Source organism: Hemitrygon akajei, unplaced genomic scaffold (genome assembly GCF_048418815.1).
Source record: "Hemitrygon akajei unplaced genomic scaffold, sHemAka1.3 Scf000052, whole genome shotgun sequence".
In the NCBI taxonomy this organism is placed as follows: domain Eukaryota; kingdom Metazoa; phylum Chordata; class Chondrichthyes; order Myliobatiformes; family Dasyatidae; genus Hemitrygon; species Hemitrygon akajei.
The window spans coordinates 5989549-6061637 of record NW_027331938.1 but is presented as its reverse complement, the minus strand read 5'-3'; the positions used below and the strand labels follow the sequence as shown (position 1 = coordinate 6061637).

At 46.4% G+C, this 72089-nt stretch overlaps 1 protein-coding gene across 1 annotated transcript; it reads right to left on the bottom strand.

Moving 5' to 3' along the window:
* Nucleotides 1-38743: 38743 nt before the first annotated feature.
* On the bottom strand, nt 38744-51698 carry LOC140721184 (NACHT, LRR and PYD domains-containing protein 3-like). The gene is made up of 4 exons (XM_073036045.1): nt 49927-51698; nt 39975-40061; nt 39652-39819; nt 38744-39488 (listed from the first exon to the last, which is right to left on the bottom strand). The coding sequence occupies exons 1-4, from the start codon at nt 51684-51686 to the stop codon at nt 39401-39403; spliced, it is 2103 nt and encodes a 700-aa protein (XP_072892146.1). The 5' UTR covers nt 51687-51698; the 3' UTR covers nt 38744-39400.
* Between the last annotated feature and the right edge of the window lie 20391 nt (nt 51699-72089).

The window sequence follows — 72089 nt, the reverse complement described above, 5'->3', positions numbered from 1 at the left end:
GAAGACCGGAGGGGTTGGGTTGAAGCTGAGAGCCGGAAAGGTGATTGGCAAAAGGGATACAGAGCCGGAGAAGGGAAAGGATCATGGGACGGGAGGCCTCGGGAGAAAGAAAGAGGGAGTGGAGCACCAGAGGGAGATGGAGAACAGGCAGACTGATGGGCAGAGAGAGAGAGAGAGAGAAGGGAGGAGGTCCGAAGAAAACTGAATATATCAGGATGGGGTATGGACGGGAGGAGGGGCATTAACGAAAGGTAGAGATTTCAATGTTCACGCCATCAGATTGGAGCATGAAATCGATTACGTTTCCACTGCTGATCCAACATTAAGGACTGGTTCTCTGTGTCCATCTAAATTACTACACCCCTCACTGTCTCTGTAACCTTCTCCGGCCCCTATCGCCTTCCACATCCCTGAAAACGCATGCACACTCATTGAAACATGTAACATCCCCGGGAGATATGACTCTGCAAATGTGGAGATTACATTTTCACTCGTCGCAAGTATTTGTTGATGGAGCAAATTGCAAGTTTGAACCCGGTGTGGATGAAGCCTTTTGTGAGACGGTCCAGAGTAGCGGAATTCTGGGCGCGGGATAGACCATAAGACGTAGGAGCAGAATTAGGTCATCTGGCCCATCGAATCAGCTCCGCCATTCAATCATGGCTGATCCTTTAATTTTCTTCTCCTCAACCGCAGTTCCCGGCCTTCCACACTGTTATGCTTATTCAGAAAGTCAGAAGGCATGGGATCCGGGTAGGTTTGGCCAGGTGGATTCAGAATTGGCTTGCCTGCAGAAGGCAGAGAGTTGTGGTGGAGGGGGTACATTCAGATTGGAGGGTTGTGACTAGTGGTGTCCCACAAATATCTGTTCTGGGACCTCTACTTTTTGTGATTTTTATTAACGACCTGGATGTGGAGGTGGAAGAGTGGGTTGGCAAGTTTGCAGACGACACAAAGGTTGGTGGTGTTGTAGATAGTGTATAGAATTGTCGAAGATTGCAGAGAGACTTTGATAGGATGCAGAAGTGGGCTGAGAAGTGACAGATGGAGTTCAACCCGGAGAAGTGTGAGGTGGTACATTTTGGAAGGGCAAACTCCAAGACAGAGTACAAAGTAAATGGCATGATACATGGCATTGTGGAGGAGCACTGCGATCTGGGGGTACATGTCCACAGATCCCTGAAAGTTGCCTCACAGGTAGATAGGGTAGTTAAGAAAGCTTATGGTGTGTTAGCTTTTATAAGTCGAGGGATAGAGCCGAAGAGACGCGATGTAATGATGCAGCTCTATAAAACTCTAGTTAAGCCCCACCTGGAGTACTGTGTACAGTTCTGGCTGCCTCAGTATAGGAAGGACGTGGAAGCATTGGAAAGGGTACAGAGGAGATTTACCAGGATGCTGCCTGGTTTCGCGAGTATGGATTATGATTAGCGATTCAGGGACTTAGGGCTTTACTCTTTGGAGAGAAGGAGGATGAGAGGAGACATGATAGAGGTGTACAAGATATTAAGAGGAATAGACAGAGTGGACAGCCAGCGCCTCTTTCCCAGGGCACCACAGCTCAGTACAAGAAGACATTGGTTTAAGGTAAGGGGAGGGAAGTTCAAGGGGGATATTTGAGGAAGGTTTTTCACTCAGAGAGTGGTTGGTGCGTGGAATGCACTGCCTGTGTCAGTGGTGGAGGCAGATACACTAGTGAAGTTCAAGAGACTGGTATATGGAGGAATTTAAGGTGGGGGGTTATATGGGAGGCAGGGTTTGTGGGTCCGCACATCATTGTGGGCCGAAAAGCCCAATATGTTCTATTTTCTATATTCTGCCCATAACCTTTGATGTCGTGTCCAATCAAAAAACTATCAATTTCTGCCTTCAATAATCCCAACGACTTGGTCTCCATAGCTGCCCGTGGCAACAAATTCCACAAATTCACCATCTTCTGGTTAAAGAAGATTCACCGCATCTCTCTTTTGAAAGGGCGCCCATCTATCCTGAAGCTGTACCCCCCTGTCCTGGACTCTCGCTTTCCACTTCTACTCCGTCTGGGCCTTTAAACAGTCGAAAGGTTTCAATGACGTCACCGCTCATCCTTCTGAATTCCCGCGAGTAAAGGCAGAGAGTCATCAAACATTTTTCGTATGATAACCCTTTCGTTCCTCGAATCATCCTGGCTAACCTCCTCTGGACCCTCTCCAATTCCAGCACATCTATTCCAAGATATGGAGCCCAAACATGAAGAAGCGAAGGTAGAGGGCAGATTACTGGGAGAAGAACAAATCTGGGAGATGAATGATGGTCATAAGAGTTGAGCTGGCAAGGGGTCGAGGATGATGGGGAACTGGGAGTGAAGTGTTTTGACAGATTCTACTGAATGGTTGGGCATGGTAGAGGACCGCAGAATTTCCTTGTGTTGCTGTTACCCTGTGCCCATCCGACAATAGACGCTGCGGAGCGTATAAGGGTGGAAAAAGGAATTAGACAGGATCTCTGATCGGACAACAGAGGATTAAGGTTGTCAAAGTCTGAGGCTGTACCCTCAATGCCAGCACATCTTTTCCAAGATAAGGAGCCCAAACATGAGGAGGCGCAGGTGGAGGGCAGATTACTGGGAGGTAATTAAAGTCTGGGAGATGAATGGTCGGGGTGGTTGAGTTGGCAGGGGGTCGAGCGTGATGGGGAACTGGGAGTGAAGTGTTTTGGAGAGATTTTACTGAATGGTTGGGCATGTTGGAGTATCAGAGAATTTCGATCTGTTGTTGTTACCCTGTGCTCACCTGACAACAGATGCTGCGGACGGTATCAGGATAAAACAAGGTTTTAGACAGGATCTCTGATCTGACAACACAGGCCGAAGCTCGTCAAAGGCTGACGTTCATGAGATGTTTTTTTCACTTGTTTTTCTTAGAACTGAGCACGGGAAGTTTTTGTTACACCATACCAGAGTGCTCGAAACAACGTTGTTTACAACAACGGAAGCAGCCGATTGCAACCTGCAGAAACCAGATCCACAGAAACGTAACTCTTTGTAAACATCAAGAGAGAGATAGAGAGGGTGGGGAGTGTGACTGACCATGGGTCACCGCGGCTGCGGCACAACAGAACACATCCATCCCTGATCCTCTGTCACAGCTTTGTTTCCTAGTGTCATTTTCTTCTTAAAAGTACGTCCCTTAATCCTGAAGCTGTGCCGTATGAGATTGTCCCAACATGGCATACACCCTCTCCACATCCACTCTATCGGTGCCCTCTGGTCCTAGACTCCCTCACCACAGGAAACATCCTCTCCACTTCCACCATCTCTGTGTCCTCTGGTCCTAGACTCCCCAACTAAAGGAAACATCCTCTCCACATCCACTCTATCTGTGTCCTCTGGTCCTAGACTCCCCCACTATAGGAAACATCCTCTCCACATCCACTCTATCTGTGTCCTCTGGTCCTAGACTCCCCCATTATAGGAAACATCCTCTCCACATCCACTCTATCTGTGTCCTCTGGTCCTAGACTCCCCCACTATAGGAAACATCCTCTCCACATCCACTCTATCTGTGTCCCCTGGTCCGACACTCCCCCACTGTAGGAAACATCCTCTCCACATCCAATCTATCTCTGTCCTCTGGTCCTAGACTACCCCACAATAGGAAACATCGTCTCCTCATCCACTCTATCTGTGTCCTCTGGTCCTAGACTACCCACTGCAGGAAACGTTCTCTCCATATCCAAGCTATCAATCCCTTTCACGGTTCGAAAGGTTTCACTGACACCAACCCTGATCTTTCTGAATTCTCTGAATACAGACCCAGAGCCATTGAAAGCTCTTCGTAGGACAAGCCTTTCCATCCTGGAATATCTGACATAAAGCTTCTTTGTCACCTTCATCAGTGTCAGCACATCGTTTGTCAGACGGTGGCTCAAGCCTGCTTACTGTGCTGCAAGTGAGCAGTCAACAGTTCATTATAAAGTTTCAATATTAACATGTTTTATGTTCGAGTCTTCTTGAAATGAAGGCTAACACTACATTTCCCTTGCTCATCACAGACTGATCCGGCAAGGTAACCTTCAGCGAATCCTGCACAGGGAATCCCATGTCCCTTTCTACCCCAGTTTTTCTTTTGTATTTTATTTTCATTTAGAAACGAGTCAGCCTTCTATTTCACACCCCCCCCCCCCCAATGTGCATGCTCAAACAACCCCGGAAGTACATTCTATCTGCCTTCTTTGCCCATTCTCCAAATCTGTCTAAGTCCTTCTTTAGCCTCTCTGCTTCATGTCCCGTCATCTACCTTCAAATGGTCTGCAAATCTTACAACAAAGACACAATGCCACCGTCCCAATCATTGACATCTGACGTAAAGGATCCGTTCCCAACACAGACTCCCGTGAAACACCACTCGTCACCGTTGTCCACTCAGAAAAGGCTTCCTGTATTCCCACTCTTTGCCTCCTTCCCGGGATATGTGTTAATCATAAACTAGTGATTTAGATGCATATCATATTATTACTGAGTTAAGTATTGTATTGTATGTAATGAGTTTTTGCTACAACAAGTGTACGGGACATTGGAAAAAAATGCTGAATTTCCCCATGGGGATGAATAAAGTATCTATCTATCTATCTATCTATCTATCTATCTATACAATGAGATCCACCTCACTGGATGTACAGGTGGACTTGATTCATAATAGACTAAAATTCAAGTGTTCATAAGACTGATGGCATCCGGAAAGAAACTGATCTTGTACCTATTTGTCCCGGCATAAATATTTAGAAAGATAGAAAATAGGTGCAGGAGTAGGCCATTCGGCCCTTCGAGCCTGCACCGCCATTCAGTATGATGATGGCTGATCATCCAACTCAGAACCCTGTACCTGCTTTCTCTCCATACCCCCTGATCCCTTTAACCGCAAGGGCCATATCTAACTTCCTCATAAATATAGCCAATTAACCGGCCTCAACTGTTTCCTGTGGCAGAGGATTCCACAGATTCACCACTCTCTGTGTGAAGAAGTTTTTCCTCATCTCGGTCCTAAAGGGCTTCCCCTTTATCCTTAAACTGTGACCACTCTTTCTGGACTTTCTGGACTTCCCTAACATCGGAAACAATCTTCCTGCATCTGGCCTGTCCAATCCGTTTAGAATTTTATACGTTTCAATAAGATCCCCCCTCAGTCTTGTAGAACTGCAGTAGAACCTCCCTGCTCCCGTACTCAAATCCTTTTGCTGTGAATGTCAACATACAGTGATCTAAAGCGCCTACTAGAAGGACGGAGTTGGAACAGGTGATGCCCAGAGTGTGATGGGTCTACAATAATGCTGCTTGCTCGCTTCCTGACTCTAGATGCATATAAGTCCTGAATCGGGTGCAGCTTCACACCAATAATCCTTCCCGCAGTCCTGACGGTTCTTTGGAGTCTATTCTTGTCTTCTTTGGTAGCTGATCCAAAACAGACAGTGATGGACGAACAGAGAACAGACTGGATTATTCCTGAATAGAATTGAATCAGCAGCTCCTGAGGCAGGTTGCACTTCGTGAGTTGACGTAGGGAATGCAACCTCTGCTGAGCCTTTCTGATAAGAGTGTCCGCGTTGGGTGTCCACTTCAGGTCCTGGGAGATTGTGACACCCAGAAATCTGAAGGTCTCCACAGCAGACACAATACTGTTTAGTATAGTGAGTGGGGGGAGTATTGGGGGGCTCCTCCTGCAGTCCGCTGTCATCTCCACAGTCTTGAGCGTACTTAGCTCCAGATTGTTCTGACCACACCAGAGGGCCAGCCGCTCCACCTCCCGTCTGTATGCAGACTCATCACCGTCTCGGATAAGGCCAATGACAGTTGTGTCGGCTGCAAAATTCAGGAGTTTAACAGATGGATCCTGTGACGTGCAGTCATCAGTGTAAAGGGAGAAGAGCAGTGGGGAGAGCACACGGTGCCCTGGGGGGGGGGGGGGCACCGGTACTGATTGTCCGGTTGCAAGAGATGATGCTCCCCAGCCTCTCTTGCTGCACCCTGTCAGTCATGAAGGTTGTGATCCACTGACAGATGGCGGGGGAGACATTAAGCTGGGTGAGTTTGGAGTTGAGGATTTCTGGAACGATGGTGTTAAACGCCGAGCTGAAGTCAACAAACAGGACCCTTACAGAAGTTCCTGTGTTCCTGGATTATATTCAGTAGAGAGCAGCATGGCGAGTGGCTGAATTCCAACAGGGAGAAAAGACAATATTGTCATTTTGAATACTGTGGGTTATTGGCTACAGGAGCCCACACTGATATAAGTTGATACATGTTATCCAAATGAAAGAAAAGAAAATAAGGAAAGCACAAATTAGGGGGCGGGGTGGAGGGGAATGCGATAGGAATTAGTGACCAGATGAGAGAAGGAAAAGTGAAGTCCAGATTTGCATTACATGTTTTAAATACCAAGAGTGGTCGGTGCCTTGAACGCACTGTCAGTGAAAGCAGTGACTGGCAGCTTAAGTGTCATCTGGGCATTTACGCGGAGAACGGAGGGGTGCTGATCTCATATCGGCAGTTATATTGTTCCCTTATCACATAACGCTTTTTTTTCCCAGACACGTTCTGCTGTGCGGACCAAAGAGCAAAGAAAGAGGAAGATTGAAGCCAAAATACGCAACAAAAAAATCATGAAACTGCGGTAGAGTGAAACACAGACACAAGGGAACGAGGGAGGCTGATGGAAGATCCACGTGAAGTGAACGGGTTATGGGATCAATCAACACTCTGCAAATAAGAAGCGACGACATATTTTCGGCGTACAGGTAAATTGGAAAAAGGGTCTGGATCAGTGTCTCGGATGGATAAACATTCACTGAGCAAATTCACGCAGCAAATCAGGAGTCAACTCAGGGTTTCAGCACCGTTTTCTCTTTTATTCCATTTATTATTCAGCCATAAAGCGCGGAGTAGCCGTTCAGCGACCGACGACAAACCCGATCAACAGAGGAGGTTTACAAGGACGTTGCCTGGGTGGGAGAGCATGCCCCATGAAAATAGGTTGAGTGACCTCGGCCTTTTCTCCCTCGAGTGACGGAGGATGAGAGGTGACCTGACAGAGGTGTATAAGATGATGAGTGGTATTGATGGGTTGGATACCCAGAAGCCTTTTCCTAGTGCTGAAATGGCCAACACGGGATAGTGTAGATTTATGGGTCTCGGACGTAGGTCAAGGGGAGAGTCAGAGGTAGGTTCTTCACACAGAGAGTGATGGGTGAGTGACATGCACTGCCAGAGATGGTGGTAGAGGCGGATACAATGTGGTCTTTTAAGAGCCATTTGTATAGATACATGGAGCTTCGAAACATAGAAGGCTGTGCGGTAAGGGAAAAATCTCGGCAGTTTCTGGAGCAAGTTATATGGTCGGCACAACGATGTAGGCCGAAGATCCTGTAATGTGCTGTAGAGTTTCTGTGTGCCATGTTCTATGTTCCAACGCTGACCCAATCACAGGGCAACTTGCAATGACCAATTAACCTTCCTGGACTTTGGATGGTGAGATGAATCCGAACGCCGCTATGCTAACCACGCCTGAGTTGAATAGGCTTAAAATAATTTTGCCATTTAAATCATACATTACAGCACATAATCAGCTGCTCAGGTAGCATGAATAGAGTACGAAGTAGACAGAGATTCGACCAGGGGTCATTTTATCAAAATCCCCATGACAGGTCAATAGACCAGTCTCTTACAACGCATTCGGATAACAGCGGGAGCACACGAGTAACACCTGAAATACGTGACCATGGTATTAATGGTCTATTCCCGGCCCTGGTCTCGGACAGAATCTGATGTTTCTCTGTATTGCTCACCATAATTCTTTATCTTCCTGTTCAAGGCTCCTTGATTGATGCTTAAGAGCACAGAGACTATGTCATTTCCTGTCTGTTTATCAGAGGCTAAAGCTCATTAGGTGTTTCCTAATCCCTGGAAAGGCACTTCCGCCGTCCATGCTCGTATCCCGCCCACTCTGTCCAAATGGGTTTGGGCCTCTGAGACACTAATGGAAGGTGAATGCGAGGAAAGTGACGAATACGGATCCCCTGCTCACAGCGAGCTCTGTGACGCTGAGGGTGAAATTAATGGAATTAAAAAAACTTGGCCGTTTGTACCGCGGCACCGGCCTCACGCCAAGTGAATAACGAAGCTAAGCTGTGGGTTGAGCGTGAAGCGCTCCGATATTTCATGTTTTTGAGCGTCACAAGTAGTCAGAAACCTACCGGCACATGATGTGGGACAAGACGGTGTAGAGGTTAGATCACACAGCAAAGTTGAGTGGGAAAATGTCGGCGGCAGTGTGAAGGTGTCAATTATGGGACATAGGAGTCTGGGCTGAGGTGAGGGAACTAAGCTGCTGTGATACAAACGAGTCAAAACCTTCAGTGATGACTTCGGCGTGAGGATGTGAAACACAGAAAAGATCTAACGGAGACATGGAGAACAATTATAAAGAAACATTGAAGGACATTCTGAACGATTGCGTTTCCCTCGATGGTTGTCCTTCCTCTGTGTCAAATCACGTGCCAACCATCCACTTCTCTTCTAGAGTGACGTCATCTGCGGAAACAATTCACACGTCAGCAATCGGAAAGTGCGGCTGCTGGTGAGGACAAACACGAGATGATGATTTTTGAATCTGTGCCAAACATCGTGACAATGGAGCATTGCATAGAACTAGTATATTTCATATCGCCACGGGCCCAGCAAATTTGTTACTTTCAATATCAATATATCGCTGTACGATGCCGCCCAACTCCAGTCTTATACCGTGTCTCGAAACTGCTAACGACAGGGTAATATATACACGGCACAACCATGGCCCTGCACGGCTCACAGAACTGAAACTAGTGCATGCGTTTCCTTTACAGGTGACACTATGTATCGGCAGCCCAATATCCCGTTCACTTACCTCTTCAGATCACTGTAAACAGATCGGTCCTCCAGGACAAGTCCCTGTAAGTGTGAGGAAATCAGCATGATTAGCAGACTTTTTTTTAAAATCAAAAGCATTTCTTGTCTGAAGAAAACTGCAAGAATATTAAGGAGTACCTGCGCTCATTTAATAAATTATGTCTGAAATTAACACGGAGCAGTCGGACCGAGATGAACAGAGGATCCGAGACAGACAGTCATGGTCCCCAAGCGAAAGGGCACGTAATACCTTGGCCTTTGCTTCCCTTCCGTCAAGAAGTTCAGAGTGATATTTGCAACTTTCTAGTCCTCAAAAACAATTCCATGGTAATCTGCAGCTTGGCATACCAGTTCAATTCCCTCCACTACCTCTTCAGCGGCCCGTTTCAGAATGCTGGGGAGCAGTTAATCCCGGTGATTTCTCCACCTTCAGCCCTTCCAGCTTGTCTTGCATCTTCTCCTTATTATAGTGACTGCAACCACTCCGGTGCCCTGACACTGTCATACTGATTGTCTGCTCCGCAGTAAAGTCTGTCACATATTACAATATAACATGAGTTCATCCGGCATTTCTGTGTCCCCTACAGTTGCCTCTTCGACGTCATTCTCACTATCGAATGTCTCACTTCGGGATTTGTTTCTTTCTGTGTGAAATGGAACAATTACTATAAAAAGTGATTGACGCAAATATAGCCCTTACCATATAAGTAGAGCTTCCATCTTCTGTCTTGTTCCTTGCGCCCTGAAAAGAGAAATTGAAAATTTCTATTGAGAGGTTTAACCAAGTGCTCAACATTTGTATTCTGTCTCTCAACATATAAACACCACGAGTATCAATTTTCACATTCTTCCCTGCTTGGAGCAATATTGCACCATTCGCCATTCTACACGCTGCGTGCTTCAGATTCAGTGTGAGAGCAATATATATTTTCTTTGACATAGGAACACTGCCGAACGATATTAAATCATTCGTAATCACTCAGCAATAAGGGTAGCATGATGCATGTTACTTGACGAGGAACTCGTCTTCAAAACCATTCATCTTGGGAGATAAGTCTGGATCAGAATGGGCCCGTGACAGATTGGGGATACGGACTTGTGGCCTCAGGACGCTGACCGTATTTGCTCTTTCTCGTAAACGCTCACAGAGATCACTGTTGATCACAATGGGCCTGTGCAGACCTGACCATGCTTTCCCTCTGTGACTTACCCGCGTAGACCGGACATTTACAAACTCATTCATGAAATATGTTCCAGTCAGAGTAAGATATGTCTTTGCAGAGAACAAGAATTATGGATTCTGCGCACACCGCAGTTGTCTCCAGTGACGTCTTTCTGCAGATGCAGAGCAACACCTACAAAATGGCGGAGGAACTCAGCCTTTCAGGTCGCATCAATGGAAATTAATAAACAGTCGCCGATTTGGGCCGAGACCCTTCTACTGAACTGGAAAGTAAGCGGAAAAGCGGGAGCAGTAGTGGATAGGACGGTTTTCCAGCTGGAAGGTGAAAGGTGGGCCTGGACAGTGTGGAAAGCTAAAGGGCTGAAGAGGAGACTGGACCATGGCAGAAGGAAGAGGGTCACCAGGGGAAGTTGCTGGCAGGTGGGGGAGAAGATATTTGAGTCCAGATTGGAGAATACGTGGGAAATGAACAAAATGTCGACGTTCATGCCATCAAGTTTGGTTTCCGTTATGAAGCGTTGTTCCCAGGTAAATGGAAATGGAAACCGGGATAGATCATCCATGATCTTAATAAATGACCAATCAGAGCAGAAGGGGCCGATGGTCGCCACCCGTCAGATTACTTATGTTCTTGTCAATAGACAGTAGACAATTGGTGCAGGCGTAGCTCATCAGGCCCTTCGACAGAGCATCGCCATTAAATGTGATCATGGCTGATCATCCACAATCAGTATCCTTTGCAAAACGATGACTGAGTACTAGAGCTTTTAAAGAATATAAAAGTGGATAAATCTCCGGATCCTGACAGGATTTTCCTTCGGACCTTGAGGAAGGTCAGTATAGAAATAGCAGGGGCTCTGTCAGAGATATTTCAAATGTCATTAGAAACGGGGATGGTGCCGGAGGATTGGCGTATTGCTCATGTGGTTGAATTGTTCAAAAAGGTTTCTAAGAGTAAACCTAGCAATTATAGACCTGTCAGTTTGACGTCAGTGGTGGGTAAATGAATGGAAAGTATTCTCAGAGATGGTATATATATTTATTTGGATAGATAGGGTCTGATGAAGAGCAGTCAACATGGATTTGTGCGTGGAAGGCCATGTTTGACAAATATTATTGAATTTTTGAAGAGGTTGCTGGGAAAGGTGACGAGGGTAAAGCAGTGGATGTTGTCTATATGGACTTCAGTAAGACCTTTGACAAGGTTCCACACGGAAGGTTATTTAGAAAGATTCAATTGTTAGGTATGAATATTGATGTAGTAAAATGGATTCAACAGTGGCTCAGTGGGAGATGTCAGAGAGTAGTGGTGGATAACTGTTTGTCAGATGGAGGCCGGTGACAAGTAGTGTGCCTCAGGAATCTGTACTGTCTCCAATGCTGTTTGTGATGTACATTAATGATTGGATGATGGGGTTGTCAATTGGATTAGTACATATGCAGATCATACTAAGATAGTTGGCGTTGTGGATAATGAAGTAGGTTTTCAAACTTGCAGAGAGATTTAGGCCAGTTAGAAGAGTGGGCTGAAAGATGGCAGATGGTGTTTAATGCTGATAAGTGTGAGGTGCTACAATTTGGTAGGAATAATCAAAATAGGACATACATGGTAAATGGTAGGGCATTGAGGAATGCAGTAGAATAGAGTGATCTAGAAATGATGGTGCATAGTTCCCTGAAAGTAGAATCTCATGTGGATTGGGTGGTGAAGAAAGCTTTTGGTATGCTGGCCCTCATATATCCGAGCATTGAGTATAGGTTTTGGGATGTAATGTTAAAATTGTACAAGACTTTGGTAAGGCCGAATTTGGAGTATTGTGTACAATTCTCGTCACCGAATTATAGGAAAGATGTCAACAAATTACAGAAAGAGCAGAGGAGATTTACTAGAATGTTACCTAGGTTTCAGCACATAGGTTACAGGGAAAGGTTGAACAAGTTAGGTCTTTATTTCTTGGAGCGTAGAAGGTAGAGGGCAGACTTGATAGAGGTATTTAAAATTATGAGGGGGACAGATAGAGTTGACGTGGATAGGCTTTTTCCATTGAGGGTAGGGGATATTCCAACAAGAAGAGATGATTTGAGAGTTAAGTGGCAAAGGTTTAGGGGTAACACGAGGGGGAACTTCTTTACTCAGAGAGTGGTAGCTGTGTGGAACGAGCATCCAGTAGAAGTGGTAGAGGCAGGTTCGATTTTGTCATTTAAAACAAAATGGATAGGTATATGGACAGGAAAGGAATGGGGGGTTATGGGCTGAGTGCAGGTAGGTGGGACCAGGTGAGAATAAGGGTTCGGCATGGACTAGAAGGGCCGAGATGGCCTGTTTCCGTGATGTAATTGTTATATGGTTATATTTTATATCATGAACATAATACAAAGATCCAACCTGTTCAATCCTTAAGAGATTTTCATAGTTTCCCGATGCGTTCACGGTGTTTGTATCCAAGGTGCCTGCGGGAACAATACAGATACGTCACAGCGGTGAAGAGCATCATGGGCCGTTGTTAATACAGCGGATGTCAATCCGGCCACAAAACAAAATGCCAGCGACAGCACGAACTACATTCCCACAAACGCCAGAAACCGGTAATCCCCTGTATAGATGACCAACAATTTAGGTCAGATACAGAAAGGTAAATATCATACCGTCCCTCCAATTATATTGTAATCTTGATTGGAAATTTTTCACTTATTTAACTGGACTCCCCAACAACCCAAGCAGCATTATTCGTGACCATTCGCTCGGATGAAAACCTCCAGCTTCTGTGCACTAGGAACTCCCATATTTAAATGAAATGTTAAGATATCCGTGGGTTCAGTAGTAGAACAGTTGAAATGCAGTTCACTCACCCTTCCTTCCGGAATTAACGCTCGTGACGTATTGGGATTGTGGGGGATCATTGATCCTGAATAAACAGAAACAAATGTCAAAACATGAATCCGGAAGGAAGTGACTTTCTTGCACTGATACTCCGGATGATATAATTCCTATAAGTCCATTCAATACTTCCTAGTTATTCCTGGAAACTGTTCAGGTTATCAGATGCCCGATTCCAGTCCTACTCAATATCAACAATAATGGCCATAATAGGTTACTCAGAGATAACGGTTTGTCCTTTCGGATCTCAGTTTTCCAGGAGAAAGTGGCTCGTGCGACTGAATGGAAGCCTCTTACAGAAAAAAAAAATCATATTTGAGGAAAACAACGTCCACGTGATAGCTTAATGCTGATTCTGTCCACGGACTGTCCCTGATCTGTGGATTGATTCCAGAATTGCTAATCAATTTTATCAGCTTTTGAGAAATAAGTTGTAAAGATACAAACAGGTGGAGCCCAAGCTGTCCCTGTTTTTAATAAAATCACCAGAAGCGAGGCAATGTTTTACCAACTGCTCCATTATACCTAAATTGATTGTTGTCGACAGGGTTGTCGATTGTTGTATCCAGTCACAAATGGCAAAGTTATTTCCCCTGATAGGGGATTATAGGACTAGAAGGCACGACTTCGGAATTGAAGGGCGTCAGAACAGAGATGCGGAGAAATTACCTTAGACAGACTCTGGTAAATCTGTGGAATTTGTTGCCACGAGAGGCTGCGGAGGCCTAGTCATTGGATGTATTTAAAGCACAGATAGATAGTTTCTTGATTATACAGGGCATCAAGGGGTCTGGGGAGAAGGCAGGTCAGTGGAGATGACTGGAAGAGTTGGGTCAACCTATGAGTGAATGGCAGAGCAGACTCGGTGGACTAAATGGCCTACTTCTGCTGCTATATATTATGGCCTTATGGTCTGATATGCGATACCGCTCACCGAAAGGACATCAGTGCCTGGTGGACATCTCCACCCATGCACCGTTCGTTTTCCATTCCTGAGCATTTCACATGTCCCGTCACCAGATATTTATCTGTTTCCCTCTCCAGCTCTTGTAATTTGCTTCAATCACCTGTCGCATCACAAATTTGTGTTAAAGCTTCCAATATCCCACTTCTGCAAAAAAAAAAATCTACCGCACCAATTAAAGGTAGAGGCGATATTCGGAGAAAACAAGCATTTACCCGCCAGTTTTCCTCGCGATCAGCCATCCACTGACTCCGCCGATCAGGCCCATGCCAAGTAAACCAAGTAGAATGCCCACGATGGCGCCAGAGCCGAGGGTACGATTGCCATCTGTTTTTGCTGATAACACACATGGGGAAAATATACATATATCTTACATTCTGAGAATAGGTCTTTATCAGTGGCAAATTCATTTTCACAGCAATCTGACTGGGTCAGTTTTGAGTTGTATATTGTGTCACAAGGATTATTCCCGGAATAAAAGGGTTAACATACGAGGAACGTTTAATTGGTCTGGGTGTGTACTCGTTTGAATTTAGAAGGATGCATGAGGCTGGGGGTTGGTATCCCATTGAAACTTTCCGAATGTTGAAATGTCTAGACAGAGTAGATGTGGAAAGTCTGTATCATACAGTGGGGGAGTCTAGAATGTGGAGGCACAACTTCAGGATAGAGGGGCGCCAATTTACAATAGAGATGCGCAGAAATTTTGCCAGGCAGAAGTTGGTGAATTTGTGAAATTAGTCACTACAGGAAGCTGTGGAGGCCAGCTCGTCGGGTGTATTTAAGACAGTGTTTGACAGGTTCTTGAATGAACACGGCAACAGAGGCTATGGGGAGAAGGCCATGAAGTGGGTTTGAAGAGCGTGGAAAAGGATCAGCCATGATGGAATGGCGAAGCAGACTCGATGGGCGGAATGGCCGAACTCCCACTCCTAGGACGTATGTTCTGATTGTCTGGAATAGATGTCATCTATTACCACGGGTTTCCTCTGTCACAACTCAATTCTGAATCTACGTAGCCACGTTTCTGTCCAATCCTCGACTCCTGCCTTTCCGCATGATCGCATCGCGGGGAACCTTGCCAAACACCTCACTGAAATCCAGATACACCACTGGTCGTCCTTTATTGATGAGTCTTACTACCTCTGATATTGTCCTGTCACAAACACTTTTCTCCAAACAGGAATAAACCTTTCCCGTTCCGGACGGAAATGGTGAATATAAAATAGTTGATCGCTTGTGATTGGGGAGGTTATTTTAGATTCTCTAGTCAGCATTCAACGCTCCTGGCATCGTTAAAGAAACTGTATAATAGTGATAATGCTTTTATTCTGAGCAGCAATTTATAAACAGGAGTGAAGGTACGGCGTGAGGAGTGAGGAGTTTGGGAAAGGGATATGTTTGGCTCTTTGTCCACCATGTTTTTGTATACACTAGTGAGAGACAATTTCACTCACTTTCTGCGGTGACATGGACAGTAAGATTAAAGCTCCTCTTGGCTACGCCACTGGAAAACCTGACGCTTATAATAACCAACGTTAACCGAGCTCACTGACACAAGGGTGAGTTCCTGCCCTGTCTGCCGGAGATTGCTCCCGTTGTATCATGCATATATACCCCAGGGGACTGACAGAGCAAGGATAGGCAGGAGCACAAGCGGTTCGGCGATGCTGTGTTGGTAATAAAATGAAGTTAAATTATTAGAAAGAGGTGAAAGTGGGTGGGAATGTATTAAACCGATGTGCAGAGAGCTGTGGAACAGCGAGGGTAAAAAGTCCCTGATGGGAATTGCACAGAGACCGCCAAACAGAATAATGATGCGGCCTAAAACTACAACGTGTGATAGAAAATGCATGTCAAGTGTGCAATGTTACAATAAGTGATGGGGGATTTCAATAGGAAAATAGATTGGGAAAATCAGTTGGGTGCTGGATTCCAGCAGGCGGAATTGGTAGAGTCCCTGCGAGCTGGTGTTTCAGGGCAGCTCGGGATTGAGCCCAGTAGAGGATCATTTATTCTGGCTTTGGCGTTGAGCAATGATCCAGAATTGAGCAGAGACCTTAAGGGAAAAGAAAAGAAACAACTTCTGGGATCATATTTATAATATGATCGAATTCAGCCTGAAATTTGTGAAGGAGAAGCTGAAGTCAGATGTATCAACATTACAATGGGGTAAATTGACTTACAAACCCACGACCTCCCACGCTCCGAGAATCTGGTCTCAGACTAACCAGCCTCCTAACTCCGAAAGTCCTCCAAACCGGCTGCGTGTTTGTAAATCTTTCCTGCACCTTTTTCCAGCTTCATGCAGTTCCTCTCATTCCTGGTTGAAGATGAGGATACAATGGCTGCGCCGTGTGCGTCAGATCGCCTCAGCGAGGATCTCCTTAGATGAAGCTCGCAAGTGTTGTAACTGACCCCTATCGTTCGTCTTTGGATTTTATGCAGAAACCGTAGCAACTATCACCAAACCTGCCTGTGCACTCAAAGTACCTGCACTCAATGTGCAGAAACTCATACCCCAACCTTCTCATTTGAACTTGCCCCTCTGGCCCAGATGTCTAAGGTGAGACATTTTGACCTGGGAAGAAAGTTACTGGCAGTCCACTCCGTCTATGACTGTCAGTATTATATTGCCTTTGCTCTCTCATTCAGGCAGCGTCCTTGTCAGCCTCTTCTGCGCCGTCTCTGATGTCTCCACTACCTTCTTAAACAACGAAACACCCCGTTTTAAAATATTGAAATATTATCCAGTCACCAGCCCTCCTGGACCTCACCTTTGTCGAGAGGGGACAGGAAGATATCTGCCATAGGTTCCCCGACTCTCTGAATAATCGTGTGTATGCCCCTTTGGATCGTGCTGGATGTATCCTCTTTATTGTTCTTCAGCAGAGTCAATACCTCCACTCCTAATTCCATTTTTCAGTTCTCTCCCAGTTGTGCTTGTTAACTAATCAAGGGCCACGTTTGATTTTAACTTCCTCAACCCAGTATATGCAACATTTTATCTTTTTGGTTAACTGATTGCCGTCTCGTCATCTGAAGAGCTCTGACGTTAGAAATGTATCTCCTTCTTTCAGTCTGGTGAAGAACATAAGGTTCACAGAAGCTCAGGGCCACGTGTGATATAAGCTTGATCACTGAGAGATGCAAGACATGAGACTGAATGGCACTTGGAGAATTCTCTTTCCTCTTCCTTTAGCTCCGTTCTGAAAGGATGTCCCTCGATTTTCAAGCTGTGTCATCTTGTCTGACTCTCCCACCACATGAATTGTCCTCTCCACATCCATTCTCACTGCGCACGCGGGTCCTAGACCACCCACCATAGGAAACATCCCCTCCACATCCACTCTATCGGTGTCCTCTGGATCTAGACTCCCCCACTATAGGAAACATCCCCTCCACATCCACTCTATCTGTGTCCTCTGGTCCTAGTCGACCCCAGTATAGGAAACATCTTCTCCACATCTACTCTATCTTTGTCCTCTGGTCCTAGACTCCCCCACTATAGGAAACATCCTCTCCACATCCACTCTATCTGTGTCCTCTGGTCCTAGTCGACCCCAGTATAGGAAACATCTTCTCCACATCTACTCTATCTTTGTCCTCTGGTCCCAGACTCCCCCACTATAGGAAACATCCCCTCCACATCCACTCTATCTGTGTCCTCTGGTCCTAGACTCCCCCACTATAGGAAACATCCTCTCCACATCCACTCCATCTGTGTTCTCTGGTCCTAGACTCTCCCACTATAGGAAACAACTTCTCCATATCCACTCTATATGTGTTCTCTGGTCTTTGACTCTCCCACCAATAGAAACATCCTCTCAACATTCACTCTATCTGTGTCCTCTGAAGGTGATTAAACATCCGACAGGGTTCAATGACGTCACCCTTCACTCTTCTGGATTCTAGTGAATACCGGCTCAGAGACATCAAAGGTTTATCCTTTGACAAGTCTTTCAATCGCGGATTCAGTTCCGTGAACCTCATTTGAACCCTCTCCAATTTCAGCACATCCATTATCGGATTAGGGGCCAAAAACTGTTCACAGTACTCCAAGTGACACTATACACCAGTGCTTTATAAACGTTCAATATTATATGCTTACTTTTATATTCTTGTCCTCTTGAAATGAATGCTAACATCGCATTTACCTTCCTCACAACAGACTCAACCTCCAAATTAACCTTTAGACAATCCTGCACAAAGGACTGACAAGTCATTTTGCACATCTTTTTTGTTGTTGTTTTGTTCTTCACTTAAAATATAATAAGTGTTTGACACATGGGCTATTACAGTGATACTGGCGGTAAACATTCAGTCAATGTGGTGCTCACGGTAATCCTAACGTTACAGCTATCTGTTTTGCTTTTCATTAACCGCGAATAAGAAGCATGTCCCCCTCTTGCCGTGTAATCCAAACTAACTGTGTCATTGTGTTCTACCGAGTCAGCGTCATTCGATGTGGTGTTCGGCCTGGATACGGCTTCTGTAACCATACCACAGATCATGTATCACGTGTAACGTTCTGTAAAGAAATGATGGCTCCAAGGAGATATATTCTGCTTAAAGCAAAATACTGCAGATGCTGTCAATATTCTGGTCGCCTCACTACAGGAAGGATGTGGAAGCCATAGAAAGAGTGCAGAGGGGATTTACGAGCTTGTTGCCTGGATTGGGGAGCATGTCTTATGAGAATAGGTTGCGTGCTCTCGGCCTTTCACCTTGGAGTGACGGAGAGTGAGAGGTGACCTGATAGAGGTGCACACGATGGTGAGAGGCATTGATCGTGTGGATAGTCAGAGGCTTCTTCCCAGGGCTGAAATGGTTGCAACAAGAGGACACAGTGGAGAAAGTGGAAAACACCCAATTCCTTGGGGTGCAGATCTCGGACAATCTCCCTGTCCAGGAACATCACTGGGATTGTGAAACGGGCCCAGCAGAGATTGAACTTTCTGAGCAAACCTAAACAAGCATCACTCCCCACTAACATCTTAACTACATTCTACAGAGGCGTGGTTGAGAGTGTGCTGACCTTTTGCATCACAACCTGGTACTCCAGCTGCTGTGCTGCCGACAAAAAGCCTTGCAGAGGGTGGTTAGGGGAGCAGAGAAGGTTATTGGGGTCTCCCTACCTTCTGTCCAAGACCTCTTTCAGATTCGATGCCTCCAGAAGACACGGTACATCATTAAAAACCCCTCATACCCTCTCCATGAACTGTTCGTTCTTCTGCCATCAGGCAGACGTTACAGGAGCATCAAAACTAAAACCACAAGGCTACTAAACAGCTTCCTCCCACAGGCAGTCAGACTGCTAAATAGCTGCTCTACCTGACTCTGCTTTGGACACTTTTAACTTGATTTTAACCGACATGTGGCTGTTGTGTTTGCTATTTATTGTTGCATTTGTTATGTTATGATTGCACTTACCCCTGGGAAACGCTGTCTCATTCTGCCCTGCAGAGCTGATAACACCGGGAGACAGAGACTTGTTGTTCCACCATATTATGACTCCTGAAAGATTTATGGCTCCGGAGAGGACTATTTACTTGGTACTATTCTGTTCATTAAAAATCCTCAGTGGACAGCCGGAGTGGGCTGGTTTGATGGACACAGCCATTCAAAACTGATTGACACCTGAGACCCCGTGAGTAGGGATAAAAGTGAGGTCTGGGGAGACACCCCTCAGACATACGAGGAGACGCACTATTGAGCACTGCTTGAGTGTTGGAACCCACAGACAGTGTGGGGCATCGGAGACCGAACGAAGGATCGGTCAATTTTAACTCACAGTGTTTATAGCGAGACCGGTGTGGGCTAGTGTGTGTGTCCACCCTTGCCTGGGTGAAGAGTCCACCGCAGAAGAACGGTCTAGCTAAAGGCAAGAGTGGTCATACCTGAATGGCCACAACAATACATCGACGGATCAAGAACGTAAAGGAAGATTTGACTGACTGTAGCTGTCACTGTTTGCTCTCTCTCTCTCTCTCTCTCTCTCTCTCTCTCTCTCTCTCTCTCTCTCTCTCTCTCTCTCTCTCTCTCTCTCTCTCTCTCTCTCTCTCTCTCTCTCTCTCTCTCTCTCTCTCTCTCTCTCTCTCTCTCTCTCCAACGGTTGCAACAAAAGAACCAACGACGACCTCAGCCTACAGGAACTGAACTGAACTTTATACTTTCCCATGATAATTCATTATCCCCTGGACAACGATAGAGCTTGTTTATTATTGATTATTATTATACCCACACTTTTAGGTTTAGTATTGCTAACGTGTATTATCTGTATATTTGCATTGTTGATATTGATTTGTATATTTTACTAATAAACACTGTTTTGAAAATAGTACCAGACTCCAACGGATACTTCTAATTTTGCTGGTAAGACACCCAGTTACGGGGTACCTAACAAGGGAAAAAAATTCACCCAGAGAGTTGTGAATCCGTGGAATGCTCTGCCTCAGAAGGCAGAGGAGGCCAATTCTCTGGATGCTTTCAAGGAAGAGTTAGATAGAGCTCTTAAAGATAGCAGAGTCAAGGGATATGGGGAGAAGGCAGGAACGGGGTACTGATTGTGGATGATCAGCCATGATCACATTGAATGGCGGTGCCGGCTCGAAGGGACGAATGGCCTACTCCTGCACCTATTGTCTATTGTCTATTTACTGAATGAAGCTGCAAGAGTAGAAAATTTAGTCTGCTCTGTCTTGGGTACTAGCCTACGAAGTACTCAGGACATCTTCAAGGAGTGGCGTCTCAGAAAGGCGGGGTCTATGATTAAGGTAACCAGCACCCAGGAGATCCCGCTTTCTCACTGTTACCGTCAGGTATGAGGTTGGGAGGCCAGAAGGCGACCACTCAGAGATTCAGGAACAGCTTCTTCCATTCTGCCATCCGATTCCGAAATGGACATTGAACCCTTGGACACTACCTCGCTTTTTAATATATATCATTTATGGATTTTAACAGGATTTATAATCTAATCAATATACGTTTACTGTAACTCAATTCAATAATAATAATAATAATAATAATAATAATAATAATAATAATAATAATATTCCCTCTTCTTCTATTTCTGAATTACTTATTGCATTGAACCGCTGCTGCTAAGTTAACAAATTTCACCACACGTGCCGGTGATAATAAACCTGATTCTGATTCTGAATCCACTGTGGAATGAGGTTGAAAATCTCACCGCGGACAAATATTCTCTCTGCACTGGAGTTTCGTCCTTTGGGCTCTCAATGTCAATATCATTTCACCGGCTCCTCGGAACAGAAGCCACGATAAAACAGAGAGTGGACAAAGAACGTTGAACCAAGTGAAACTTACTGCAGTAAACACAGATGCTGTTTAAAAATGGAGCGGCCTCTTAGGGCGGAGTGGCGACCAGACCTAGAAGGGGGACCGTTAAGTGTCACTGGAGGCTGGAACCTGTGGCTCTGTCTTGTTAAGTCGATATCGTTTCTCTTTCGCAACGAACAAACAGTAAAGGTGAAATTGTATTCTTTCACCACAGGAATAAAATGCAAGTAATCTTCCGGGAATGCGTGACTGAATACGGCGAAATCTCACTTACCGAGGACTTGCAGAGTGACGAACGCTGAGGTCTCGGAGCCGCTGGTTGAATGCATATCCACGCGGTAAATCCCACTGTCTGCGCTGTTCACCGACTTCAGCAGAAGCGACCCGTTGGAGGCGAATAACTCAGCCCGAGAAGTGCATTCTTTATCAACAGTCGCGTTCTGTCCGATCCAGTAGGCGACTATTTTATACCTAACATCCTTAACAAGCCAGATCCCACTGCTGACCCCGGCCGACGGCCGCACGGAAAGGAACGCATCACCCCCCTCGGGGACATTTATCTGGCTGTGCTCCACGTGGATGGTAAATTTCTGAGACTGACCTGAGGAACAGAAAACCGTATCAGGGAAAAGCGACAGAAGCGGATACACAGAACAATAAGTACCGACATTTAAGCTGTAAATTCTCTCGCAATCTATTTTCTACAGCAACCACCCGCCGCTCTGTCGGTTCTCTGAACACTATCGGTCTGTGAGAGAGAGAGACCCTCACCCGCAGGAATGAAGAGACAAAGAACAAACGCCTAGAAGGACAGCCCCGTCATCCCGAGAGAGCAGCGTCTGTCTCTGTCACACTCGGAGACTGAGCCGCACTTCCTGGTCCCCGGGCCGGATCACTGCAGCCCGTCATCGGAAAAGGCGGAGCTGAATGGATCGCCGAGCGAGAACGTGTCGGGGAGAATGAACGAGCCTGAAACACGGAAGATGTAGAAGGCCCTTCAGTCCTCGCTCCTCTTCTTTCCTCCTCTACCAGCTTACGTGACATTTACCTGAAAACTACTTTCCAACCAGATAGGTAGACTGGCTGAGGGGCGTCGCCACGACAATTTTGCACACAAAGACAACACGACGAAGGAGTTGATTGCCGACTTCACGAAAGAGAAATCGGGAGAACATACACAAGTCCACATTGAAGTGGTGCAAATGGCGAGCAGTTTTATGATCTTTGGCGCGGAACTCTGTGGAAGATCTCCGCTTGGCCTGACACACTGATACATTCACAAAGAAAGGCACATCAGCGGCTGCAGCTTATTAAGAGTGTGAAGAGACTCGGCATGTCAGAAATGACACGGGGTGGTGTACAGCATGGACAGAGGCTGCAGAGGATTGTAGGCACAATCACATCCATTAACGGCACAAACCTCACCATCACGGAGGCACAAAGTCGAAACGCCCCTCAACACACAAACAGGAGCTTCTGCCCATCTGCATAGACCCATCGACCTCGATGTTGTACAAAGTTAATGCTTGATATCCCACACCCCATCGCTGCTTATTTGTTCATTTGTCATTCTTTCTGTGTGTTTTATTCCTACAGTGTGCTGTCGTTTGCAACCTGCTGGAACACGTAGTGGATTTGCCGTCTCCCTGATTCTAATACGGTTATTAATCCATAGATTTACTAAGGATGCCGCAAGAAAATTATCCCCCGGGTTGTATCTGGCGACAAAACTGGACTTTGACAAACGTCCTTGAAAGAGATGGAGCAAGTAAATTTGTGTGCAGTTAGCCCCTCCTGATTCGTCACCATCGGTGGTGTCGTCAGCAGACGTCAACATGCCATTGGAGCTGGGCATAACCTCATAGTCTTCCATCAGTGTAAAGCAAATAGAGCAGGGAAGCGAAACTCGCTTCTGTGAAACCTGACTTAATGTATCAAAGACAAACAGCCACCGTGAGATGTTCCAGAGCTGACTTCAGCATCCTGGAATGAAGCAGAAATCAGGACGTGTCAGTGAAGATGTCCCACACCTCTCTTGGGAGGACTGAGAAGGTTCACGCGTGAGTTTGTATCTGAGAAATCAGTGGGTCAGTGAGATCACGTTTGCGACCGAGGAATTTAATTTGCACGATTTCAGTGGAGGTGAGGTCAGAAAATTCCAGATAGTCTGCACGTACAGACACATGAGTGGAACCCCATTTTACCGGGCGTGTCCAGAAACACCGCTGTTTAGCCCCTCGTTAACAGGCCAATCAACACAGCGGTGAGAAAACTATTTTTCTCGAACTCCGCAACTTTAGCCGTGATATGACTTGTTTCTCACCAAACAGAGAGACCCGGGATATATTGTCCACCCGCACCCCAATCTGAGCGAAGACTGTGTAAATGCTGCCCTCTTGGAATTTCCCGTCCTCAAGATATCACCGATCGTACACTGTATACAATAGGAAAGGTTTATTTATGAAAGCCGACTTAATCAAACAGTGGTTCAGGAATTGAAGAAAGGGAGAAAAATTAAATGTTATTGCCCATTATAATCAAAAAAATAAAAATGTGCACAAAGTTGGAGCTCAAATCTTCCGGAAGCTGGATGTGTCTTCCCGTCTCCTGCCTTCACCCGGCAAACTGGCCAATCTGGCATCAGACTCTACAGTCCGAAAGGCGTCGCCACCGAACGGTCAGCCTATTTAATCCGCAAACACGAGGAAATCTGCAGGTGCTGGAAATTCAGGCAACACACACAAAGTGCTGGTGGAACACAGCAGGCCAGGCAACAGACGTTTCTGACCAAGACCCTTCGTCAGGACTAACTGAAAGGTAAGATAGTAAGGGATGTGAAAGTAAGAGGGGGAGGGGAATGCGAAATGATAGGAGAAGACAGGAGGTGGTGGGGTGAAGGTGAGAGCCGGAAAGGTGATTGGCGAAAGGGATATAGAGCTGGAGAAGGGAAAGGATCATGGGACGAGAGGCCTCGGGAGAAGGAAAGGGGGAGGGGAGCACCAGAAGGAGATGGAGAACAGGCAGAGTGATGGGCAGAAAAAGTGGAAAAAGCCTGCTCGCAAATGATCATAAATCCTGCCTCTCGCGATCTTCTCCAACATCCTTCCCACCGCTGAGGTAAGGCTCACCGGTGTATAATCTCCTGGGTTAATTTAATTATTCGTTCATTCATTTCTGTCATTAATTTACTCATTTATGTGCTTCGTCTGTCTGTCTGTTTGTTTATTCTGCAGCTCCGTTCGCCCGGAGAATAGAGACGATTGTCTCACCAATCCGCACAGGTAAAGTCCACCACAGCGAGAGGAAGGACAGATCGGGGCTGTATTTTGGACAGTATTTTAATAGGCAAATGACACCTGAGTTACTGACTCAGTGACGGGGTCTGACTGTCACGTGACAGCTGAAGGATTATTGTTCAACTTAGCAAGTAAATCAAAGTCAAAGTAAAATATATTATCAGTGTACATACATACACGTCACCACAAGCACCCTCAGATTCTTTTACTGTGGGCATATTAGCAAATCTATAGAACTGTAACTCTAAACAGGATCAGTGTAACTGTGCAAATGCAGATATAAATAAATAACAAGAAATCACGACTATGAGATAACAGGATAACAGGGTCCTTAAATCAGTGTGGTAATCTCCTTTTGGTGAAGAGTCTGATGGTTGAGGGTCGGTGACTGTTCTTGATTCCGGTGCTGCCAGTCCCGAGGCAGCTTTACCTTCTACCTCATGGCAGCAGCGGGAAAAGTGCACACACTGGGTCGTGAGGATCTTTGTGATGGTGGATGATGCTTTTCTCCGACGCGTTTCACGTGGATCTGCTCAGTGGTTTGGAGGGTTGTGCCCGTGACGTGCTGGGACGACTGCGCCACCTGCTGGGTGATTTGCCGCTTGAAGACATTGGTCTTCCCACAGGATGTCTGACTGCAGACTCTCAGTGCACTTCCCGCAACACATCCACAGAGGTTTGCCGAGGTATTTCATGACATGCCAGATCTCGTCAGGCTCCTGAGGAATTAAAACAGTTCTGGTGCTTTCCTCGCAATTATATTTCTACGGTGGTTCCAGGACTGGTCCTCCGAGGGAATGGCTCCCAGAAATTTGAAGTTACTGACCCTGTACACCTCTAATCCTCTGATGATTACTGGCTCATGGACCTCTGATTTCTCAAAGGCCGAACATTTATTTGATGATTACGTCGCTTTGCACGTGACTCGCCCTCTGGGGAAAACAATTTAATATCACATATAGAGCTGTACAGTGCGGGAGCAGAGCCTTCAGCAATCGAAAAAAAGTAAATCACATGCCTTCTCCATGAGCCGGTGGAACTGACGCCGCGCCCTCCTCTTCATAAGCTGTCATTCATTTGCCATTAGGACCAATACGTCGGTCACGATCGTAATTTGGTCTACAGCTTCCTAGCTGAAATGATTGGACTGTAGTAGAAAGGAATAATTCCATTCCTCTTTCAGTTCTATTGGCAGAGCCCGTGTCTCGTGTCAATGTAAACATCAACTATTACACTCTCAGAAAAACCAACGATACAGTTGTATTCCCCTGTGACGCTAAGGGCGCAATTCAGATAGAGCATGTTCAGAATACATCTGACCGATTTGATATCTTGTAGGTACGCAGTTAGATCATTACGTTAGTTTACTCTCAACATAACCGATCACAGAAACAGCATACAATCTCTATTTCTGTTGTAGATGGGTCAGGGAAAATCAGGATTCAGCCGCAGGGTCCGGTTGTCACACATACTGTCACAAGTCTGAAATTAACTTGTTCTCTCCAGTCAGTTCCCAATGCTGTCTCTAGATGGCGCGGTGGAGCTGACAGCAGACAGGACAGGGCGACACCATCGAGTCAGTTGTCAACGTTGCCAGTGGAAATTGTACTTGCCAGGTTCAGAACAACGTAACTGTGAAACGCAGCGGATTTTCTGTAAAGATCAGCCTATGGCGTAAATAAAAGTTTCTGCCGATATTCCACTTCAATGGACAGCTTAATCGTCCAAGTAATTTTATTTTGCAATTTTGCAATTTTCATGCTGTGGTCTTCTGTCGACGTCGGTCACCAGAGGAAAAAGAAAGTATGTGGTAAATATGGAGCAGCGTATCATGGAGGGTCTGGAGGGATTTATTTAGAGGGCAGTTTGCCGGGTATTTAAAATACTAGTTTAAGGGCAAGGCGCACAATATTTCATGTTTCCCAGACGATACAGAACTAAAGAGTGGGTAGAACACTCCTCTTAAAATTATGGAGAGCCATGTCGGCCTTTCTGCCTCAGTAACCGAGGGCTGGTGCTTGTCATCAGGATCGCTCAAAGCCGTTCTTCACAGTAGCAGCTTCAGTTGACGTCACGGCGTATTGTCGAGTGAAACTCCTGACGTTTTGAGAAGTAGATGCGTTTCTCAGAATACGGATCCCTGAGCAGTGCAAGCCTGACTTCACTAAGTTAAGGAAGCTACCCCTTTGTGAATAAAATGCAGCCGGCGGACACAGCGAGCGAACCAATCTTGGAGCCAGTTACCGGGGGTATGAGTAACATAACATTAAGCGGTAGAAACATAAAACGCTGGAAACACTCAGCAGGTCGGGTAGCATCTGTAAAAGGAGAAGCAGGAGTCGAGATTGCAATGCAGGACGAGAAGGCGGGGAACAACAAAGCGGCACAAAAATATAAAATTCACCTTTACCTGAGTAAATCTTCAAAAAAGATGGTTCCTTCAAATCTTCCAAAAATCTTCAAAAATCTTCAAAAGGTGGTTCCTCAGGAATACCAGGTCCATAATTAAGAGCGATCACCGTCAGGTATATGCTCTTGTCTCATTACAACCATTCGGGATATAGACCCTTCCATTGGTACAATCCGGAATATGCTCTCTTCCCAACAGTACCATCCGGGATATGCTCTCGTCTCATTACTACCAGTCGGGACATGCTCTTGTCTCATTACTGCCATTCGGGATATTTTCTTGTCTCATTACTATCATCCAAGATATTTTCTCGTGTCCTTACCACCATCCGGAAGTAGGTACATGACCCTGAACACCCACGCTCAGAGATTTACCTAAATCTTCTGCAATCAGATTTCTGAACGGTCCATCGACCCATGAAAACGACCTCATAATTCCTTTTATACTTGTTAGTTCATTTACTTTTTCACTAGTTAATTTATTCGTTCATTCGTTTGTTTATTTACCGAAATACTTTGCATCTTTTATGCATATATTACTTATTAATGATCTGAGGACGCGTTGCGCCACCTGGCGGTTATGACAGCAATGACGGGACTTCTCTGAATTGGCCTTCCAGATGTAGAAGGATTCTCCATTGTACGAACGGCCATTGCTGGACTGGTGAATTGTTAGAGCGGTCCGGCTTTTGTGAAACAGGCTTAGGCGAGAACACGCTTGGACAAACACAGCCGCATGCTCGAAGTAAGGAGCGAAGTTCCAAGTAAGTTGATTTTTTTTTGTAATTACATAGCTAGTGCGCTGAGAGTAGATGCCGAGTCAGTGTCATGTGTGAGATTTGTGTGAGATTTAGAGGAACTGAGATACCGCCTCTGTCCCGCATAAATTGATCCGCACAATGTCCATCCGGTGCAGCTCCTGAGCGAGCATGTTAAAGAACGGGAGCTGCTGGTCCATGAGCTTCGATTCACACGGGACAATGAGGAGGTGATAGGTAGAAGCTACAGGGAGGCAGCCACCCGAGATGAAGGCGACCGTATCACGGGTGACCTGCACGAGAGGCAAAGCAGATAGACCGCCAGAACAGTGCCCCCTTGTGGCCATACCCTCAATAATAGGAGTACCGCTTCAGATGCATTTGGTAGGTTGCCGGGAGTGAAAATTAAGAGAAGGAGGGTACTGAGACTGGCCCTGTGGCCCAGAAGTGGATGCTGAAAGGGGAGTGCAATAGCGATTGGGGATCCTCAATTAGAGGATCGGAACGCATATTCAGTGGACATGGAAGAGACACCCAGTTGCGCTCCGAATCCATGGTTTATCATGAAGGAGTCGCCGCTGCTCTGTTCTTATCTGATGCAGCCTATCGGTCTGCCTGGTGGACTGAGAAACCTTTGGGCTGGAGAGCGACATTCAGAGTATGGCAGGTGAGCCGTCTCAGTGAAAGAGAGGACTCAGAAATCCTTTGTGTCCCTTCCAAACAGCAATCTTGTCCTTAGGCCCTGTGCTCTGCTCTCTAGTGAATGTACATTGGCCAGGAAGATGCGATGGAACAGTGGTCGTGTTCCCGTAGCTTCACTCTGGCCAGATACCCACCGCACTCCCTCCTCCCCTGGTCGACCTCGCTTCTCTGGTGGAATTCCTCTCTCTTCCAGGTGCAATAGTTGCATTGCTGGGAGTTTATCTTCGACGAGTAGTTACTGTTCACGTGGAGTTCGTATGATCGCTGGTGCATGTAGAGAATTCGCGTGTCTGTTTTTGTGCTTAATTGGCAGAAGACTGCGGCGATAACAGTTCAGAAAATGTACATCTTGTAGATCAGTGAGCTGACGGAAATTGTCGCCCTATATCGCCAGTGGTGCAATGTTTTTAAATCGGACGGGCGATGTTAAGGACACAGAAAAGACACTCGAGATTGAAGGAGACTGCTTGGTGGAGCGGCTCAGAGACGCGCGTGACCAATGCTCCCATTCTCACCTCGAGTCTGTATCTTCCACACTACCCCCTTGTGGTGACAGCGTCCTGCCTGACTTCTGCACTGATGCTCTTTGGACCATGCCAGTGAAAGTCTGACCGTCACTGTATTGCCGCCGGTGTCATTTATCACCGGGTGCAGTTGTGTTTCTCCTTTTGTCATGCCCAGCCGCTGAAACTCTTCGAAGTTAAGCTACCTGATACAGAAATACCCTTCGCATATGCAGGGAATTCTATTTGGGCTATAAATGAGAGACACCTCTGCATTATCGCGCCTTTGCATTAAGGAGAGAGAGAGAGGGAGAGGGAGAAAGAGAGGGAGGGAGAGAGAGACAGAGAGAGAGAGAGAGAGAGAGAGAGAGACAGAGAGTGAGAGAGAGAGAGAGAGAGAGAGAGAGAGAGAGAGAGAGAGAGAGAGAGAGAGAGAGAGAGAGAGAGAGAGAGAGAGAGAGAGAGAGAGAGAGAGAGAGAGAGAGAGAGAGAGAGAGAGAACTCTGAGATGAATGAGTCAGTACTGATCGGAGGATGAGAGGTGGAGAGGTTCAGTGACTTTATGTTCCCGGATGTAACCATCTCAGAAGACCAGCCCTGGACCAAATATATAAATATAATTACAAGGTGAGCACAACGGCGCCTCCTCTTCCTCAGGGGTCTGTGGAGATTCGGCATGTCATCGAAAACCTTGGCAAATATCTGCAGGGTTGCGGCAGGAAGGTGCTGACTGTCTGCATTCCGGCCTGGTGTGGGGAAACCAATCCCTTTGACCGGAAACCCCTGCAAAACACAGTGGATTTGTCCCGGTAAATCACGGGGAAAGCCCCCACCCCCCCCCCCCACCAACCACTGAGAACATTATTTCAAACGTTGCCCTGGAGAAGTGGCAACCATCAGCAAACGCGCTCACCAGCCAGGACACGCTCTTTGCTCGCTGCTGCCATCAGGGAGAAGGCACGAGTGTCTCAGGGCTCGGAGCGCCGGGGTCAAGAATGGTTACTCACCCTCAACCATCGGACGCTTGAACAAAATGGAATAACTATTCTCTTCCTGCTCGTCCCATAACCAATGAGCTGACAATTGTGGTCCCGAGGGTGGGGGAGGGATCGGGTCTGGCTTTGTGTTGGAATTGCATATGTGTTGGAACATTTGCGGAGTGGGTCCGGGTCCTGAAGATCATTCGGTGTTGCTGAGGGTCAGGGGGCGGGAAAGTTCAGTATAACCGGGTGCGTTGCCCGGAATTGGGGTGGGGGGTCTGTGTAGGGGCATGAGGTTGGGAATTGTCGTTGTGTAGTTCGGTGTGGGACTATGATAGAGTGACGGCGTTAATAGGTGGTCAGTGGTAAAATGAAGGGTGACTGAACAGGTCAAAGGAATGACGAAGATGCCTGAATAAACCTTGAACTGTCCAACATTATATGATCTTAACATAATTGCACAGCAAACGAGCTGAAATTGCGCGCAGGAGAAACGAGGCAAATAAATGATATCCTCCTCAGATGATATTTAGTGGGATGAAGAAGATGTGAAGAGTAATGACGCAGTGCATCCTGGCTACTGATACTGGTACCTGGATTATGAGGATTCACCACCTGCAAGGTTCATAGAAACACAGAAAACCTACAGCACAATACAGGCCCTTCGGCCCACAAAGCTGTGCCCAACATGTCCTTACCTGAGAAATTACCTAGGGCTATCCATAGCCCTCTATTTGTCTGAGCTCCATGTACCTGGCCAGGAGTCTCTTGAAAGACCTTATCGCATCCGCCTCCACCATTGTCACCAGCAGCCCATTCCACGCACTCACCACTCTCCAAGTCGAAAACTGAACCCTGACATCTCGGTTGCAGCATTCACTCTTCCTGGGTCCTTGACTGCACTACTGCTAGAGTTATAAAGCAAATTACTGAAGGTTGTTCCTGGTCTCCACTAGCTACCACACACTGAAATTCCAAAAACATCTGCCCTGCCATCCCTGACCTGTCTCATATCAGAAGGATCATCCTATTTTCACTTGATATTTGGTTACATCCAACCAGATAAATTATCCACTTTAAATTAAGCTGGTTTAAGTTATTAATTTGTGCACATGATGACATTTGAGCTGTTCTGTTATCTCAGATTCTCCCAACCCAAACTTAGAAAACTAAAATGATGTGATATTTATCAGCCAGTCAGTATGTTTCTAACCATTGCAGACGTTTTTACTTAACCCATAAAGCGGGGTTTCATTTTCCCTCTTTGGATAGGTTGGTGTTTTTTTTTTTAACTTAAGGCTTTATTTATGTGCACAACTCTCACCTTTTCTCCCATTTGTCTCGTCATATTGCTTCAGCCAGGCAGGTTGAATTAAGCCAGTTTCAAGAAAAAAAATTAGTTATTCACATCCTTTCCTGAAGTCCGAAAATGCTTTCCTAGATGATGAAGTACTTCTGAAGTTTCGCCACAATTTCCAATGCAGGAAATACATTTTCATATTTGTGCTTATCAAGCTCTTCCAGACCAAAATCTGATAATGAATAGGTAGTTGTGTTTTAGAGTTGTCTGTGGGATTCATTGGACATGTGATTAGGAAAGAGGAGTTAGAATGCACCGTAACTATGGGAACGATTGAAGGGAAGAAAGCAAGAGGAAAGCAAAGACAAATGATGATGGAGACAGCAGCCAGAGAACTGGAAATGAATAACAATGAATTGATCCACTTGACCCGGAACAGGAGTGTGTGGGCCATGACAGTCAAAGCTCAGACTGGACATGACACCTGATGATGATGATGATGATGTCTATGGGATACTTGGGACAGCTCCTGCTTCATCATTGAAGCGAGTCCATGACCCTCTTCGGCCGAGAGAGCTGATGTACTGTAGTGCTGATGTGCTGTAGGATTCAGTGCTCAGCAACTGAAAGTGCGCTTTCCTCGGAATGCCACATAATAACCATTTTCCAATGTCCTAAGGCCCAAATACTCCATTGATCAAAACCCCAAAAGCCAAGCCGATCACAGACTCTGACTGGGTGTGAAGCCTTCTCTAATTGCCCACATCTCTAAGTATCCAGCCTTCATGTAGTCAGCTTTGCACAAAAGGGCTCCAGAAGTGACGATTCAGCAATGTCTGAACAGTCCCATTTGCAGTGATAGACTCATAAGTAGCAGTCAGTACAATGGCATCGTACTGCGCTCATCATGCTACACCATGATGTTTGAGTCTTCATGTTCGTATGAGAGCAGCGTAAACCTTGGATTAATAGATGGACATCTAACAGAGTCTGACTGTTACCCTGGGGAGGCAGCATAGATGCACTGGAGTGGGACTTAAGATCTAGAGGTGCGACTGCTACTAGCTGACTCAGGGTGACAAACCAAACCCTCAGGGATATTGATTAGTATCGTCCAGTCCTCTATAAGCTTAGTGCAATAGTTAAGTTTTGCTGATTGGAATTACGGGCGTTTAAACTTGAGAATTTTTCAAAGCTTTTACACTATCAAGGGTAGAAGCCAAGAGTTACTGAATCACTAACGGCAGTGCATATGCCACTCCATGGGGTATCTAACTGAAGAGCATCATCTTGTGCTGGGGCATCACCTCTCGGATCCTAGGTTATTTCAGATCTGGTATAAAATTGGAGGCTCCGTTGATTTCAGTGAAGAGTCTTTGCCTGCAGATTCATAAGCAAAGAAGCAGGCTTTTATTTTAATTATTTTACTTCAGTGTAATATATTTAATTATTTGCAAATGGTTTAATTTGTTCCCGTTAGCAACTCAAAATATTTAAAGAAGTTATTATTTGATTTACAATAATTTTTAAATAACTCTTATCAGTGGTGATACCTTTGACAGAAGTTGAAGCTCCACGCGCAGTCTTTACCTTTCATCTGCAAGGAGTGTGTCAGCACAGGGCTATTGTGCCAGGGGTAGGATATGTTAAAGTGCCGGGGTTAGGACTGAGCTTAACTTACCATTCAATGTATTTTAGTAAACTATTTAAGAACTTTTTAAAAGCTATTTATTAATGCTTTTTGAGAGGGTGATTTTAGATGCATATCATATCATACTGAGTTAAGTATTGTATGTAATTAGTTTTTGTACAATAAGTGTATGGGACATTGGAAAAAATGTTGAATTTCCCCATGGGGATGAATAAAGTATCTATCTATCTATCTATCTATCTATCTATCTATCTATCTATCTATCTATCTATCTATCTATCTATCTATCTATCTTCATCTGAGTATTACCTCGCTAACCTAACCATTTTAGAATTTCAACTTTATACTTTTACAAAACGCAGCCAAGTTGTATCCAGTAATCAAATACAATCACAGAAGATTCAGCAGGTGCTGCAAACCTTGAGCAGTACACACAAAATACTGGAGGAACTCTGCAAGTCAGGCAGCTTTTGTGGAATGGAATGAACAGTGTACGCTTTGGGCCGAGACCCTTCATCAGGACTGGGGAAAAAGGGGCAGAATAATTTCATTTTGAGTTATGCATTGCAACATTCAGCAAGTCGTGTCAGTACCCTCACTGACTATAACAAATTGTTTAAACTATTCTACGTATAGATCCTTATCTTAGCTGGTTGCTGCATATGATTATTCTTGGAATTGTCAGTTTGACTGGAAGGACTTGTTGAATTTGACTGAACGGGATGATGACTCCTCTGACTAATCAGGTCAGCTCTTGTTCTGAGTGCAGTAGCAATGTTCATACCTCCTTACCTTTATTCCCATTGACCACCAAAACAATGTTCTCCCAATTGGTCATGTTTGCTCATTGATTTCTTGTTACATAGGCCTAGGTTCCAATGTCTTGGAGAATAAGGACCGATAGAAAGTGCGGACTTCTTTGATAATTTCCTCAGGATCCGTGATGGAGGAGCCATCAGCAGCCAGTAGCTCCACCAGCTGCTTTTGAACTCCCCGCGACTTCTCCAACGAGTAGAAGAAGGGTGAGCCGCGGTCCAAATCTTGCAGCATTTGGATCCACGACCTCACATATGCACCTCGGGACTGCTGAAGCTGCAGATTCCTTAGTGCCTCCTTCTTCTCCTGGTATTCCTGCCACATTTGATGGTCTCCACCGGTCGGACCAAGACGGGACTCCAGGTCAAGCAACGCTCTCTCAAGCCGCTCAATCTCAGAGCCCCGCCTCTTTGTCGACCCCCTAGTGTACTCCCGACATAAAAACCGGCCCACATCCCACCACAGCCGTAGGGAGCTGAACCCTCTCCGTCTTTCTCTCCAGGTGGCCCAGAACGCTCAGAATGAATCCCGGAATCGGCTGTCCTCCAGCAGCCGGTTGTTAAAGTGCCAATACCCGGATCCCACCCGAGGGTGCAGAGGAGTAAATTCCATGCACACAAGGTGATGATCCGAGCACGACACCGGCCGCATGGAGGACGCCGACACGCGGGAGACATAAGCCCGAGAGATATACAGGCGGTCTATCCGGGAACCCCCCTCTCTAGATCTTCTGGAGAAGGCGCTAGAGTCGGGGTGAAGATTCCGCCAGCTGTCCACCAAGTCAAAGGAGCCGACCAGCTCCTTTAACTTTTTCGCCGATGCTAGGTCGCGTTGGAGGCCCGAGCGGTCCTCCACCTCGAGTGTACAGTTGAAGCCTCCCCCGAGGATGATGCAGTCCCCAGGATCAATGGAACTCAGCAAGGTGGACAGCTGACAGAATAGGCGCGTCTGCATCACCCCGCGCCTCGGAGCATACACGTTGATAAAATGCAGCGGTACTCCATCGAGGCGCACAGCCAGGTGGAGCAGACGGCCGGGCAAAACATCTTGGACCTCAACGATCTCTGGCCGAAAGGCTGGGGCCAACAGGATCGCCACCCCGCTAGGTTGGAGCTAAGGTGACTCATGTAGACCCCGCCCTGCCACTCCAGGAGCCAAGCGGACTCGTTCCCCGGGGTGGTATGGGTTTCCTGCAGGAAACCCACCGCGTATCTCCCATCCCTGAGGACTGAGAGATTGTTATATCTGCGGAGAGAGCCCCTGCTACCGTTTACATTCAAACTAGCTATGGTAAGTTTCATATCGGGAGCACACTAGGCCTCAGCACCGGTACCCTTCCCGCTGAGAGCGGTGGCGCCCTCAGCCGCACAACCCCGAAGAAAACCAAGAATATTCTTTGCCTTCCGGGCCCGACTGCTACCATCACTACCCTGTGATCCACCATCTCCCGAAGGAGCGAGGCTGTTTCTCACCCTGATGTCCCTCACCAGGCCATCCAGGAAGGATTTCAGCTGCCGTCTGTCATTCCCTGACACTGCATTCTTCCTCCCCTTCCCTTTCCTCTTCCCCTTCCGTCTGAGGATGACGCGCAGGGACTTCACCAGCCTTGGCATGCTAGGCCAGCGAAGCGAGGCTAGTTTAGGCCGATGCTTTGCACCCACAGCGGAGTGAATGAACTCTCTGATCTCCTCCACAGGTATCAATGGGGACTTTTCAGGAGGGGTGAGGATGTCCATTGTCTCGCTATCAAAAGAATCTCCCTCCAACCCCTCACTGCAGACAGATTCCCCATCTTCCTCCTCATGTGGTGTATAAGGTGGCTGCCCCTGTAACCCACACTGCACAGCGGGTACCTCCCTCATACCTTCCCGCTCCACCGTCGCATCAGTCTTATCCACAGTAGCGACGAATAAGGGAAAATCCCCAGGGACTCCCTGCTGGCCATTAGTTGATGGGGTCGGCATGCAGGTTATATCACCCTGCCCAGGGGACCACAGCAGCTCTGGTCCAAGGGATTCACCGGCAGCCTGATGCTGACAGTGAGAGAGCTTGGTCTCCTCTCCGCTAGTCCTATTTAATACAGTTGCCGCCAGGGAGGCGCTTACTGCTAAGTCCTGGGTGGAGGGCTCCAGGTCTGTTTTAGTTGTGCAAACAGGCCCAGCACTAGCTTCCTGTACAACCACACCACCCACCACAGGACTGGTGGCTACATCTGGGGATTCAGGGTTAGACACAACTGCCACCCGGATTCCCACCCCTTTATGGGACTCCCCCTCATCTACATTCTCTGCCCTCTTGGGGGAACAATCCCATCTCCTCTTCAAGCCGGAGGAGCACACAGGTGCGGAATTCACCGATGGAGCGTTACTCCCCGCCTCCATCACCCCGTCCGACTGTGCACTTCCCCGAGCCTCCCGCTCCACTTCAGGGCAAATGGGCGTGAGCTCTGCGGTCTCGGGGGCCGACTTCTTAATGTGTTTGGATTTCTTCCTCGCTTTCCTTCCCCGAACAGGCTCCACCCCGTCCCTCGCCTGAACCTCCCTGCACGTAGCCCCAGGATCACCCGCCTGAACCACAGGGGTAGGAGCAGAGACTGGAACAGACGTAGGAACAGGGACATGGTTAGAGACAGGGGTAGAGACAGGGTCAGGGGCAGGAGCAGAGACTGGAACAGACGTAGGAATAGGGACAGGGGTAGAGACAGGGTCAGGGGTAGGAGCAGAGACTGGAACAGACGTAGGAACAGGGACAGGGTTAGAGACAGGGTCAGGGGCAGGAGCAAGGGCCGGCACAGATGTAGGAGCAGGAATGGGATCAGGGGCAGTGGTAGCTGGGGCACTAGTTCCCGAAGTGGACTCCCTGGGTCTTCGGGTGTTCGGACAATCCCTCCGAAAGTGCCCCACCTCCCCGCACGCATGGCACCGTGGGCGCTCAGAGCTCCAATACACCTGATAATCTACCCCCTCGTGCCGGACAGTAAACCGGCCCTCAACTTCGTCCTCCTTTTCCAGCTTCATGAATACCTGTCTCCGGAAAGAGATTACGGTACGGAGCGTGCGTCTATTCAATTTGTCCCTGACGGCAGTTATTTCTGACCGTACTTGCCCCAAGCGTGCTAGTGCGGGAAGCAGGTCCTCGTTGGGGATGAAAGGCTTTACGTGACCGAGGACGATGCGTTGTGTGGGAGCTGTCACTAGCTCCATCTGTAAAAAGATGTTCTCCACCGTGATCCCTCTACTGAGGGCCTGATGCTCCAACTCATCATTCCTCAGGTAAAACACAGCCTTCCCGAACTCTTTCTCAGCGGCTAAAACACCAGCTCTCCCCAACAAGTCCTCCATAGCCTCCGCGCACTTTTCCAGGGTAGTTCCAGTTCGCAAAATACATTGCACCCCGCGTTCAACTTTCACCGACCGAAACAGGGCGTTGTCCGAGACTGGAGAGGCAGCCGCCTTTGCATAACTCCCCGTAGGCCTGCGACTCCCTGTAGACTGGTCCGGCATGTTGGTTCAATGTCCGAATTGAGAATGATACGGTGGTGGTGCTGCTTATAAAGTCCTGGAGCGAGTTGAGTAACTGGCGGGAAAAGTTTGTACTCGACAGTACCTTGCTGGCTCCGTGCCAGAAATTCCATTGGCGGGAAAGGCTCCGTTAGTCCTGCAGAACTTCCAGGCCGTGAGAGGTCGAGACGTCTCAAACGATGTTTAGGCTCCTACACCGAACGAGAATCCCGACGATAGAGATGGAAGGAGGTTGTCCCGATGTCAGTGGGGGAACAACGTCGTTTGTCTCCGGTTTTTGGAGCGACCCGGCTTCCTGGCGAGTTGCCGGCGGCCACAGCTGGGTGCTACGCAGTTCGAAGCCGTCAACGAACCCCGTCCAAACTGGCAGAAAAACTCCAAACGAAGCTTCCACTCAAAACCGGCCGCTCACTTAGATGTTCAAGAGACGTTCCAAACCAATTTCCAAGAAACTTAAGACCTTCATAAAGCAGTTTTTCCTCGATTTCTCCCAGCGCAATCACAACAGCTCCACTCTGTGTCTGACCCCGGGAGTGTGTGATCGGATGGTTTTGAGGGAGATTCACTCTGTGTCTGACCCCGGGATTGTGTGATTGGACGTTGCGGAGGGAGATTAACTCTGTGTCTTACCCCAGGAGTGTGTAAAGGGACGGTGTGGAGGGAGATTCACTCTGTGTCTGACCCCGGGAGTGTGTGATGGGACGGTGTAGAGGGAGATTCACTCTGTGTCTGACCCCGGGAGTGTGTGATGGGACGGTGTGGAGGGAGATTCACTCTGTGTCTGACCCCGGGAGTGTGTGATGGGACGGTGAGGAGGGAGATTCACTCTGTGTCTGACCCCGGGAGTGTGTGATGGGACGGTGAGGAGGGAGATTCACTCTGTGTCTGACCCCGGGAGTGTGTGATGGGACGGTGTGGAGGAAGATTCGCTCTGTGACTGACCCCGGGAGTGTGTGATGGGACGGTGTGGAGGGAGATTCACTCTGTGTCTGACCCCGGGAATGTGTGATGGGACGGTGTGGAGGGAGATTCACTCTGTGTCTGACCCCGGGGGTGTGTGACGGGACAGTGAGGAGGGAGATTCACTCTCTCTCTGACCCCGGGAGTATGTAATGGGACGGTGTGGAGGGAGAATCATTCTGTGTCTGACCTCGGGAGTGTGTGATGGGACGGTGTAGAGGGAGATTCACTCTGTGACTGACCCCGGGAGTGTGTGGTGGGACGGTGTGGAGGGAGAATCACTCTGTGTCTGACCCCGGGAGTGTGTGATGGGACGGTGTGGAGGGAGATTCACTCTGTGTCTGACCCCGGGGGTGTGTGATGGGACGGTGTGGAGGGAGATTCACTCTGTGTCTGACCCCGGGAGTGTGTGATGGGACGGAATGGGCTTTGGTGGAGATGAGATCCTGGGCTCCTAGACTCTGCTTGTCCGACCTCCCTCAGCCTGGAGCTGAGACGCTACTGTGTCAGTGTGAGGAGCTCCGACCCACTGTTGCAGTGCACAGGGTGTGGAGAGCAACAGAAACCTCAAATAAAACTCGAGTCCGACACAAGACAGGAAGATACAGTGGTTTATTGATTTTTTATGAGAAATATAAATGAAACAACGTGTGAGCTGCTAACGTGCGGGAATAAATAATCTGCTCACAGTCACACACAATTAACTGACCGGCGACAAGGACTGACAGTTTGAATAATCAGTCCCGTTTCTGTCCGTCACTCTGCATCGGGGAACCGATGATTATAAAATCACACTTCAGGGCCGTGTCCGGGATCGCTGCAGATCCAGGGTCACTGCCAGAGTATTTGTCAATTTAACATCATTATATCGGCCAGACTGCCGAATGCACTGTACTCAGCAAAGGGAGCAAAAGGATTCTCTCCCGGGATCACCCCCACCACGGGACACCGGTGTCCCAGACTGAGCCCCGGACCCCTGGGCTCTTCCTGTCCGGGTAATTCCCCCGGGTGTCACGTGGGGAGTCTCCAACACGCACATCCGGCGGAAGCTGCCCCGCCGGACAGCAGGCGGAAACACGTCACTGCGGGAACGCTGCGAGCGACGCACACAGCGCGAGGCCCGAGCCGGGTCCGTTAAAACCGTTGGGAATCAGCCCCGGCGCACGGCCGTTAAAGGTAAGGGCGGGAGTTAAAGGGGAGGGCGGGGAGTCGGCCAAATGTCCCCATCCCGCGGGCGGGGATGTTCACACATTCAGATGTTCACAGATCCACTCTCAGTCCAGGTCTGGGTTCCTGCAGAGATCTCAGTTCCTTTCCCCCGGCCCGACTGAACCGATTGTTCCACAGCCTGAAACAGATGGAAGAATAAAGATGAAATAAACAGATTGCACAACAGTGTCAGTAACAGTGACCGGGGTTAATGTTTCAGCAACACTCACAGACAAATATCACCAGAAAACCCGTGGATCCGCTGATATTTTATCACATTGAACATTCACACCAACACTCACCGGATCCACTTCAGACTCGGGAGGGTCTGTATGAGGAGGCGGAGAGCGGGGACAGATCCGTCTGTCAGAGAGTTTGATCCCAGGTTCAGCACTGTCAGTGATGAGTTTGTACTGTGTGCGGAGGCAAGATCCTTGGCACCAGAATCTGTGAGACCGACATCCCACAGCCTGGAGATGAGAGAGGGTGAGGGTGAAGGACACAGAGAGACAGGAGATGGTACAAATCCCCAGTGTTTATCAGTAACACAATTACTGATCATATTAATGTTCAGTGTCAGACACCCAGTGACTGCAACCACAATCTCCCACAGTCTGGTACTTACCCCAGTGTCTGTATTTTACACTCCGGGTTCCTCAGAGCCGCAGACACCAGTTTCACTCCTGAATCACCCAGTTTATTATCGTTCAGTCTAAACACAAACAGATAGATTGATGAACATAGTGATTAAAACCGTGGGTCTGAGGGCATTTCTCTCACACGGATATTTCAGGGAACATTAAACCCTTTATTAATTCAATGATCGTAGTTCCCATCACTGTCAATGTCCCTCACTGCCCAGCTCCAATGAATTCACCGAATGTCAGTAATTTCGTCTGTCGGTGTGACCCTGTAAACTCCACATATTCTCCCTCATTCCCTGATGGATAGAAAAGTGTTCCTGACATGAGACAGTCTGAAAGGGCAGGGGTGAAGGGGAGAAAGTCAAACAGTGAGGAAGATTTGAGAATCGGGAAATGTCGATGGGAGATGGAGGAAGAGACATCACCTAAGGTAAAGGATGGAAAGACACAGAAGGAAGCGGATGTGGAAGAGAGATCCCACAAGAGGAAGGGGGATGGGGAAGAGAGATCCCACAGGAGGAAGGGGGATGGGGGAGAGAGATCCCACAAGAGGAAGGGGGATGGGGGAGAGAGATCCCACTGGAGGAAGGGGGATGGGGAGAGACATGCCACATCAGGAAGGGGGATGTGGGAGAGAGATCCCACAGGAGGAAGGGGGATGGGGGAGAGAGATCCCACTGGAGGAAGGGGGATGGGGGAGAGAGATCGCACAACAGGAAGGGGGATGTGGGAGAGAGATCCCAAAGGAGGAAGGGGGATGGGGGAGAGAGATCCCACAACAGGAAGGGGGATGGGGGAGAGAGATCCCACAACAGGAAGGGGGATGTGGGAGAGAGATCCCACAACAGGAAGGGGGATGGGGGAGAGAGATCCCACAGGAGGAAGGGGGATGGGGAAGGGAGATCCCACAGGAGGAAGGGGGATGGGGTAGAGAGATCTCACAAGAGGAAGGGGGATGGGGGAGAGAGATCCCATGGGAAGAAGTGGAATGGGGAAGAGAGATCCCACTGGACGAAGGAGCATGGGAAGTGAGTTGACAGGAAGAGGGGCATAGGAGCAGAGGACTCCCAGGAGGAAGGGGGTAGGGAATAGAGATCCCACAGAAGGACGGGGGATTTTGATGAGAGATCCCACAGGAGGAAGGGGGATGCTGAGGAGAGATCCAACAGCAGGAAGGGGGAGTGGGAACAGAGATCAGAGAGGATGAATGGGGTATGGGAAAGTGAGATCTCACAGGTGGACTGCTACCCGTGCCACGTGCTAGTGAGGCTAGAAATAATGCAGCTAACTACGTGGATGAGGGGTTGGTGCATGATGGAGGGGTTCATGTTTCTCGACAATTGGGCTTTCTTCCAGGGGAGGTGGGACCAGTTCGAATTGGGCAGTTTGCACCTGAACTGGAGGGGGACTAACATCCTTGCCGGTAGGTTAGCAAGTTCTGCTCCGGGGGTTTTAAACAAGGTTGCAGGGCGAAGGGGTAGAGTGTTAGAGCAGATGTGGAGGAAGATAATGGTCATGAGAGGACTGCCTGTATAGACAGATATCAATGGTTTGTACGTGATAGAAATGTTCTCAGTTGCATCTATTTCAATGCAAGGAGTATTGTGTGTAAGGCAGATGAGTTTATGGCATGGATTGGCACATGATGATTTCGACATTATTGCTATTAGTAAGACTTGGTTTGCAGGAGGGGCAGGACTAGCAGCTTCATGTTCCGAGGTTACGTTGTTTCAGACGTGATAGAGGGGGAGGGATGAAAGGGGGAGGAGTGGCATTACTAGTCAGGGAGAATCTCACAGCTGTGCGTAGACGGGACAGCCCGGAGGGCTCGTCTACAGAGGCCATATGGGTGGAGCTGAGGAACGGGAAAGGTGTGACCACACGAATAGGGTATTATTATATACGGTCCAATAGTCAGAGAGAATTGGAGGAGCAAATCTGTAGAGAGTTAGCACACCAATGTAAGAAACAGAAAGTTGTAATCATAGGGGATTTTAACTTCCTACATATTGACCTGGACTCCCACTCTGTGAAAGGGTTAGATGGCGTGGAGTTTGTCAAAGGTGTTCAGGAAAGTTTTCTAAATCAATATATTGAGGTACCAACGAGAGAGGGTGCAGTACCTGATCTCCTATTAGGGAATCAGACAGGTCAGGTGACAGAAGTATGTGTAAGCGAACATTTTGGGTCCAGTGACCATAATGTCATTAGTTTCAAGATAATTATGGATAAAGATAGGACTGGTCCACCAGTTAAGGTTCTGAATTGGAGAAGGGCCAATTTTGTGGAAATGAGAGAGGATCTGGGAAGAGTGGATTGGGATAAGTTGTTTTCTGGCAATGATGTATTCAGTAAGTGGAGTTACTGAACTGCGCTTACATCCGGAGTTTGCATGTTCCTGCCAGGATTAAAGGCAAAGTTAACAGGGATAGGGAACCTTGTTGTTCAAGGGATATTGGCGATCTGGTTAAGTAGGTGTTTAGCAGGTACAGGCAACAAGGAACAAATGAGATACTTGAAGAGTATAGAGAATGTAAGGGAATACTAAAGAAGGAAATCAGGAAGGCAAAAAGAAGACATAAGGTTGTGTTGGCAGATAATGTGAAGGTAAACCCGAAGGGTTTCTACAAGTATATTAAGAGTAAAAGGATAGTAAAGGACAAAATTGGTCCCCTAGAAGATCAGAGTGGTTGTCTATGTGTGGAGCATCACGAGATGGGGAAGGTCTTAAACAGTTTTTTTGCGTCAGTTTCTACTCAGGAAACTGGCATAGCGGATATGGAATTAAAGGAAACAAACAGTAGTGTCATGGAACGCGGCCAGTGAGTGAGTGGGCCAGTGAAGGAGTGGAAATTTGAGGCTTTGACTCGAGAGATTCTGGCAGTTTTGGCAGTTGGACTGTGCAAATCAAGACAACCAAAGTTTGAATAGCTCAGACTCAGCAGAAAGCAGCTGATTGACCAAGCAGTTTGTAAAGCTCAAACAAATAAATAGAGGGGTAGCTCAAGCTGAGTGCCCGTGGAAAGCGGCCAGCGAATGAGTGGAGATTTGAGGCTTTGACAGGTCTTTACAATGCCTCCTCAGACGGTGATTTGCCTCTCCTGTGAGATGTGGCAGTCTTGGGGGAACTCCCCTCTCCCACAGAGTCACATCTGCCTGAAGTGCTTGCGGCTGGGCGATCTGGAAGACCGTGTGAGGAATCTGGAGCAGCAGCTGGATGACCTTCGACTCATATGGGAGAATGAGGCAGTCATAGACGAGAGCTACAGGGAGGTAGTCACACCTAGGCTGCCGGAAGCAGGTCATTGGGTGGCAGTCCGAGGGGGGAAAGCGAAGGAGAGTAGACAGGTAGTGCAGAGCACCCCTGTAGCCATTCCCCTGAATAATAAGTTTACCGTCCTGGATACTGTTGGTGAGTTCGACCGACCAGATGTGAGCCACGGTGGCAGGGCCTCTGTCACTGAGTCTGACCCTGTGGTACAGAAGGAAGGGATGGAGAAGAGGAGTGCTGTCGTCATTGGAGACGCTATAGTCAGGGGAGCAGACAGGAGATTTTGTGGACGTGAGAAGGAAACCCGCATGGTTTGTTGACTCCCGGGTGCCAGGGTCCGGGATGTGTCTGACCGGGTACATGACATTCTGGTACGAGAGGGAAAGCAACCAGAAGTCGTGATACATGTCGGTACCAACGACATAGGCAGGAAGAGGGATGAGGTCCTGAAGTGTGAGTTTCGGGAACTAGGCAGAAAGCTGAAGAGCAGGACCTCAAGGGTGGTGTTCTCAGGATTGCTGCCAGTGCTACGTGATAGTGATGGTAAGAATTGGAGGAGATGGCAGTTGAATGCGTGGCTGAGGAGTTGCTGCAGGGGGCACAGTTTTAGATTTTTGGACCATTGGGATCTCTTCTGGGGAAGGAGGGACCTGTACAGATTGGATGGGTTGCACCTGAACTCAAGCGGGAGCAATATCCTTGCTGGTAGGTTTTCTAGCTTGGTTCGGGAGGGTTTAAACCAATTTGCAAGGGGGATGGGACCCGGAGCGATAGAGCAGTGAAAGAAGTGCATGGAGTAAAGACAGATTTGACACATAGAGAGGCTTTGAGGAAAGAGCAGCAGAATAAAGGGTATAAAGGCAGTAAGGTAGAAGGGCTAAAGTGCCTGTACTTCAATGCAAGAAGCATCAGGAACAAAGGTGATGAACTGAGAGCTTGGATACATATATGGAATTATGATGTAGTGGCCATTACGGAGACTTGGCTGGCACCAGGACAGGAATTGATTCTCAATATTCCTGGATTTCAGTGCTTTAAAAGGGATAGAGAGGGGGGAAAAGTGGAGGAGGGGTGGCATTACTGGTGAGGGATACTATTCCAGCTACAGAAAGGATGGGTAATGTAGCAGGATCCTCTTTTGAGTCAGTATGTGTGGAAGTCAGGAGCAGGAAGGGAGCAGTTACTCTACCAGGGGTATTCTATAGGACCCTGGTTGCAGCAGCGATACCGAGGAGCAGATTGGGAGGCAGATGTTGGAAAGGTGCAAAAATTACAGGGTTGTTATCATGGGTGACTTTAACTTCCCTAATATTGATTGGAACTTGATTAGTTCCAAGGGTTTAGATGGGGCAGAGTTTGTTAAGTGTGTCCAGGATGGATTCCTGTCTCAGTGTGTCGACAGACCGACGAGGGGGAATGCCATACCAGATCTAGTATTAGGGAACGAACCGGGTCAGGTCACAGACCTGTCAGTGGGTGAGCATCTGGGAGACAGTGATCACCGCTCTCTGGCATTATCATGGAAAAGGATAGAATCAGAGAGGACAGGAAAATTTTTAATTGGGGAAGGGCAAATTATGAGGCTATAAAACTAGAACTTGCGGGTGTGAATTGGGATGATGTTTTTGCAGGGAAATGTACTATGGACATGTGGTCGATGTTTAAGGATCTCTTGCAGGATGTTAGGGATTAATTTGTCCCGCTGAGGAAGATGAAGAATGGAAGGGTGAAGGAACCATGGGTGACAAGTGAAGTGGAAAATCTAGTCAGGTGGAAGAAGGCAGCATACACGAGGTTTAGGAAGCAAGGTTCAGATGGGTCTATTGAGGAATATAGGGTAGCAAGAAAGGAGCTTAAGAAGGGGCTGAGAAGAGCAAGAAGGGGGCATGAGAAGGCCTTGGCGAGTAGGATAAAGGAAAACCCCAAGGCATTCTTCAGTTATGTGAGGAACAATAGGATGTCAGGAATGATGGTAGGACTGATTAGAGATAAAAGTGGGAAGATATGCCTGGAGGCAGTGGAAGTGAACGAGGTCCTCAATGAATACATCTCTTCGGTATTCACCAATGAGAGGGAATTTGATGATGTTGAGGACAATATGAGTGAGGTTGATGTTCTGGAGCATGTTGATATTAAGTTAGAGGAGGTGTTGGAGTTGTTAGAACGGATAAGTCCCCGGGGCCTGTCGGAATATTCTCCAGGCTGCTCCACGAGGCAAGGGAAGAGATTGCTGAAACTCTGGCTAGGATCTTTATGTTCTCGTTGTCCACGGGAATGTTACGGGAGGATTGGAGGGAGGCGAATGCTGTCCCCTTGTTCAAAAAAGGTAGTAGGTCTAGTCCAGGTAATTATAGGCCAGTGAGCCTTACATCTGTGGTGGGAAAGCTGTTGGAAAAGATTCTTAGAGCTAGGATCTATGGGCATTTAGAGTATCATGGTCTGATCAGGGACAGTCAGCATGGCTTTGTGAAGGGCAGATCGTACCTAACAAGCCTGATAGAGTTATTTGAGGAGGTGACCAGGCCTATAGATGAGGGTAGTGCAGTGGATGTGATCTACAAGGATTTTAGTAGGGCATTTGACAAGGTTCCACACGGTAGGCTTATTCTTAAAGTCAGAAGGCATAGGATCCAGGGAAGTTTGGCCAGGTGGATTCAGAATTGGCTTGCCTGCAGAAGGCAGATGGTCATGGTGGAGCTAGAACAATCAGATTGGAGGGTTGTGACTAGTGATGTCCCGCAAGGATCTGTTCTGGGACCTCTTCTTTTTGTGAGTTTTATTAACGACATGGATGTGGGGGTAGAAGGGTGGGTTGGCAAGTTTGCAGATGACACAAAGGTTGGTGGTGTTGTAGACAGTGTAGAGGATTGTCCAAGATTGCAGAGAGAAATTGATAGGATGCAGAAGTGGGCTGAGAAGTGGCAGCTGGATTTCAACCCGCAGAAGTGTGAGGTGGTACACTTCGGAAGGACAAACTCCAAGACAGAGTACAAAGTAAATGGCAATTTAGTTGGTAGTGTGGAGGAGCAGAGGGATCAGGGGATACATGTCCACAGATCCCTGAAAGCTGCCTCACAGGTAGATAGGGTAGTTAAGAAAGCTTATGGGGTGTTAGCTTTCATAAGTCAAGGGATAGAGTTTAAGAGACGCGATGTAATGATGCAGCTCTATAAAACTCTAGTTAGGCCACACTTGGAGTACTGTGTCCAATTCTGGTCACCTCACTATAGGAAGGATGTGCAAGCATTGGAAAGGGTACAGAGGAGATTTACCAGGATTCTGCCAGGTTTAGAGAGTATGGATTATGATCAGAGATGAAGGGAGCTAGGGCTTTACTCTTTGGAAAGAAGGAGGATGAGAGGAGACATGATAGAGGTGTACAAGATATTAAGAGGAATAGACAGCCAGCGCCTCTTCCCCAGGGCAACACTGCTCAGTAAAAGAGGACATGGCTTTAAAGTCAGGGGAGGGAAGTTCAAGGGGGATATTAGAGGAAGGTTTTTCACTCAGAGAGTGGTTGGTGCGTGGAATGCACTGCCTGAGTCAGTGGTGGAGGCAGATACATGAGTGAAGTTTAAGAGACTACTAGACAGGCATATGGAGGAATTTAAGGTGGGGGGTTATATGTCAGGCAGGGTTTGAGGGTCGGCACAACATTGTAGGCTGAAGGGCCTGTAATGTGCTGTACTATTCTATGTTTTATGGAACATATAGAGATTAAAGAGGAGGAGGTGCTTACTGCCTTACAGCAAATAAAGGTAAATAAATCCCCCAGGCCTGACATGATATTTTCTCGGACCTTGAGAGAGACTAGTGTAGAAATTGCAGGGGTCCTGGCAGAAATATTTAAAATGTCCTTCACCACAAGTGCGGTGCCGGAGGATTGGAGGGTAGCTCATGCTGTTCCGTTGTTTGAAAAAGGCTCCAAAAATACACCAGGTAATTACAGGCCAGTGAGCCTGACATTGGTATTAGGTAAATTATTGGAAGGTGTTCTGAGAGATCGGATATACAAGGATTTGGACAAACAAGGGCTGATTAAAGATAGTCAGAATGGCTTTGTTCATGGCAGATCGTGTTTAATGAATCCTGTAGTGTTTTTCGAGGAGGTTACCAAGAATGCACATGAAGGAAAGGCTGTGGATGTTGTCTACATGAACTTTAGTAAGGCTTTTGACAAGGTCCCACATGGGAGGTTAGTTCAGAAGGTTCAGACACTAGGTATCCATGGAGAGGTTGCAGATTGGATTCGAAATTGGCTGTGTGTGAGAAGACAGAGAGTGGTAGTGGATCATTGCTTCTCAGACTGGAGGCCTGTGACTAGTGGTGTGTCTCAGGGATCTGTGCTGGGACCATTGTTGTTTGTTGTCTATATCAATGATCTAGATGATAGTGTGATAAATTGGATCAGCAAGTTTGCTGATGACACTAAGATTGGAGGCATTGTGGACAGCGAGGAAGGCTTTCAAAGCTTGCAGAGGAATCTGGACCAACTGGCAACATAGGCCAGAAAATGGCAGATGGAATGTAATGCAGACAAGTGTGAGGTGTTCCATTTCGTAAGGACAAATCAAGGTAGGACATACACAGTAAATGGTAGGGCACTGAGGAGTGCGCAGGAAGAAAGGGATCTGGGAGTTCACATACATAATTCCCGGAAAGTGGCGTCACAGGGAGACAGGGTTGTAAAGAAGGCTTTTGGCATCCTGGCATTCATAAATCAAAGTTGAGTATAGGAGTTGGAATGTTATGGTGCGGTTGTATAAGACATTGGTGAGGGCAAATTTGGAGTATTGTGTGCAGTTCTGGTCACTGAACTATAGGACGGATATCAGTAAGACTGAAAGTGTGCAGAAAAGATCTGCGAGGATGTTGCCGGCTCTTCAGGAGTTGAGTTACAAGGAAAGATTGAACAGGTTAGGACTTAATTCCTTGGAGCGCAGAAGAATGAGGGGAGATTTGATGGAAGTTTACACAATTACGAGGGGTATAGACAGGGTAGATGCGAATGGGCTCTTTCCACACGGATTAGGAGAGATAAATTGCAAAAGGACTTTGCTTCAGGGTGAAAGGGGAAAGGTTTAGGGGGAACGTCCTCACTCAGAGAGTCGTGAGAGTGTGGAATGAGCTGCCATCTGATGTGAAAAATGCGGACACACTCTTAAGTTTTAAGAATAAATCTGATAGATGCATGGATGGGAGGGTTATGGACTGGGTGCAGGTCAATGGGACTAGCGGAATAAAGTTTTAGCACAGAGCAGAAGGGCCGAATGGCTTGTTTTCTATGCTGTAGTGTTCTATGATTTTACAATTCTATGAAGGAATATGGGGAGGTCAGTTCCCACAGGAAGAAGGGGGATGGGGAAGAGAGATCCCACAGGAGGAAGGGGGATGGGTTAGAGAGATCCAACAGGAGGAAGGGGAATGGGGAGGAGAGATCCAACAGGAGGGAGTGCATAGGCGGATGGGGGATGGGGAAAAGAGATCCGACAGGAGGAAGGTGAATGGGGAAGAGAGATCCCACAGGAGGAAGGGGGATGGGGGAGAGGGATCCCACAGGAGGAAGGGGGATGGGGAAGAGAGATCCCACAGGAGGAAGGGGGATGGGGAAGAGAGATCCCACAGGAGGAAGGGGGATGGGGGAAGAGAGATCCCACAGCAGGAAGGGGGATGGGGAACAGAGATCACACAAGAGGAAGGGGGATGGGGTAGAGAGATCCCATAGGAGGAAGGGGGATGGGGAAGAGAGATTCCACAGGAGGAAGGGGGATGGGGAAGAGAGATCCCACAGGATGAAGGGGGTTTGCGAAGAGTGATCCCATAGGCGGATGGGAGATGGGAAGGGATACCACTGGAGGGAAGGGAATGGAGAAGAGAGAACCCACAGAAGGAAGGGGAATGGGGAAGAGAGATCCCACGGGAAGAAGGGGCATGGGGAAGAAAGATCCTGCCGGAAGGGGGTGGGGAAATGACATTCCACTGGAGGATGAGGAAAGGGTAATAGAGAGCCCACAGGAGGAATGGGGTGGGGACGAGATCCCTCAGAATCAAAGGGGGATTGGGATGAGAGGCCCCACAGGAGGATTCCAAAGGTAAACGTTAATTCTACAAGACGAGAGGATGCAGAAAATTTTTGTTCGTGTGTGTTGGGTCTGAACAGAGACCCAGAGGAGATGCGGCCTCGCTCTCTGTGTATCTGGTAGTGAGCAAAGTCACACACTATCAAGGGCAGGGGAGGACAATCTCAATGGTATTTCTTTCCTTCTCACTGGGACAGTCTGCTGACGGTCTCTTGTCCCTCACTGGGAAGGGGGTGTGAATCTTTGACCCACCTGCTGCAGTCAGTGTCGGTCTGGGTGTCAGTAACAGTGAGAAGGAACATTGTCAATGGACGTGTCACAGGCAGCAGGAAACACGACTATTCCTGTGATTTACTACCATTAAACCAATGGTCGTTATTCACTGATCTGATGAAGTCTCCAACATCCCTTCACAAGGAACAACAGAACCCTCCCGTCCTTGGGGAATTACTGACCTATCCCCTGGGCATTTGTCACAATTCTTCACAATCTGATTTATCACAGTTTAACCCAAATCCCTTTATGTTGCAATGACACAATAGAACAGTTTCACAGTTCAGAGTGAGAGATAAATCAAGTTACCTCAACTCCTGGCACTTGTGCAGCCCGGGTCCCAGCCGCTGGATTCCTTCACACTGAATGTGGCAGTTCTCCAGGTCGAGGTGTTTTATTGTATCACAGAGTCCGATGACATGAGACAGGACCGCGCAGTCAATCGGGGTCAGTGTCATTCCACCGAATGAAAGTGTTTCCAGAGATCCCAGTGTGTCCTGAGCCAGTCCACGATTCTGAGACTCAAACAGGTAGTGCAATGTGTTCAGGAGGCTCCTTTTACCAGCTTCACTCCCTGTGTTTCCACTCTTGCATTTAACCTCCTCCTTCACCCAGTCAATCACCCGGCAGGTTGTTTCATGAGGAAATGGACCCAGAAACTCCACCAGGCCCCGAGCTGTCATTGGGTTGGAGAGACCAGCAACAAAACGGAGAAATACCTCAAATCGCCCATCTGTCGTGTTGTGGGCATCAGTGAGGAATTTCAGGATATCCCCGGGATGTGGATTCAGGAATTGTGCGACTGCAGCTACAAACTCTTGGATGGTGAGGTGTGGGAATGTGTACACCACGCTCTGGGCAGAATCCTCTCTCTCCAAAAGCTCCATCAGGAACCCGGACAGGAACTGGGAAGGCTGCAGATTGTAGTTGACCAAATCTCCATCTGTAAACACAATCTTCTTCTCGAACACTCCTCTGAAGGCCATCTGACCAACCCTGAGTAACACATCACAGGGGTTCTCAATCTCACGGCCGTGGTTTTTCAGGATGTTATAAATATAGTAGGAGTACAGTTGGGTGATGGTCTTGGGAACTCGCTGTGGGTCCCTGACTCTTTGTGTGAAGAAGGGGCCCAGTGCCAGAGCAAGGATCCAGCAGTAGGAGGGGTTGTAGCTCATGGTGTACAGGATCTCGTTCTCCTTCACGTGTTTGAAAATAGCTTCCGCAACCGTCTGATCTTCAAAATGTCTGATGAAATATTCTTTCCGTTCCTCATCAACAAATCCCAGGATTTCAGCCCAGACACTGATATCCGCCTTTTCCAATAAATGTAACGCAGTGGGGCGGGTGGTCACCAGCACTGAACACCCTGGGAGCAGCTTGCCCTGGATTAAACTGTACACAATGTCAGACACTTCACACCTCCAACCGGGATCTGGGCACTGGTGCTTGGGTTCTGTATCTCTCCAACTGTCCGCAAAATCGATTTTGTGTTTGAATTCATCTAAACCATCGAATATAAACAGTAATCCCTTTGCGTTCTTCCAGACTTCTCTCAGGATATTCCCAAAGTAAGGATACTGATCCAGAATTAGTTCCCTCAGGTTTATTCTACAATTAGTGGTGTTTAAATCTCGGAATTTGAAACTGAAGACAAATTGGAATTGTTGGTATATTTTCCCCATGGCCCAGTCATAAACAATCTTTTGTACCATCGTTGTTTTCCCGATCCCCGGGACTCCGGCCACTGCTGCTGAATTCCTAGATTTGGATTTACTCCGGGAAAAGCTGCTCTGGAATAACTGATCAGTACGGATTTTTTCCAGATGTCTGTGGAGTTGTTTCTCTCTATAATCCTCATGGTCTCTGCCTCTTGCCAGCAGCTCATGTTCCACCAGTCTCCGATCTCGAACAGTAGAAATGACCGTGAGCTCAGCGTATCGATCAGCCAGCTGGAAAACCTTCACCTTCTCCCTCATCAGGATTGTGTTCACTCTCAGTGTTTCAGTTTGTGCCCGCAGAGTCTCCTTGTGTTTCTGTTGAACATCTTCCATGGGAACAGAGAACATATTCAAAACGTTAAATGGCTCATCTGACAAAGAACTTTATAACTGTATTTCAACATTCAGTGTTTGAGATTACATGAATAAATTCAATGTTTCCATGGATATTAGGACAGAAAGTAAAATTCTGTTCGCAGACACGGAATTGACAGCAATGGATGTCCCTGAAAATGTCCAATCCTCATGTTCTGGTTCTAGTTATTTGTGAAGGTGAACATTCCCCTGATTGCACTTTCTGAGGAAGCTTAAACAAGCATCACTCCCCACTAACATCTTAACTACATTCTACAGAGGCGTGGTTGAGAGTGTGCTGACCTTTTGCATCACAACCTGGAACTCCAGCTGCAGTGCTGCCGACAAAAAAGCCTTGCAGGGGGTGGTTAGGGGAGCAGGGAAGGTTATTGGGGTCTCCCTACCTTCTTCCAAGACCTCTTTCAGAGTCGATGCCTCCAGAAGACACGGTACATCATTAAAGACCCCTCACACCCTCTCCATGAACTGTTTGTTCTTCTGCCATCAGGTAAATGTTACAGGAGCATCAAAACTAAAACCACAAGGCTACTAAACAGCTTCCTCCCACAGGCAGTCATACTGCTAAATAGCTGCTCTATCTGACTCTGCTTTGGACACTTTTAACTTGCACCGGACACTTATAACTTGTTTTAAAGCGACATCTGGCTGTTGTGTTTTATTATTTATTGTTGTGTTTATTATTTAGTGTTGCGTTTGCTATGTTATGATTGCACTGCTCCTGGGAAACGCTGTCTCATTCTGCCCTGCAGAGCTGATGTACGGTTGGAATGACAATAAAGTTTTTGAATCTTGAATATCCTATTGTAGTCCTGACTGCACTCCCGTTACAACAACTTTTCACTATATTTAAGGAATTGTTTGCATCATTAACAGACGCTGTTAATGTTGATCTGGTGTGGAACTATGGAGAGCAGGACACTGTGCATTTTGGCCAATCTGCACACTGGGGAGTCACAGGTGTCCACTGCTCTTGCATCAAAACAGAGGCAGAATACGCGGGAAATACTCAAGTCGGGCAGCGTCTGGGGGAGAATCAGAGTGAAGTTGCGGATCGATAACCCATCGGAATAACAGGAATGAAAATGGGTAGTTTTCAATCGCAGTGATGGAGGATTGGTGGAAAGATGGAATCTCTGTTAATGGAAGAAGCCACAAGGGTCTGTCTCAGTGATGTACATCATGTCTGTGGGAGAGGGTGGTGAAGTCTTGGCAACTGCTACTCATCAGTCTTGCTGTGGGGGTATGGGGCTCTGTCTAATGAGGCCTCCGTCTGTCAGAGTCGACCATGGATGTCCTTCCCCTGCAAGCCGGGACACTCCGATATGGAGAGGAAGCTTCTGCCGATGTTGCAAGCTCCCTCTCTCCATGCATCTGATGTACACAAAGGAACGGCAGAGACTGACACAGCTTGGTACCGGAGGTGTCGCAGGAGATGCCAGTCTGCGTTGAACACCATTTAACACTGACTCAGGGACTCCAGCTCCAGGCTTTTCCCACTGGGTTTACTCCCAAACTCTTCCCCATGAGGGATTACAGTTACAAGGCAGTGGAGTTTTGAGATCAGAGTTTTCCTGTTCCTGGGTGAGTTGCCAATCACAGCTGACGAGCCCCATCTGCCCAAAGCGACTGGTTGTAAGGCACCAGTAACCCACCTCTGCCCCTTCTCCTGTGGGAAGAAACCCTTCCACCGGGATTAGTGGCTAAACCGCACGTGAAGGCCAAGAGCTGGACAGAGGCTACTCGCCACTGGGAGCATTTAATAGGTCGTGGCAGCTCATCCGCACTGTCACCCCCCCTCCCCCCCCCCCCGGTTATAACAATCTTAAGCAACCAAGGGGCGCTGTATTATTGACAATGAATCGGTAAATTGGTTTATTATTGTGACATGCACCACTGTAAAATGGAAAACTTTTCTGCATGCGATCCAAATAGATCATTACATCACATCGGTGCAATGAGGTTGTACAAGGAAAAATGGAACAGAATAGTTCAGGGAAACAGTGTTTCAGTTGCCGAGAAAATGCAGTGCAGGCAGACGATAAAGCCAAAGGGTCATTGGGAGGTCAGCGTTGAGTTTTTTTGGGACTATGATCCTAAACTGTAGAAATCAACACCTTAAACTACAGTACTGTGCAGAAGTCTGAGGTGTATATTAGGACTGACACATTTTGTCTTTCATTTTCTAGTTTGCACTTTATCCCGTTGTGATGCGGTTTGAACGGCATCGTCTGGATGAAAGGTGCTTTATAAATAAGTCATTATTATTATTATTATTATTATTATCATTATGATCATCATCTTAGCCTAAACTGGTAAAACTTGAGGTACAGGCATAGCCAAGCACACTCATGTCTGAATTGATAGGAGATTTCAGACTATTCTCGTGGTGTATAGTGTTATGGGTTTTCGAAGATTTACACAAGTATCGCCGTGTGGGCCTAATTTATTAATACTATTCTGTAAAGCCTTTAGGACGATACCAGTTATTGATATTACGATTGGGATAAATAATACCCTGTTCGTGTTCCATAGTCTTTCATTTTGCCCTTTCAATTCAACATATTTCTGGGTTTTTTTTTACTAATTCATTTCTGTAAGTTATGTGTGTTTGGAATGGCTATATATATTTAAAAAGTTGCTTTTGCTTGTTTATCCTGTAAAATTACATCCGAACGCATATCATGGATTATCCGACCTGAAATCATGATCGGACGCAGTATGATATGAAGTACTCTAACTCTAAAAGTGGAGCAGGCTTGTACTTATTGTAGGTTATCGTGTTTTTCATCAGTTGTAGTTCAAGCAAGATTTTTGGGAATGTTGTCTACCACTTGATTGTGCTTGTGCAAGTCATGAGATTCAGTTAAATTACTGCAGGATGCTGTAAAGTGTTGGATTGTTTCTGGTTTCTCTTGTAATTTTCATCATTTATCATCCTGAATCTATTGGTCGTTTATTCTGTATTATTGATAACTACATGTGTCAACAACCTTGTCCTGTATTGCTACAATGATCCCTTCTGTTTCTGGGAAGAAGTCTCCAACTCTGAGCCAGGGGCTCGACGCTTCCTTGTCGACATCTAATCGGCTCAGATCGTGTGGATGTCCTCCGTGGGGAGTCAGACTCTTCCATTGGTTAATGTTTTCTACTATTATGATAGTTTCTTCACTTTTATGGGTTATGCTTTCATTTACGTTCAGTGATGTGTTCCCCTTATCAGATTTGCATATGTGTGTATGGAGTGCTGAATCCTGCTTGCGTTATGAAAGTATGTCAATAGAGCTAATTGTGGATTTCAGAAAAGGCAAGCTGAGGGAACACGACACACCAGTCCTCACAGAGGGATCTGATGTGGAAAGAGTGAGCAATTCCAAATTCCTGGCTGTCAATATCTCCGAGTATCTAACCTGGACCCAATATATCGATGCAGCTACAGAGAAGGCACAACAGTGGCTATATTTCATCAGGAGTTTCCAACATCACTCGAATATTTCTACAGATGTAACTTGCAGAGCATTGTAACTGGCTGCATCACCGTCTGGTTGATGAGGACTACTGTACAGAATCGGAGTAAGGCTCACACTCAACGATTCAGGAGCAACTTCTCCTCTGCCATCCAGTTTCTGAATGGACATTGAACCCATCGATAGTGACTCACTAATCTCTTTTTAAATTTCTATTTCTACACTAATTTATTTTAATATTTCATATAATCACACAGACATGCACAGCTATATATGTTCAACTTCCACATCTGACAGGCCACATGTCTCGCATGGATAACTCCAGGTTACCGAAAGCAGTACTCTACGGAGAACTCTCTCAGGGCGAGAGAGATCGTGGTGCCCCGCGCAGGAGGTACAAGGACCAAATTAAGCAGAGGCTCTCTCAGTTAAATATGGAGGTCAACGAGTGGCAGCCGCTGATCCAGGGAAAAGCCAGGAATTTTGAGGAACCCAGAAGAGGGGATGCAAGAAGGATCCAGCTACCCAAGAGCCTGCATCCCAGCTGTCCCTCTGTCCCAACTGCTCCCGAGTCCACAGATCCAGAATTGGCCCCTACCGTCACCAACAATCGTGTCGTCATCCAGTACCACCACCCCCCCTCACACACACACACAGACACACGCACGCACGCACGCACACGCACACACACACTCACACACATACACACGCACACACACACACACACCTATTTGGGAAGAGAACAGGATTTAGGGTATGTTTCATGATCATTAATGCTTGGTGGAACCCCGGAATGTCCATGCCCTCAAACCCTTTTGTTCCCCGGATCTGGAGTACCTGGTGCTGCTGTGTAAACCTTTCCGGCTGTCAAGAGAGTTCCCGGCTGTTATTATCACAGCTGTGTAATAACAACATCCCCCATTTGTGTGTTATTCTCACAGAGGGGAGATGATTTCCTTCACAAATCGGTCAGGACTTCCCAAACCACAAAATTTGTATCAACAGTTCGGTGTGAACAGCACTTGCCGTGTGACCGACTGCTTACATTGCCGGTGATCAGCAGGAGCTCAAGAAATTCAGCTCCGATCTGTGCAAAGTCATCCGGGCAGCGAAACGACAATACAGAGATCGTATTCAGGCACAGCTCTCCACTAACAACACACACAGCTTATGGCAAGCTCTGCACCCCAATGCAGACTTCAGAGCTAAGTGCAGTGGTGCTGCCAACATCGCTGCCTGTCTCCCAGAGGATCTAAGTCTCTTTACGCTCGGTTCGATATCGCCAACACTGAGACCCCGAGGAGAGCCGACAAAGCGACCTGCACATTGGTCATCTCTGAGGCTGAAGTTCGCAGGTGTTTCCAACGAGTGGACAGTCGCAAGCCTGCGGGACCGGACGGCGTCCCAGGGCGGGTACTCAGGGTGCGTGCGGCACAACTGGCAGGTGTATTTACAGATATTTTTAATCTCACCCTCTCCCAGTGTAGAGTTCCCTCCTGCTTCAAATCATCCACCATTGTTCCTGTACCTAAAACAACTAAGGCAACATGCCTGAACGTCTGGCGTCCTGTCGCACTCACCTCAATAATAAGCAAATGCTTTGAGAGACTGGTCAAGGACTGCATCTGCAGCTTGTTACCACCCAGACTGGACCCCCTACAATTCACCTACCGACACAACCGATAAACAGATGACACAATAGCCACTGCTCTGCACACCTCCTTAAACATTTGGAGAAGAGGGATGCTTATGTGAGAATGATGTTATTAGACTACAGTTCAGCATTCAATACCATCATTCCCTCCAGGCTTGACAAGAAGCTCAGAGACCTCGGCCTTCACCCTGCCTTGTGCAGCTGGGTCCTGGATTTCCCGTCAGATCACCAGCGAGTGGTAAGAGTGGGCTCCCTCACCTCTGCCCCTCTGACCCTCAACACAGGAGCCCCTCAGGGCTGTGTCCTAAGCACCCTCCTTTACTCTCTGTATGCACATGACAGTGTCGCTACCCACAGCTCCAATCTGCTAATTAAATTTGCTGAGGAAACTATATTTATTGGCCAAATCTCAAATAATAACGAGGCAGCCGACACAGAAGAAGTCACCACCCAGACACAGTGGTGACAAGAAAACAACTTCTCCCTCAATGTCGCAAAAACAAAGGAGCTGGATGCAATGTCGCAAAGACAAGATGAATGGAGACGGGCTAACCCCTATTGACATCAATGGATCTGGGGTTGAGAGAGTGAACAGCTTTAAGTTCCTCGGCATTCACATCACTGAGGACCTCACTTGGTCTGTACACATCAGTTCTGTGGTGAAAAAAGGCACAACAGCACCACTTTCACCTCAGACAGAACCATAGAACATTACAGCACAGAAACAGGCCTTTTGGCCCTTCTTGGCTGTGCCGAACCATTTTTCTGCCTAGTCCCACTGACCTGCACCTGGACCATATCCCGCCAAACCTCTCTCATCCATGCACCTGTCCAAGTTTTTCTTAAATGTCAAAGTGATCCCGCATTCACCACTTCATCTGGCAGCTCATTCCACACTCCCACCACTCTCTGTGTGAAGAAGCCCCCCCCAATGTTCCCTTTAAACTTTTCCCCCTTCACCCTTAACCCATGACCTCTGATTTCTTTTCTCCCCTAGCCTCAGTGGAAAAAGCCTGCTTGTATTCGCTCCTTCTATACCCATCATAATTTTATACACCTCTATCAAATCACCTCTCATTCTCCTATATGCAAGGGGATAAAGTCCTAACCTATTCAAACTTTCCCTGTAACTCAGTTTCTCAAGTCCCGGCAACATCTTTGTAAACCTTCTCTGCACTCTTTCAACCTTATTAATATCCTTCCTGTAATTAGGTGACCAAAACTGCATACAATACTCCACATTCGGTCTCACCAATGTCTTATACAACCTCACCATCACATTCCAACTCTTATACTCAGTACTTTGATTTATAAAGGCGAATGTACCAAAAGCTCTCTTTACGAACCTATCTACTTGTGAAGCCACTTTTAGGGAATTATGTATCTATACTCCCAGATCCCTCTGTTCTACTGCCCTTCTCAGTGTCCTACCATTTACCTTGTATGTTCTAACTTGGTTTGACCTTCAGAAGTGCAATACCTCACACTTGTCTGCATTAAACTCTATCTGCCATTTTTCAGTCCATTCCTCCAACTGGTCCAAATCCCTCTGCAAGCTTTGAAAACCTTCCTCACTGTCCACTACACCTCCAATCTTTGTATCATCAGCAAATTTGCTGATCCAATTTGCCACATTCTCATCCAGATCATTGATATAGATGACAAATAACAATGGACCCAGCACTGATCCCTGTGGCACACCACTAGTCACAGGCCTCCACTCAGAGTAGCAATCCTCCACTACCACTCTCTGGCTTCTTCCATTGAGCCAATGTCTAATCCAATTTACTACCTCTCCATGTATACCTAGCGACTGAATCTTCCTAACTAACCTCCCATGCGGGACCTTGCCAAAGGCCTTATGGAAGTCCATGTATACAACATCCACTGCCTTCCCTTTGTCCACTTTCCTGGTAACTTCCTCGATAAACTCTAATAGATTGGTTAAACATGATCTACCACGCACAAAGCCATACTGACTTTTTCTAATAAGTCCCTGTCTATCCAAATACCTGGAGATCCTATCTCTTAGTATTCCTTCCAATAATTTACCTACTACCGATGTCAAACTTACCGGCCGATAATTTCACGACTTACTTTTTGAGCCTTTTTTAAACAACGGAACTACATGAGCTATCCTCCGAACCTCTGGCACCCGATCGGTGGATATCGACATAATATTTATGCCAGGGCCACTGCAATTTCAACATTAGTCTCCTTCAAGGTCCGAGGGAATACCCTGTCAGGTCCTGGGGATTTATCTACTCTGATTTGCCTCAAGACAGCAAGCACCTCCTCCTCTTTAATCTGTATAAGTTCCATGATCTCCCTACTTGTTTGCCTTGTTTCCATAGACTCCATTCTACTTTCCTTAGTAAATACAGATGCAAAATACCCATTTAATATCTCTCCCATTTCTTTTGGTTCCATACATAGCCGACCACTCTGATCTTCAAGAGGACCAATTTTATCCCTTACTATCCTTTTGCTCTTAACATACCTGTAGAAGCTCTTAAAATTATCCTTCACCCTGACTGCCAAAGCAACCTCATATCTTCTTTTAGCCCTCCTGATTTCTTTCTTAAGTATTTTCTTACTCTTTTTATACTCCTCAAGCATCTTATTTCCTCCTTGTTGCCTATACATGTTATACATCTCTCTCTTCTTCTTTATCAGAGTTCCAATATCCCTCGATAGCCAAGGCTCCTTATTCTTATTCATTTTGCCTTTAACCCTGAAAGGAACATGCAAACTCTGCACTCTCAAAATTTCTCCTTTGAAGGTCTCCCACTTACCAATCACATCCTTGCCAGAGAACAACCTGTCCCAATCTACGATTTTTAGATCCCTTCTCATTTCTTCAAACTTGGCCCTTTTCAGGTTTAGAACGTCAACCCAATGACCAGATCTATCTTTATCCATGATCAAGTTGAAACTAATGTCGTTATGATCACTAGAACAAAGGTGTTACCCGACACACACTTCCGTCACCTGCCCTAACTCAGTTCCTAATAGGAGATCTAATATTGCATTCTCCCTAGTTGGTACATCTATATATTGATTTAGAAAACTTTCCTGAACACATTTTACAAACTCTAACCCATCTAGACGTTTAACAGTATGGGAGTCCCAATCAATGTGTGGAAAATTAAAATCCTCTACAATCACAGATTTCTGTCTCCTGCAGTTGTCTGTTATCTCTTTGCAGATTTGCTCCTCCAATTCTCGCTGACTATTGGGTAGTCCATAATACCACCCTATTAATGTACCTTCCTGTTTCTCAGCTCCACCCGTATGGCCTCAGTAGACAAGCCATCTAATCTGTCAGGTCCCACCTGCCCATGAAAGAGGTCCCGATGATCTAGAAATCTGAAACCCTGCCCCCTACACCAGTTTCTCAGCCACATGTTCATCTGCCAGAGCATCGCACTCTTACCCTCACTGGCATGTGGCACAGGCAGCAATCCGGAGATTACTACCCTCTGTGTTCTGTTTTTCAAGCTCTCTGTACTCACTCTTCAGGACATCCTGACTCTTTCTACCTATGTCATTGGTACCGATGTGTACCACGACATCTGGCTGATCACCCTCCCACCTCAGAATGCTGTGCAGGCGATCAGAGACATCCCTGACCATGGCACCCGGGAGGCAACATACCATCCGGGAGTCTCTGTCACAACCACAGTATCTCCTGTTTGTACCCCTGACTATGGAGTCCTCTATCACTACCGCTCTCCTCTTCCTCAGTGCCAGAGATCTGGCTGCCGCAGCTTGTCCCAGGTAAGCCATCCTCCCCCCTCCCCTGCCCCCGCAACAGTATCCAAATTGGTATACCTATTTTGGAGGGGAATGGCCACAGAAGAACCCTGCATTAACTGCCCTTTCCCCTTCGCTCGCCTGACGGTAACCCAATTACCTGTGCCCTGTTTCTTAGGTGTAACTACCTCCTGGAAGCTACTATCTATAATCTGCTCAGTCTTTCGAATGATACGGAGGTCATTTAGCTCCTGCTCCAGTTCCCTAACGCGCTATGTTAGGAGCTGCAGCTGGATGCACTTCTTGCAGGGATCGTTGTCAGGGACACCGGAGGTCTCCCTGACTTCCCACATCCTGCAAGAGGAGCATTCCAACATCCTGCCTGGCATATTCTCTAGTCTGAACAAAAAAAAAGAAAAACAGAAAAACAGATGGTTGAAATAGCTGAGAACGGTTGGGATGGGCCCCTAAATGCTAACGATTTTCTATAGGGGCACAATTTTGTGCATCCTGACTAGCTGCATCACTGCCTGGTATGGGAACTGTACTTCTCTCAATCGCAGGACTCTGCAGAGAGTGGTGCGGACAGCCCAGTGCATCTGTAGGTGTGAACTTGCTACTATTCAGGTCATTTCAGAGATAGGGGGTAAAAAGTGCCCGAAGGATCATTCTAGACCCAAGTCTCACCAAGCGCAAACTGTAACAGCTGCTACCATCCGGGAAATGGTACCGCAGCGTAAAAGCCAGGACCAACAGGCTCCGTGACAGCTTCTTCCACCAGGCCATCAGACTGATTAATTCACGCTGATACAATTCTATTTCCACAATTGTATACATAAATACAGGCTCACTGCACACACTTTACTGTAATCGTGCTGCTGGCGCAGAAAAACAATTTTCACGACATGTGTCCATGATATTAACCCTGATCCTGAAAATTTTTATCTGGCTGTTGTCTCATTTTTTTAGATCTGTTATTCATCATCCTCATACTGTCCTCGTTCATATCAATCCAAGTGCGCTCCAGTGCACATGGTGTTTTCCAGAAATTGCTATTTAAGTTCTTATTTTTTTGCATATTTTCCAGATCTGTTTCAGACCAGGATATTTTACCAAAATTATACATCAATATGGGCGCAGTGAGTGTTTACTACCTTCGTTATATTTTTACTGTTCAGCTCTGTTTGGCAGATTTTCTTGATCCTTGATGTAAATTCAAAGTTTGTTCAGCCTTGCAGTAAATTCAGATTTTCTTCAGCCTTGAAGTAAATTTTGTTGGAAGGCTTTCCTTTATCATACTATTATCTGTTTTCTTTGCTTATTGATATCCTAAATATCCGTTTCATATTCTGTTGCATTGCATCCTGATGCTCTGTTTGATATTCTACCGGCTCTATTGCACCTTTCTTTATGTTTCATGTTCTGTACTTTTAGTCTAAAGTTCATGCTTATATATTTGGAAATTAGTTCCAGTATTTGAATTGTTTGTTTCAGCTTTACTGATGCAAGAGCAAGTAATTTCAAATCATCAATGTATAGCTGTGTCAAGGTATAATTCGTATATTTTTCTGATTAGATACCTGATTTTTGTCTGTTTCAGTAAATTATGAGTGGGCTTAAAGCTAGACAAAACCACAGTGGGCTTAGTGAGTCGCTTTGGAAAATCCCTCCATTTATTTTGATAGTGGTCGTTGTTCCTCTGTGGTTGTTAATAGGATGATTATTTTATGCGAATGCTTCATCAGTTGTAGAAATTTCACAAGTATTGTATGAATTTTATATATATTTGGAACTTCTCTTAAACACGAGGAACAGAATCAGATGTGTTTTTTTGATTGACAATATAACACTGAAAGTTTTCTGCTTTCCACAGGGTTTGAAATAAAATTAAATAATCTGTTATCTGTTGTTCAAACCCAAACGGTATTCTGTCTGCTCTCCTGTGAGTATATTGTAGTTATCTAAGTTGTTATCTGAGTTGTTATTAGTTACGAGACGTATGATGCTATAATTTTAGATATAAAATTGTCTTATTATTATTAAGAGCCAAAAATAACATAGTAGGTGACCATTTAGTAGTCTTATAAATGCAGAATAAAGCTGTTGTTGAGGGGGGTGGTACATACCTTCAGCCTTTTATATGTTCTCCCCCATGGGAGTATGACAGAGAGGATGTATGAGGTGGTTTGGGGTTCAGTAGCAAGACTTTGGGTCGGGTTTGTGTCTTGCCAGCTTGATTGAGTTCCTCCAGGAGGTGACACAGGTGATTGATGCAGTTACACATGGATATTGTCTACTTGTATATTAGTAGAGTGTTTGACAAAGTCCCACATGGGAGGCTCATACAGAATATTAACATGCTTGAGAACTGTGGGGAATTGTCCTGGCTGCCGGGGACACAAACTGGGAGAAATTTCTTGGCTGGCGGGTGGTGAATCAGTGAAATTATTGTCATAGACGGCTGAGGAAGACCCTTCATTGGATATATTTAAAATGCAGGTCGATATGTTCCTGATTAGGATGAGTGTCAACGTTTACTGGGATAATGGGGTAGAGAGGAATTGAAGAGCAAATTCACTGAGCCGAATGGCTTAATTCTGCTACTAGGTCTTATGGTTTTAGGGAGCATCTGGAGTATTGTGTTCACTTCTGATTTCCAGCTCTTGGAAGGATTGGAGAGGGTGCAGAACAGGTTCATCAGAATGTTGCCTGGGTTCGGTGACATGTGCTACAAGTAGAGGTTTGATAAACTTGGTTTGTTTATTCTGGAGTTAGAATAGAGATCTGACAGAGGTGTACAAATTTGAGAGATATGAGTCTGGGTCGACAGCCTGTATTTTGTTTGTTATTTTTTACATATGACTGGTGTCTAATACCAGAGGGCATTTGGTTAAGGTGAGATGGGGTAAATTTACAGCAATTGTGGGTAGTTTTTTTTAACAGAGTTGTGGGTGCATGGAAATTACTGTCTGGGTCAACATGGCTTTGTGAGGGGAAGGTCGTGCCTCACGAGGCTAATTGAGTTTTTTGAAGAGGTAACAAAAAGCAATTGATGAAGGTACGGTAGTAGATGTGGTCTATATGGATTTTAGCAAGGCATTTGACAAGGTCCCTCACGAGAGACTCATCCAGAAAATCATGAGGCACGGGATAAGTGGAACCTTGGCTGTTTGGATAAATAATTGGCTTCCAGGAAGAAAGCAGAGGGTAGTAGTGGAAGGAAAGTATTCTGCCTGGAGGTCGGTGACTAGTGGAGTGCCGCAGGGATCTGTCCTGGGACCCCTGCTATTTATGATTTTTATAAATGTCCTGGATGTAGAGGTGGAAGAATGGTTGAGTAAATTTGTGGATGACATGAAGATTGGAGGAGTTGTGGATGGAGCTGTAGGTTGCCGAAGGTTACAAGAGGATATAGACAGGGTGTAGATTTGGGCAGAAAGGTGGCAGATGGGGTTCAATCTGGATAATTGTGAGGTGATGCATTTTGGAAGGACAAACCAGAATGCTGAGTACAAGTTTAATCGTTGGTTACTTAAGAGTGTGAATGAACAGAGGGACCTTTGGGTTCAAATCCATACATCCCTTAAGGTCGCTGCATGGGTTGATAGGATAGTTAAGAACTCCTATAGGATGCTAGGCTTCATTAATAGGGGGACTGAGTTCAAGAGTAGAGAGGCCAAGTTGCAAATCTACAAATCTCTGGTGAGACCGCACTTAGAGTATTGTGTTCAATTCTGGTCACCTCATTATAGGAAGGATGTGGAAGCTATGGAGAGGGTGCAGAGGAGATTTACCAGGATGTTGCCTGGTTTGGAGAACAAGTCATGTGAAGCAAGGTTAGCAGAGCTGGGACTTTTCTCTTTGGAGCGTAGAAGGATGAGAGGGCACCTGATAAAGGTCTAAAAAATTATGAGAGGCATAGATAGGGTGGATTGCTAGAACCTGTTTCCCAGGGCACCAATAGCAAACACTAGAGGGCATATGTACAAAGTTAAGGGAGGGAAGATTAGGGGAGACATCAGGGGTAAGTTTTTTACAAAGGGTTGTGGGTGCCTGGAACAACTTGCCAGGGATGGTGGTGGAGGCTAAAACATTAAGGGTATTTAAGAACCTCTTGGACAGACACATGGATGAAAGAAAAATAGAGGGTCACAGGGTAGTGTGGGTTTAGTACTCTTTTTAAAGGAATACATGGGTCGGCACAACATCCAGGGCGGAAGAGCCTGTACTGTGCTGTAGTATTCTAGTGTCTAGAGTCTAGTGACTAGGGTCATGTCGGAGGCAACTATGTTATAGATGCTCCTAGTTATACATGAATGTGCAGGAAATGCAAGGAAATGGTCAATAATATAAGAAAGGATTCCAAAGTATATATCTGGGGTGTGTTGGAATTCCCAGAGCGTTAGGACCTGGAGTGAAGGCTTCAGCAGAACCAACAGCTGGATTAATAGAAAAATACACTGTAGAATATTCAGGTTGCTAAGAGAGATTCTTTGAATTGTTACTTGAATCCAGAGATCAGAGAATGATTAATGGCGAATTTTGATTCCCAGGCTTTGCCAAGTCACAGACTAACACTTGAGATGTGGTTTGAACTGTGCATTTGATCACTCACCGATCAGCTGAGTGGGTAATTCAGATAAACCTTGGCCGATGTTCATGTATTCCTGTGGATCAGGACCTGTTTAAATATTTTTTTAAAAATCCATGGAAACAGAGTTAAAATAATTAAAATAACTAAAATGTTTATCTCAATGTGCCTTTGTGTTCAGTGCGTGGTTTTAACATACCGAGTTCCTGTATTTCGCTCAGTATTCTGTCCAACTTCGGTAACTCAGTCCTCCATGTCACAAAGGATTCCCACATCGCCCTCCGGGCCTGGGAGCCTTTGCCCATCACCAAACTGAGGAAGAGTCTGGAACTCTCTGTCCGGTTTCCCTTCTCTGTCAGCTCAGTGACTTTCTACAAAAGGAAACAATGGACTTATTGTGGAGCAGACAGACAGACATGGAGAATGTTCAGGAAAGTATCTGTTCATGGCCCCGGTAGCTTCAGAACAGATGCAGTCACTGGGCTGTTGCCTCATCCTCTCTGGGTTCAGTCATTAACAGAGAAACAGTAACTGAAGGAAATTCTAAATCAATAGTGTGTAAGAATAAGGATTTACTGACACACTGCAGTAGATGCAATGTGATTAATTTCCTCGATCTGTCAATGTGCAGCATTACATCAACAAGATGTGACAACAGGAACGGAAGAGAGGGGAGAGAGAGAGCAAAAACAAATGGATGGCGGGCATCACTGAGTCGTGGCTGACAAAAGTTTATAGTTGGGTGCTTAAATCCAAGGATAAATATTGAATCGAAAGGATACGCAGGGAGGTGAAAGTGTTGGGTCGAAGCTGCTGTCATTAAAAATGAAAAGTCCTGAGAAAGAGGTGATGTCGGATTAGACGATGAGGATGTTAAGAAACTGCGTAGGTAAAATGACCCTGATGGAAATTATATACAGGCATGTTAACAGTAGCCAGGATGTGGGCTACAAATTACAACGGGGGAGAGAAGAGGCATGGAAAAAGGTCAATGCTAAAATTGTCACGGGGAGTTTCAATATCCAGGTAGCTTTGGAAAATCAGGTCGGTACTCAATCCCAAGTGAGGGAATTTATAGAATGCCTATGAGATGGCTTTTGAGAGAAGCCTATGGTTGCACCCACTATAGGAAAGGCGGATCTGGATTCTGTGTTGTGTATTGAACCAGATTTGATTAGGGAGCTTCAGCTAAATAAACCCTTAAGAAGCAGTGATCATAAAATAGCAGAACTCAGCCAGCAGGTTGAAAGGGAGAAAGTAAAGTTAGAGGTATCAGTGCTACAGTAGAATAAAGGAATTACCTCGGCATGAGAGAGGAGCTGGGCAATAATAAAATTGAAAATGACACTAACAGGGACAATGGCAGAGCAGGAATGGCTGAAGTTTCTCGGAGGACAAACAATCACAATGATGAAGAATTATTCTAAAGGGAGGATGATCAACCGTGGCTGACGAGGTAGTCAAAGCAGCACAAAAGCAAAGGAGAGGGCACAGAGTATTACAAAATATAGTAGAAAGCTGGAGGACTGGGATGTTTTTACAAATCAACAGAAGGCAATTCAAAAACCGTAAATAGAGAAAATATGAAATAGGAAGGCAGGCTAGAGAATGATGTAAAATAGCTTACCAAAACGTACGTCTGATATATGAAGATTGAAAGAGAGGAGAGTGGATATTGGACCACCGGAAAATGACAGTGGAGAGGTACTGTCAGGGGACAAGGAAATGCCGGAAGATATTGGTCGGCATTTTGCGTTAGTCCTCACTGTAAAAACACTAGAACGTGCCAGATATTTGAGAATATCAGGTGGCAGAAGTGAGTGTATTTGCAATTATTGCGGAGAAGGCGCTTGGTAAGCTGAAAGTTCTGAAGATAGATGAGTCCAGATCAACTCACCCGATTGCTTCTGAAAGAGGAGGCTGAAGAGATTGTGGAGACATTAGTAATGATCGCTGAAGAATCACTAGATTTTGGAATGGTTCCGGAGGACTGATCATTTTAAACTATAGGCCACTTAGTCTGATCAGCGTTTGGGATGATGTCAGCAGTCGATAATTGAGGATAAGGTTTCGGGGTATTCGGACGCACATGATAAGAAAAAGGCCAACATCCATGGAAGGGAATCTTGCCTGACAGAACTGTTGGAATTTTTTGAGAGAACAGCATGCTGGGTCGACAACGGAGAGTCAGTGCAAGTTGTTTACTTGGACTTCCCGAGGACCTTTGACCAGGTGTCCCACATAGACCGATGAAAAAATGGACACATCAGTGGCAATTGGAATGTAGTATAGTGAGGTACGTGGCCCTATACTTTAGCAGAAATAATGAAGACGTAGACTATTTTTGAATCTGGGAGAAAATTCAGAAATCGGAGTTGTAAAGAGTCTCTGGAGACCTGGTGCAGGATTCCGTGCAGTTTGAGTCTGTGTTAGGAAAGGCAAATACAATGCTAGCATTCACTTCAAGAGGATCAGAATATAAGAACAAGCACTGGCCAGACCGCACTCGCATATTTTGATCCCCTGATCAGAGAAAATATGTGATGGCGTTGTGAAAAATCCAGAGAGGAATCTAAACTAACAGAACCTGTGATATTAAACCAGATTTTGATGGGAATGGTTCCTGGATGCACCTGTACTGGCCAGAGTGTGGAAGGATGAGGGAGAATCTAATTGTAACCTGTGGAATATCGAAAGGCATTGAGAGGACGTGGAGATGATGTTTCTAAGTGGAGGAGTCTAGAACCAGACAGAACAGCCTCAGATTAGAGGGACGTCCATTTAGAACAGAAATGAGGAGATTATTTAGCCGAGGAGTAGTGAATCTGTAGAATTCATTGGCACTGACAGCTGCGGAGACCAGATCATTGGGTATATTTAAATCAGAGGTTGGTATCTTCTTGACTAGTCTGGTCAGCAAAGTTCACTGGGAGAAGGCAGGAGAATGGGGTTGAGAGGGATAGTACATCACCCATGATGTAATGGCAGAGCAGAATCGATGGGTCTAATGGCCAATTGTGCTCTGATGCCTTATGGTCTTATGATGTGTAAAGACAAAAGAAGATTAAGGAATGTCAGTGCGGCTATCTTATAATGGAGATGGTTACTGCCTGGCACTCATACCGTAAAATGGTAATGACTTCCTGAATGCAGGCATGGGTTTCCTGATTAACTGAGGAATTATGAATTAAACATTGAATAGTCTTCAAGCAACATACACCTATGATGGAATTAATGTTACTGAATATGGATGGACTTAGGACATTGCTCTGAGAAATAAGAGAGGCAGGGTTTAAGGGTAAGTGCAACATTGTGGGCCGAAGGGTCTGTACTGTGCTGTACTGTTCTATGTTCTGTGTCCCGGATTTGAATGATTGATCTCCTAGAACAGATATCAGTAGGGAATAATGGACAACAATTATGAAATAAATCAGCATAATTCCCTGATGGCCCACAGCACTGTAAAATAATCCCTCAGTTTCACTGCTACCAGGTCTGAGGAGTTACCATTGTGAAAGAAATGTAACCAGTAAAGCAGACGTCTCCAGATGATGAATTTATAGATCAGCATCATATTTACAGATTACCTCTTGCCTTTGGATGATGCCTGTGTGATTCATTACAGACAGCGCCAATGAATCCCAACGAGAACAGAGTCACTGACGGGTGTAACACACTTGATTTTCTAATACCACTCATGGCTGAATAGGTCAGATCTAGGACAAGACAATCACTGTTTGTGAGCTCCAAGGAGAGTGACCTGAAATGGTGTGTCTCTCATTAGTCAGATATTCAGCAAGATAGCAGTTTTTTTTTGTTTGCCCCTTCCCTTTCAGGAAATCCTATTGATCTTCTTCCCTTTCAGGACAACCTGTTGATTTTTTGGGATCATGAGATATCAGATATCACCAGATTTATTTTATGTTTTGTGCTTTCTTCTGCCCTTTTAGATCAAACTATTGATGTTTGTGGTCATAAGATATCAGCTTTGTACGTGACCTTTCACATCTAATCAATCTCAGAGTTTTTCGAGGAAGTTACCAGGAAAGTTGATGAAGGCAAGGTTGTGGATATTGTCTACATGGACTTCAGCACGGTATTTGACAAGGTCCCGTATAGGAGGTCGGTCTAGAAGATTCAGTTGCTTAGCATTCAAGATAAAGTAGTAAACTGGATTAGACACTAACTTTTTGGAAAAAATCCGGAGTGTCACTATAGACTGTTGCATTTCTGTTTGGCGCCTGTAGCTCGTGCAGTGTCATGGGGATCGGTGATGTGCCTGTTGTTGTTTGTCATCTATATCAATGATCTGGATGAAATTACGCTTAACAGCATCAGCAAATTTGCTGTTGACTCCAACATTGGGAAGGAGCAGTTGGCAAAGAGGTAGATTACCCGGAGAATGGGTTTAAAAGGGGCCAATGCAATTTAATGCACTTAGATGTTGCACTTTGGACGGACCAATCAGGGTAGATCTTACACAGCGACCGGTAGAACAAAGTGATCTGGGAATACAGGTACATAAGCCATTGAAAGTGGCAGCAAATGTCGATAGGCTCTGAAAGAAAGTTTCTTAGCGCATTATCCTTGGTAATTGAAAATATCGTGTACGATATGATGTTGTATAAGATGTTGGAGAGGCCTAATTTGAATATTATGTGCAGTTCTGCACACCTACCTGCAGGACAGATGGAAATGTTTGAAAGGGTACAGAAAAAAAACATTACAAGGATGTTACCTGGACTGGAAGACCCAAGTTATAAGAAAAGAGTGAACTGATTAGGACTTTATTCATTGGAACATGAAAGATTGAGCGGAGATTTGATAGAAGTGTACACAATTACATTGGGATATAGATAGGATAAATGCAAGCAGACATTTTGTACTGAGGTAAAGAGGTACTACAACAAGAGGTTATCACCAAAGGGTGAAAGGTGAAAAGTTCAAAGGGTACAAAGGTGAAACCTGTAAACTCAGAGGGTGGTGAGAGTGCAAAACTAGCTGGCAGGGCAATTAGTGCAAGAGGTTAAGAGAATTCTGAATAGATGCATGCGTAATGACCGTATAGAGCACCATGGCCCGGTGCAGGTCAATGGGAATAAGTAGATTCTGTAGTCTGGCATGGAATAGATGGGCCAAAAGGCCTGTTTCTGTACTGTACTTTGCTGTGACTATGACAAGTCAGCCACACATTGTTTGGGAACTCACGGAACCAAGACAAGCTGTGGTTAGCTGGTTTCCCTCCCTCATGTACCGCAGTGAAGCCGGTTGGCCCAATTGACAGTTTAATACTCATCCTGGATTAATGAGATGAGGTGAAGCTACTCGACGGTTCAGCCAAGATTTGAAATTAGTTTCAGATCGAATGCCTTTTGGAAGTCCAGATATGCAGCCACTGCTCTTACTTCACACTGATAAATACAGCAGGTGATACAAGAAAAGGTGATGCTAAACCTGCAGTTCCCAGTGCTCCCCACCTTAACAACTGAAACCAGATCTGCGAGAGACGAGTCAGAGATCAAAGTCTCCATTCCCAAGTCGATCTCCTAAAACGTGCAGGAGATTAATGTTGATCACTATTCCCTCTGATACCAGCAGATCAGTGACAATACACGAACTGCACTCACCTCATTTTCTTGTCTACTGAAATGTCCCTCCTTTGTCAACATCCAACCCAGTCTCTCAACCTTTTCTTCAATTGCTTGTTTGAGTCTGTCCCCGTAGAACTTTGTCAGTTGGTACAGTCGATATTCCTCCCCCTGCGCCAGGAGGTCGGAGATTGTAAACTCTGGCTCTGTGAATATAAAAAGGAAAATGTAGGCTTGAACTCAGATATCCCTCGTCTCCACCGCTCTCACCCAACTCAACAAAAAACCGTGTCTTGAACCTGCCTACAGATACAAAACTGGATTAATTTTCCATCTCCAACACCATCACACTGAGCACGGAGTCCCTCTACGGCTGTGTGCACAGACCACTGCTGTTCACTCTGCTGACCCACGACTGTGCTGCAACACACAGCAAGAACGACGAGTCAGCTTACAGAGAGGAGGTGCAGCAGCTAACGGACTGGTGCAGAGCCAGCAGCCTGTCTCTGAATGTGAACAAAACAAATTTCTTGGTGTTCATCTAGCGGAGAATCTCACCTGGTCCCTCAACACCAGCTCCATAGCAAAGAAAGCCCAGCAGCATCTCTACTTTCTGCGAAGGCTGAGGAAAGTTCATCTCCCACCCCCCATCCTCATCACATTCTAAGGTGGTTGTATTGAGAGCATCCTGAGCAGCTGCACCACTGCCTGGTTCGGAAATTGCACCATCTCAGATCGCAAGACCCTGCAGCGAATAGTGAGGTCAGCTGAGAAGACCATCGGGGTCTCTCTTCCCGCCATTACGGACATTTACACCACACGCTGCATCGGTAAAGCCAGCAGCATTATAAAGGATCCATGCACCCCTCATACAATCTCTTCTCCCTCCTGTCATCTGGGAAAATGCACCGAAGCATTCGGGATCTCACGGACAGACTATGTAACAGTTTCTTCCCCCAAGCTATCAGACTCCTCAATACCCAGTGCCTGGCCTGACACCTTACTGCCCTATTGTCACGTATATTATTTATTGTAATGTCTGCACTGTTTTGTGCACTTTATGCAGTCCTAGATTAGTGTGTAGTTTAGTGTAGTTGTTGTGTGTTTTTTTTTCTCTCTGTGTTGTGACCAGATTTGGAGTGGAAATGCGCTGGTTAATGTGACCCGTACACCCTGTCAGGTGATCATCCCGATAAGCCGGTGACTGGACACATTTACTCCCAGTAAAATAGCATGATAAGCACAGTAATACTAATCACAGCAGTTGAACGCATGGATGACCACGGGATCATAATGCACCGGTGTCCGGTGATACTGGGAAAT

Coding starts and splice junctions, on each gene's coding strand:
- LOC140721184 (XM_073036045.1), bottom strand. CDS start 51,686: ATGTTCTCTGTTCCCATGGAAGATGTTCAACAGAAACACAAGGAGACT. Junction 39,820..39,974: donor TGTAAAATACAGACACTGGG/GTAAGTACCAGA, acceptor TCTCATCTCCAG/GCTGTGGGATGTCGGTCTCA. Junction 39,489..39,651: donor CCGAGTCTGAAGTGGATCCG/GTGAGTGTTGGT, acceptor CATCTGTTTCAG/GCTGTGGAACAATCGGTTCA.